We start from the raw sequence: 69,709 nt of genomic DNA, 5'->3' as shown, positions 1-69,709 counted from the left end.
GTGATCAGACTCCTGTCTGAATGACTGACATACAGTATAGAAGAATCATCGGAGACTTCCCGCTCACCAAAAATAAGTGCCACCGTAAAAGCAGGGGAAAGGTGACAGGGAAAATAGCCATGGTCTTGAAATCCCTTCAGTAGAATTTGCCCAATGGATTTCCATTCTTCTTATTGCCACTTAGGACACAGAGATGGAATTCTCTGGTCCTCCCCTTCAGCTGTGTGGTCCAGTAACTTGGTCCAACATGCAGCATACACATCCCTTGAGATGCCATCTGTATCAGCACCTCTTTCATCTATGTAAGTGTATCTAAGTTATGTTTGAGAAGTGCTGCATCCTTGAATTGGCCTATCATTTCCTCTAGAAGATTGACCCTATGAAGTCTTATAGTGATTTCCACAACATCCCATGAAGGAGTTGAACTTCTTGCTACCTCACCTACAGATTCTGTCTCTGCATTATCATTGGCTGTTGGCGGAGGTGTGATGGAAGCTTCATCTTCTCTCAGTGCTATGTCTGAAGTAGAGGTTGCTGCACTTATTGGGAGAGGCATGCTGATAAATGTGTCATTTGAGCTTGTTCTGGGAATGAGGACTGATGTTATGATAAGGTCTTCATTGTTCTCCAAGTCAGGTAGCTCTGTGGCTGACCTACTGCCAACTGGGGTCTAGAGGAAGACCCTTTGTGCAAGCAGTGTGGTGCACCAGTATGCACACTGAACCACATCCTGACTGGCTGTCCAAAGGCTTTGGCGGAGGGTCAATATAGGTGGAGGCACGATAAGGTCCTGACCGAGATCGCAAAATGGGTGGAACAACAGCGAATCAAGGCCAACAACTCTCAAGCCCAACTGCTGAAAGGCGTAGCCTTCATCAGGGAAGGATCCAAGGCTCACGGAAGGACTGGAACAGCAACCAAGACCCGACCCAGTACCTTGCAAGGCGCTTCAGATAGGGAGTTGAACGTGGACCTGAAGAGGAAACTTGTTTTCCCACAAAGTGACAGTGGCAGTGACTTTTCTCCGACCAGACTTGGTATTGATATCGAGGAGCACAAAAACCATCATTGTCGCTGAACTCACAGTACCCTGGGAGGAGAGGCTGGCTGTATCCCACCAACTGAAAAGAGACAAATACCAGGACTTGATCGATCAAGCTGTGTTAAAGGGGTGGCATGCAACCTGCTACCCCATTGAAGTCGGCTGCCGCGGGTTCCCGGCAAAATCGGCGAACTGCTTCCTGCGGAAGGTTGGGCTGGAACCCATTCAGCTGAAGAGAGCCATCAGGGACATTACTGCAGCAGCTGAGTCCAGCTCAAGATGGCTGTGGATGAAAAGCCCACAGTTGGAAACCTTCTGCTGGTGAAGGCTAGTCAGCCATTGATGCCCCACTCAGGAGAGGTGTCAGGGTATGTGGCCTCGTTCAAACGGACCTGGCTCAGGGAGTGATGCCCCTGCCTTGCAAAGTTGTCCCCCCACTCCCGCCGGCTGTGGATGGAAAGAGCCCACAAGTGGAACCCTTCTGCTGGTGAAGGGTTTGCTGCCCCACTCAGGAGAGGTGTTCAAGTTAAGGGGCAAAACACCTGCGACCCTGAGATACCTGCTGACGATGCGGAGGGGTTCCAACTGTGGGATCAGGGAGTCATGTCTCAGGAGATCTGCATCAGTTAGCGTAGGTCCTAGTTGCCCCAGGCGGACGGAGGGGGGGGGGGGGTAATCTGCCATTGGACGGATCAATGGTTACAGATCTGGACAATGGAAAAAGGATAACGAGATTGGATGCGGAAAGACAGAAGGCTGAAGACAAAAGGAGATGCAGCATCTGCGGAAGGCTTTTCAAGAATGAGCGTGGCGTCAAAATCCACCAAGGCAAGTCCAAGTGCAAAGAGCAGCGCCAGCAATGCAGAGCACCCCAGCTTACCCAGAGTAACCTTTCTGGGTTCGTAACGGATGTTAGTCAGTCGGTGGAGGAGAACCAGGGCCAGGAGGCAAACCACAGTGCCCCAGATCTCCCTGCTGAAGCTACTCAAAACACGGGAGGAGTCGGTGAACTGGAGAGTCCAAGAGACTTTGTGAGAAAGCCACGCTTGAATTTACCACCAGCATCAGACCGCAGATGGGCTCAACTCGACGATGACCTCAATAACATCTTTGAAGACACCCTGAAGGGAGATGCAGTCAGCAAGATCAAGACTTTGGTTAGTCTCGTATATCAGGCCTGCTATGACACCTTTGGTGCCAAAGAAGGCAAGACTCCCAAGCCACCAGCAGGGCCAAGCAGAAGACTACGGCAGATGAGAGAGCTGCGTGGAGATTTGCAGAGGCTCAAGAAGAGGTGGTGAGAAGCAAATGATGAGGAAAGAGCAGCTCTGGATGAAATCAGCTCAGAGACGCGGAAAAGGCTAATCCAACTTCGGAAAGCAGAGACTGCCCTGGAGAAGCAGAAAGAGAAGCACCGTAAGAGGAAAGCCTTTTTCAATAACCCTTTCCAATTTACAGCTGACTTACTGGGAAAGCCCAAGGGAGGGACCCTGTCCTGCATAAAGGAGGAAATAGAGAGCAGTGTGGCCGCTGCCCATGGGATTCCTTCAGATGCATTCCCCTGGGCGATTGCCCGTTCCAACTCCCGAGCCCCACACCAGTCACCCCTTTCAACATGGCAGACTTCACCATGGATGAAGTGAGGGCAGTGGTGAAAAAAGCACGGACGGCATCAGCACCAGGCCCATCAGGCACCACCTATAAAATCTACAAATGCTGCCCACTTCTCCTGAAGAGGCTCTCAAAGCTCTCTTCTCAAAGAAGTTGGAACCCAGGCTCTGGACTTTTGCTGAGGGCTGCTTTGTGCCAAAGGAGCTCAATTGTTCACGTTTCGACCAGTTCCGAGAGATTTCCCTCCTGGATATAGAAGGAAAAATCTTCTGGGCGATCATTGCCAAGAGGCTAACAACATACTTGATCGCCAACAGTTTCATCAATCCCAGCGTCCAAAAAGGAGGAGTGCCAGGGTATTCTGGCTGCCTGGAACATACAGCAGCGATTAGCCAACTCATCAGAGAAGCCAAGAGGAATAACAGCACACTCTCCGTCATCTGGTTGGATCTTGTTAAGGCCTACCCAAGTGTCCCTCACCAGCTAATCCGGAAGGCATTGGATCACTACCAAGTCCCATCAGAGGTAACCAAGCTGGTGATGGATCGCATGTCCAGTTTGCAAATGAGGTTCACTGTGGGAAACATCACTACCAAATGGCAAAGGCTCGGGAAGGGAATCATCTCCGTGACCCTGTTCATAGCAGCCATGAACCTGTTGCTAACAGCAGGAGCAACACAGTGCAGAGGCCCAAAAGCAGAAGACGGGACCAGACACCCTGCCTGCCAAGCTTTTATGGATGATGTGACCGTAACGACCCCCTCTATTCAGGGCACACAGTGGATCCTGAGTACTCTGGAAAAAATGGCAACATGGTCACACCTGCAGTTCAAGCCGGAGAAATCCAGGAGCCTCAGTATCCTGAAGGGGAAGCTAGTGGGAAACACCTTCATCATTCAAGGTGGAGAGATCCCCACAATCCAGGGCCAAAGCATTCAATGCCTTGGAAAGCAGTACGATAGCTCCCTTACAGACAGCAACAACCTCGCAAGCACCAAAGCCCAGCTGAACATCTGGCTAAAGACAGTCGACTGCAGCCCGTTGCTCGGAAGATTCAAAGTCTGGTGCTTCCAGTACGGCATTATCCCCCGGTTGCAGTGGCCCTACTGTACGAATTTCCCCTGTCCCCTGTGGAAGGAATGGAAAGACTATGCAGCAAGTTCTTGCAGAAGTGGCTGGGAGTCCCCCCATCCTTCAGCTCAATCGACCTGTATAGTAAGACCTCCAAGCTTTCCTTGCCAGTCTCTTCAGTGGTGGAGGAGTTTAAAGCCACCAAAGCGAGGGCAGTTAGTACACTCCCTTTGTCCAAGGACGGAAAAGTGAAATATTCAAGCGAAACCATCAAATGTGGCAGAAAATGGAAGCCTCAGCAAGCCGTAAGGGAAGCAGAGTCTCACTGGAGGCACCAGGAAATCATGGGTGTGCAAGGGACGACTCAGCCTGGGGCACTACAGCAAGAAGAGGTGGAATAGAGCTGACACCAGAACAAGAAGAGGCCTAGTGGTGCAGAGAGTCCACGAGGCAGAACGGGAGGAGCGCCAGGTGAGAGCCATCGGACTAGCCTCCCAGGGCCGATGGACTCAATGGGACCAAGCACAGGAACGCCCACTGTCTTGGAAGGAGTTGTGGCAGACAGACCAAAGTTGAGCTTTCTCCTGCGTTCTGTCGCTGACCTACTGCCAACTCCAATAAACCTAAAGATCTGGGGTGTTCAGGTTAAGGGGCGAAACACTTGCAACCCTGAGATACCTGCTGACGATGCGGAGGGGTTCCAACTGTGGAATCAGGGAGTCGTGTCTCAGGAGATCTGCATCAGTTAGCGTAGGTCCTAGCTGCAGCTTGTAGCGAGCATCTCTGATGTTTACTTCACCATAGATCAAAGTGTCATCCATTTGGCCAGCCACAGGTTCTCCAAGATACGGGCCAAACATAACCTCAGATGTGTCTAGGTTTGCCTCAATGTCAGAAGTTTGAATAGGCTGGTCATCTTCTTCCAACATGTCATTCAGTTGCTCATCCTTGTTGTTTGATGTTCCCATAATGCATTCTTCATCATCCTTATCTTCTGGGATCTTAGTGCACAGGCACAGTGCTGTACAGTTCACCAACTGTAATAACATCATCAAAAATAGCTTCCTCCTGATAGTCTAATATGTCATGACTAAATGCATCAATTTTTCCTACTTTATTTTCTCCCTTAGGGAAGAAAATGTCTTTGGCATACTGCAATATCTGCTCTTTTTTTGAGTCTTTGGGCACATCGAGGGTTCTTGCCCCCCCCCCCCCAAGTTTCCGGACTTGTTTACCCTCATGGATCCACCCCAACTCAATTTTTCTTGTCGTTTTCTCAGCCCATTTCTTGTGTTTTGCATACTTTCTTCTCCTTTTTTCCTGGTTAGTGTTATCATCAGTATCACCAATCCCCATTCTTTGTTTGAGTTTGTCAAGCAATGATGTTTTTGTTGTTTGTTTTGTGCCATGATGTTGCCCATGATCCAAACAAAAGCATCTTGCTGCAATCCTGTCCCCATATGTAGGGATGTAGCCAGCCAGGGTGTCATCATCCATACAATGAATGACTCCAGCATCAATCTGTAAAGACAGACATAATAGATATTATAATTACAACTCACAAGACTGTATTAACACAGAGACAGGGTGTTGGTAGATGGAATTCTCTATAATATCCTTATCCTTACCAACTGGGGACTGGATTTTAACTTTGTCAAGGATCGAACAAGACTGCTGGTGAGAACCCAAAAGCACGACACTGAAGCAGGCGGGTCAAGTCCAAAAAACAGGTTTAATATGAAAAGCAGGGGTCAGGTACCAGGTAAGCAGTCCAAACAGCAGACGAGGCAGGCAGACGGCAAGCAAACAGGCAGAGTCCAAAATCAGGCAGTTCATACACCAAAAGGCAATCCAACAAACCAGACAGACAAATCCAAAAGGGGTCAACGAAAGCAGGGTCAGGAACAGGAATCAGAATAACCGGCAGGAATCAAAGGCTGGAGAGTCAGGGCAAACACTAAACAATCTGGCAGGGAACAGAAGGCAGGGCTGGCTTATAAAGTGTGGCAAAAGATTGGGGAGTGTCTGCAGGTGTATGGAGAGACGGCAGGTGTAGGGAATGAAGTAATTGTAGATGAGACAGGATCTGAAAGGATAAGACATGTTAGGAAAAAAAAACAAAGAAAAGGAAACCTTAATTGTCCGGAGGCATGACAAACTTCACAGTTGCAACTTTGTTTTTGTTGTGTTTTTTTATCCATTATATTCATTAAATCGAATATTATTTCTGAGCAATGAAGGTCATCAAGTGTAACAGATCGTTGCTAAGGACACCAGTCTAAGCAGCGCAGCACAGAGAATAAAAACAATGCAGGATCTTTATCTTATGTTTTATTTTTGTCAACATAAAACAGCTTGGGACTATCCTGGCTGAAAATGAAATGTGCTGATGAGAGCCTCTGACCCTGTGGCACCCCATGACAACCTCCGAACTATAGCCTACATCATCTCGTACTTGTATTACTATTTACTTTGTTGGGACTAGCCTATTGGGACTTTTACTATCTGACCCAGACACAGGAGGGTCCGCCACTTGCATTGTCTTGGCTCCGTTTCTATCTTTCAACAAATGTTTGTGAAGCTACAAGAGTGTTGCGGACAGTGCAGTCCCCCAACTGTGTTTTTCTCCCTCAGCATGTAGCTGCTTAACAGGCTAGTTAGCTAACTAGACTACACACAGTGCTGACCATACACAACGCTTTAATTAGATGATGAGCGGTCAAAATTAGCTTACATGATCTTGTTCCATGCGTTGGAGACAGTCCTCTGACACCCCACGACCTCGTAGAAATCTGGACAGTGGAGAGTCCATGGCGATGTGCAAGCTCACTTGGGAGAGGCGTGGAATGATGTGGATTATAGGTGATAGGTATCACGTTATTTCAAGATATGAAATTGTCACGTTATAACATAAAACTTTATCACGAAATAACGTGATACTATCACGACATAACGTGGAAAAAGTCCTCCCCGTTTTTATTTTCTTGGTCTGGCAGCTCTACGCTTTCATACGTAATGACTCCGGTCGTGAAGATCATTAACAGCATCCGCTCCAAAGCTAAGCAACACAGAATGTTTATGAAGCTACTAGGCGAGCTGTCAGCTGAATATGGTGACTTGGTGACATTTGTAGGATTCACTGAGAATTGCAGTGTCAAATTACGGTATTCACCAGATTATAATGCACTTGGTGAGCAGCATGCAGTGCCAGGCCTCCAACTTTTCTTGAAAATATATTCCTGTAGTCATAAGTGACACCAGAGGGGTAACCATGGCGATTTATTAGAAATAAAAGTCCCATTGCACTGCTGTTTGATGACTTGGTGAAAGCGACTGACTTAACTCTAACTCCACTGAAAATATCGTGATCCATAACAGACAAGTCAGCCCCTCAAAGGCAAAGCCAGAAAGTATTGAGTCAAAACTTGGAATGTCTTGTAAATTGTAAAGCCTCTTAGTTGTTGTCAGTAACACACAGAGGCTTGGCCCCTCTGATCACTAGCTTTGTTTGTTGGGTTGCCAGACTAAGGGTGGTCCGAACCACCACGCTCACCCCGTTCCCTTTGCCCTTGTTGTCATGGGGATTATGCAGATTTAGGAGTAATAGCCTTTTTTTTTTTCCAGTCATGGAAATGACCTTTTTTTCCTGAGTGACAGACCCTTTTACTTTATTTCTGCCTGTGATAAATGTCAGACACACAAACAACCAACCAGTGCGTTACATGTTTGTAAAAGGTTTGTAATGACTGATAGACAACACTTCAATCTGCCTTTGGAGGGCTTCTTGGTGAAAACACACAAGAATAGAAAAGTTTAATGTTTACTCATTTGTCCAAAGTCAGTTCATTTAACAAACTGGTCATGTGATCAACCCGAGGAAATCTCAGATGGTCAGCTGTTGATTATTGGCCAGTTATGTGGAAAGAAGTTAAACCCAAGTGTATTGACTTCACAACCACAGGTAGCGGAATTTACTTAAGGTAGAGTTTACTCAGATTACATTGTGTGCAGCTCACGGTGCACATCTGAGCAGACTATTGTGCATCACCTACTGTAATTAGCATGTATTGTAGCATCTAAAGCTATAATGTCTAACAGGGTGGATTGAACCTGAATATTTGTAATTAATAAGTCAACACCGTGATAGTGGCATGTATCCAGGAGGGTGATGAGGGGGGGTACAGGGCATTGGTGGCTGACTTCGTAGTGTGGTGCCAACAGAACCAGCTACAGCTCAACGTCTCCAAGACAAAGGAGATGGTGCTGGATTTCCGGCGGGCACCTCCCTCTCCACAGCCGGTGATCATCAAGGGCAGTGAGGTGGAGGTGGTAGGAAACTATAAGTACCTGGGACTGCAGCTAGACAGCAGACTGGACTGGTCACTCAACTCAGACTGTGTGTATAAGAAGAGGCAGAGCAGGATGTACTTCCTGAGGAGGCTGGCCTCCTTCAACATCTGTCCTAAGCTCCTTCTCATGTTCTATCAGTCCGTAGTCTCCAGTGTGCTGTCATACGCCATTGTGTGGGGGGCCAAAAGAGATATGAACCGTCTGAACAGACTCATCTGCAGAGCGGGCTCAGTGGTTGGGCTGAGCCTGGCCTCTGTGGATACGCTTCTGGAGAGCAGGACCATGTCTAAAGTTAAGGCTATCATGAACAACACCAGCCACCCCTACACACCACCTTCTCCCAGCAGAAAAGCACCTTCAGCGGCAGACTGCTGTCACACAGCGCCTCCACAGAGAGACTGAGGTCCTCCTTCGTGCCCCGTGCCATCAGGGGGTACAATGACTCTCTCAGGAGGAGCGGGGGGGAGGTGGCGAGGTCAGCATGAGGTTGAATGGATTTAATTTAATTTAATTTTATACTGTTTATATATATTTTTTTTTATACTGTTTTATATTTTAATTTAATTTTATACTGTTTATATTTTAATTTTATACTGTTTATATTTTAATTTTATACTGTTATATTTTTTAAATTTTATACTGTTTATTTTTTAATTTTATAGTGTTTATATTTTAGTTATAGTTTAGTATGTAAGTCCTATATAAGTCTAACACTCAGAACTATAGGAACACCTCAGTGGTAACTAGGTGACCCCCATACCAGACTTATCATTGGAACAATCTCTTTTTCCTCTATCTGCTTTGAGTTGCAGGTCTTGCAGCTTACTGCTCTTCTGAGCTGCACTCTGTTTTCTAGAAGATTCACATCTTGCTTTCAGTCTAGTCGTCCATACGTCTCTCACCATTGTTATATACCTTGATAAATCCTTTTATTTCCTCCTGGTAAGCTTTGGTTTAACCCTCAGGCCATCTCCATGGTTCTCGAGGTTTGAATGTAGAACTAGCAATCCTGAATCACAAGTTTTAACATGTGTGCTTTTATGATATAGTTAACAATGTGAACCTTGATCACAGATTTCTTGACGGTTGAAATCAGAGTAAAATAGATGATACCAGAGGGTGTGCTTTGGAGACATTACATCTAGTTTTCTATAACCTACACTGGGACAGTCAGATCTAGCAGTGCTAATCCTCTTCTGCTCCTCAGTTGTGTTCAAACAAAAAAAACATTATAACAGGGTAGTGCCGGTAAATTCCAGAAGAGCAAATATGAAATACAATGTAGGCTGTATTTCCCAGAATGTGGCTTCTGTGTACTGCAGTTTCATTTAGTAACTCAGAGATTAGTTCGCCACAGTTTCCAAGCAGCTTGCCCAGAACTTGTTTCAGGCCCAGAAATGTTCCCTGTTTGCTGGTGTATCTGTACATCTATGAAAACACATGGGCAGAACATCTCCTGGGGCGGCACGGTGGCGCAGTGGGTAGCACTTTCGCCGCACAGCAAGGCAGTTCCGGGTTTGAATCCCAGCTCTGTGTGGAGTTTGCATGTTCTCCCTGTGTCTGCGTGGGTTCTCTCTGGGTTCTCCAGCTTCCTCCCACCTCCAAAAACATGCATTTCAGGTTAATTTGCCGTTCCAAATTGCCCGTAGTGTGTGTGTGTGTGTGTGTGTGTGTGTGTGTGTGTGTGACTGTCAGTGTACTGTATATGGTTGTCTGTCTCTCTGTGTGGCTCTGCGGCGCACTGGCGTCGTGCCTGGAGTTTGTTACGCCTCACGCCCTAAGACAGCTGGGATAGACTCCAGCTCCCCGTGACCCGCTATGGTGAATAAAGCGGTTTGGAAGATGAATGAAAAAATTAACTAATTAATTATCTCCATGACACCAATGCTGTAAAGTTGTTGTTTTTTTTCTTTTTCCAGACTTCTAGTTGTTAAAGGAGGATGCTGCTATGGGACTGGGGGAACAAGAAAGTCCTATCTATTAATTTACAAATCTACGATGTTTTCTTGAGCTGTTTGTACGCACTAGAACTGACACAAGTGGAAAAGGCCAAACACAAGCTAATACATCATGCTAGGATAAGTATGAGTGAGCAAACTGGAGAAACTAAGTATTCTCCTCTTCATCCATTATTCACGGTCAAGCTTCTGCTGGCTGGGAAGACATTGTACTGTCTGTGGCCTGCTGTTAACCAGGGTGAATAATTAATGACAAGAGGTTTCCTTTCCTCTGCCATACAGTGTGTACCTTTATCATTTACATAATCAGCCAGGTGGGGGTGAAAAGGTGAAAAAGAGCAGCTGATGTGGAGGCAGCTGGTGTGTTATGCAAAGTTTCTCTGCTGGCCAGACATTTATGTTGTCCATCTGGGTGTTCTTTCCATAAGTGAGGTAATGTTTTGCAATGCGCACTCTCAAAGCTCTCAGAGAAAAAAGTTTTGCAATGTCATTTCAAGTTGGGTTGTTTTGTGAGCTTTCATTCCACAGCATCCGTTAAATCCATACCAGGCGCTGTCGTCATTCTGCCTCCCCAGAGGAACACACTCTGTCACGTCGCTCAGACATGATAGAAAACAAACAATGAAAGCTTTTGTGATTTATTTATTTTTTGCCACATGTGAACTAAAGGGTGGAGAGATGGTTGATCACTTCAATTACAAGGGGCTGGACAGTCTCAAACACTTTTATTGAGATGCAGGAATGAAAGGAAACCATAGCGGTTACAACAGTGGGATCTCCATGGTCAGGAGCAAGAACATACTGAGGAGCACTGCAGAACATGGGTTCATAGCCAGTCCTGATACTGCTACTGGTTCAGTAACATCCGCTTCTAAACAGATACAACATTCTTGCAGTGACCTCAGCATCGGAGCTCCAACAAGTGAAAATAAGACTTCAATCCAATTGTGCGCCTGGTATTTGGGAGCCAGAGTGTGTTCTCACCAGCAGTGATATTTCACTGATTCTCAGAGGACATCTGTGTTTATGTATGGAAACATTGCCAACATCAGCTTGGATGGACAATCTTTCCATGCATAGAAGGGTAGTACTGTTTATAAGCCCAGGTCTGGTAAGAACTAAATGCAACCTGTAAGAGTTATGATGCTTTTCTTTTTCACTGTTTCCCTCACTGCTTATACCACAGGGAAATATGTTTTTAGAATATTATTTCAGATTGAATACAATTTAATAGTGAAATATGCATAAATGTGCACATTTTCACAAATAATTTTGTTTTCCATTTGAATTTGCTCTCTCAGATAAGGCTGGGATTGTTTTTTAAATTTATTTATTAAACAATAAAGTCTCTCCTACAAGAAACATTCCCAGGTTGGTTTTCTGCCGGTGCCTTGCATGATTTACAGACAATACCCACAACTAACACATGAACACAAAACTGAACGTACAGAATGTGAAGACATTCGACAGATGTGTTATTGAGACATTTTTTCAAAAGGAGGCATTTTAGCCAGTTCTGAGCAAAATATTTTGTTTATCTCACCAGAGTAAAAAAAAATCCAAAAATGCTCCAACAAACCTGTTGGTGTAGAAGCCCTTTGGTTATTTATTACTCTTAAATTGATGATGGCATTACAGTTAAAGAATCACAGAGGAGTGCTTAGCTCCAGTTTCCATAGGTCAAAGTCACACATATGGCATCGTCTGTCTGTCATCCTCCATGAGGATGCTGCTCTCTGAAACACAATTTGGCACCAAATACAGTTTGATGGCCCTATAATTCTTGTGGGTCCAGTTGCACACATTCAGATACTAAGTATGAAGAATTTGGACAGATCCTGAAAAACACACACTGCAGCTGCAAATTTGGTACAGATGCAAATTAATGAAGCAGATAAGAGTAACACTTCTGCCTTTGTGAAGGTCCTTACAAAGGACACAGTTGAGGCCCTGAAAAGACTTCATTTTTGCATTGTTTGTTAAGAAAACTTAACAAAAACCACTGTTGTCATTGTGTCACTAAGTTTTTATTGCTTCTTTATTTTGACTAGTGCTTACTCTGCATCCATTCACCATTAACAGTACGCTTATTACCTATGAGAGCTGAACTAGGACTGATGATTTGAAGCAGTGCATATGGTTAAAAGCGCCTTTAGACTTCCTCCCTCCCATCCTCCATCCCTGACATAAACTGCTGACTCGGCAGTGGTTTCTTCCCTGTGAAAAATAAATAAAAAGTGAGCTTCCTTTCAAGTGGTTGACCCAGATTTGTCAATTTTAGTCTTAATCAAAAATGATAATCAGATTCAATAGATCTCATTTGATCACTTAGGACACTCATCCATAGAGCAACCCTGGTGATTTAAACCATCTGTACAGAAACGAGGTTTTTGATTAGAATACTGTACATTTCCTGGGAAACGTTTTGTCAGCTGAAGAACCAAAGATTGCATTACAGGTTATACTGTTTTAGAGTGAAAAGTATGAGTCTTCATTTACTCACTTCATCATCTCATCCCACTTTCCTTCCTTGCTCCTTTCTGGTTTCTTATTTATTTTATTTATGTAGTGTGCGGGGGGAGGGGGGGAGGCGCACGAAATGCAACAGTTGTACAATACTACAGTATAGTAACGGTATACTGTAAATTACCACATGGGATTTGCCTTGTCACCATGTAATAATCATAGTAAAGTACTTTATTTCTAATGTAATCTAATCTGGGGAAAACAGTGACTGCTTAATGTTTCTAGAAACAGCTTTACAGTCATGACCCAGAGGCTCATGGTTCTTCCTGTAAGTGTAGCTGGTAAAGCCTGTTCTTTAGCGCCCTCTAACTGTTCTTTAGAGTTAGTACAGACTGTAGCCGATCCAGAAGCTCACACTGTTGCTCACAACTGTTAATTTGATGGTAATTTCAATTTTTTTTTCAATCAATGTAAAATTAACATCAAAGTTATTCAATGATGGACTAATATCCATATAGGATAAAACTGTACAAAATAATTGTAATAAAGGAATATTCCACTGAAGTTATATATTTAATTTCACTTAATTCCTTTCGAGGTTATTTTTCTGTTGTTGTGCAGCAAGCTGAATTTATTTTCTGTCTTTGTGAACTGCATTGATGCCAGTTTGAGCTCAGTTGATTTTGCTGCTTTAGAGGTTTAAATTGATGGTTTGAGTGGAACATCTTAGCATTTACGATATCTATATCAGTTGACATGAAATGTGGAAAAAAAAATTCACGCCCTGTTATGCATGAATTCTGATGAAATGAATGCCAAACTTTTGGTTTGTTCATTATTTTTGTGACTCAACATCTGCACTGCGTCCTCATTGTGGGCCAGGAGACCTTCGTGGAGGTCTGTGTGTGTAGTTGGTCAGTGTAAGACAGGGAAGCTGTGCACAACTCGTCCTCCATCAGACAGATTCTCTTGTTCATGTCAGATTTACAAATAAAAACACATTAACATGAATTAATCCATTTTAATAGATTACACACTCAAAAAGAAAGGACATAAACATTAGGTAACCGTCCAGTAAAGAGTTCAGTAATGCTGACCGCTGCCAAAGGCCATAAAACCAGTGTCATTCATTCATTCTCCTCCGTTTCACACCAAAGAATTCATGTAGGTCCGCAGCTAACAGGCATCATTTAACCATCCTTAATGGTGAATCTACTGGAAGTTTTCACAGAACTGTTTCATGGTAAAAGATTTACCAGAATTCATGTCAAAATTATTGCCAAGGAAGACTTCCTTTAGGGTGTACTATTTTCATTCTCCTGAAATTAACAGTGCGGCAATTTCAATACACACAATATTCCATGACTACTGTCGTCACTGATCCTTCACGTGCATCAAACATTTGCCATCATATAACTACAGTCAAAGGTGAATCATTCCTAACAAAAAATGTAAATACTGGACCACATTGCAGAAAGATCTAGAAAATGAGGAGAGGACTATTACCTCCACCCAAAAGGTTATGTCTGTTTGTGGATTTGTTTTTCTGCTGATTTAGAATCTGTTTTCTTTTCTCTAAGGTAGCCAGATTAAATGTTGAATCACTGTCATTATAAAACAAACGAGTGAACTGCTGTGATGGAGGTGTGATTGTTTATCCCCTCCTGATAAATTTTAAGCCTGGATTTATAAATCTTAGTAGAACCCAAGTTATACAGAATAAAAACATGAACATATGCTTCTTTCTATCTAAAAATAGTTTCCCCATTAGTATTTTTTTAAAAAATTCCTCTACTTTTATTAAAAAAAATTCTGATAAAATATGTAACACCCGACTGCAGAAAGCAAAGAGGAAACACCAGTTGGTCGACAGATCCGACCCGGGTTGCAGAAAGGCTGTTGTTGCTGAGGCACCTTCATTCATCACCCACACAACCAGTCATGGCTGAATCTGTTCTCCTTACATTTAAATTACGTTAAATAGTTGCATAAATAACTCAATCCAGGCCATAGAAAAAAAAAGTTTGTTTCATTCTGCTAATCAATATCAATTTTCATTGATATTTACATAGAGACACTTGTTTCCCCGACAAGAGGCTGCTGAAATCTAAACTTTTCAAAGCACAATAGATGTTAAGGTATCTGGATTAAGGCGATGAAGAGTCTTCCTCTTGCATTAGACGTAACACACAGAAGGAGAGCGAAGACGTACCGTTGTAGTTTGAATAGCGTGTAGTGCATTCCTGTCTGCAGACAGTTCTTCATAGATTAATATTTAATGACCTTAACTGCATTTAATAAAGATGCAATCTACCAAAGTGCATTATGCATGATCTATATTCTCTGTCAAAACTTATAGTCCATTATTGTTTTTGGTATTTCTCTGTTAGCTTCAGAGTTAATCCCCATCATTTTGATGGGACTCATTTCTAACAAACATTAACTCACGCTTTAGGTCAAAACAAACTGAATTCAACATCAGATTTCAAATCAAATAAAAATTGAATAAAGATATAACAAATTCAATGTCACAGACTGTGATGATCACATGATTTGACTCATTCTTACTAGAATAGTTCTGTAAAGTAGAATATTCCATCAGGATGGCAACATCCTGAACCAGTAAGTAAACCGACACTAACCTGATGTCAGACTGGTGCAGAGACAAAACTGATGTTTTTGGCTTTAGCAAGTACCTCCCTTCACATATTCAAAGAATTCATGAAATTCACTTAGCATCAATTATATTCAGAAAGAGATCTTGTCTTTTTTTCCCATTCCAACTTTTTCTAAAGAACTTAGAATCAATATGACGCCATAGCTCTAAAAATGCTCAATGTTAACTGATACAGGCCAAGCAGAGCTTCAGAAGAGAGTGTACATGTTTAAAAGAACACAAGTAGATCTCATTAGCTTCCAGAAATAGCCAGACAAAATAAAAATCTGGGGGAGTTATATATTTTTTATAACGTCCTACCCCGTCTTTCTGTGAAAATGGTCTTCCCTTGTATAGTATTTGCTGGAACCGATTAGGATTTGTGTGACGGCATGAACACTTGTAGGATTTGGGTCAAATGGTGTGAGAATGTCATCAAAGTGCCAAATGATTCCATTCAGTGGGAAACATTAACCAATGGCTGTATCTAACCCACATCAACGTAGTAACAAAATCATAAACTCGTCTTATACAAAAACAAACTCGTGGCTTGCTGCATAGCATTAAAACTGAAGTCATGGTTCTGTCTGCTTTAATACAGACAGAGTGTCATATAATGTTACTTAAATCTTGGGCCTCCACCCGTTTATGAACTGCAGGAGCTTTGTCACTTGTAGTTTGCTTAGCTTAAAGTCCTCTGACAATATTTCCTCTGTGAGCTGCAGAATTAAATTCCCGTCTATCTTCTCTGACACAAAAAGAGAAACAATGTCGTCTGGCAGGCCAATAAACCTGAGCGATTTGGACACCTCTTCGATGGAGAGACCAGCCAGACTGGACGGGGGCTGCCACTGAGCAGCGTGAGAGGCGGACGAACTGTCTGATGTGGAGTTTGAGATTGAAAGAATCTCTTTTGTCCTCAGCTCATACTGTGAGCAGTTGGAACTTTCCTGCTCACTGTCAAGGGTCGATTCTGACTTCACATCTGTGCTCGTCTTCATGGCATTTGATCTTGATGTTCTTGGTGGTAAGATGGGGCACGAGAGGCTCTGCTTCGTGTTTGATTCCTCAATTGTCCGGTCTCTGTACATTTCTGAATTGTAACTTGAAGATTTAGTGCAAACCTGACTGAGAGCAACTTTCTCCAAGCTAAAATCCTTCCTGCAGAGCGCATGCTCCCGGCCATCGAAGTCAACAAGACTGGAGGTGCAGGTTTTGGGCGTGCTCGGGGACCTCTTTCTGGGGTAACTGTAGTAGCTTCGACAGCTGGCTGGCAGACATTCCTCCGTGCTGTGTGATTCTCCTCCACAGTAGTTATTTGGCCAAGACAGTCTGGACGCCATTCCGTCAGAAGGCAGGCTGCTGCTGGGAAGTGTAGCATTTGGCTCGGTAGTGCTGGATTTACCCCAGTTACATGGGTAGCACACGTGATCTTGTGGGTCAGCCGCCTCTTGCTCACATGCTCCACTGCTGATGAAAAAAATGAAACACACAGTTCTGTAATAAGAACTAACCTTTAAGTGCTTAGAACCAAAAACTAGTGACTGACGTCTCAGTGTGGGTTGGGAAACACTTTGTTGTGCTGATGCATGACTTTTGCAGTTTAAAGTCTGAATATATATTGATATATTTGTGCCTGGAAATGGTTCCAATTCTTACATGTTGTGGAGACCAGAGGAATAATAAGACAGGGTTGGACTTGGAGACCGAGTCTCCTGTTGCCTCGGCTTTGGCAGGACCGGTACTGATGGCACCTGTTTCAAACTTCGTGGAGGAATTGGTGGGGCATTCAAAAGACGACATTCTTCTTTCACCTAGAAAAAATTAAATGATACTGAAGTAGACAAAACTCCAACCAACTAAATGTGTTAAGACACTTCTTTGAGCCCTAAACATCAAAATTCCATTGCTGACTTAATTTAGGGTCACCATTTATTTATACTCTCTCAGCGTTGACTTCTAGTCTACTGAATAGTATTTTCAGTCAGGGTGAAGTCAAACATTCTGACACTGAAGCTAGATTGCCTCAAAATAAAAGATTAATTCATAAAATCTAATCTCAGATAGCCTCAATATTTTCATTTACATTGTGACTTTACAGCTCGACAAATTGATCCCCCTGAAGACCATCAACAAATCATGGGAGTTATTCCTTGTTCAGCCAAAATACATTGAAACAGGAGCTAGCCTTGGGTCTTTGGTTGCTGGGTCACGGAAAAAAAACCCTGCCACCTTACTAACCCTGCTACCACGACCTGTTTTAAGAAGGCTTTGCTTAGACATGGCTAACATACAGGAGGTCTGACGAACAATATCAAGATATTGTAGTGGATAGTGTAAACTAATCAATCAAGAGGAAGCTTCATGGAATGCTTGTATGCTTGAAATTAAATGTGCTGCCATTTTTAGCTTTTTTGAGTTCTGTGTAAATTTGTACATTCAGTGGTACCTCTACTTACGAATGTCTCTACTTATGAAATGTTCTACTTACAAAACTTCTCAGCAGGTAAATATTGCCTCTAGTTACGATTTTTTTTTTGGACTTATTAAAGGTAAAAATACAGTATGGGCTGATACTTGCAGCTCCCACAGGTTCCTGAAGGCAACATTCTCATAGCTGCTCTGCCATTGGCTATTATCTAGTATCTTCCTGGCATCCAACTGGCTGAGAGGGACCTCTGTGTGGAGCTAGGTCGGTGTTTATGCAGGGTCCTCGTCATTCGGCCCTCAACCCGTGAGGTGTTCTGATAGTTTTGCCCAAATACAGTAACTTTTTGAGTATTTGCTATGGACCCCAAGAAAGTGATGGAGAAAAGAGGAAAAGAAGCAAGAGATAATAGAAAAGCATGTAAAAAAGGGATGCGTTTGGTTGATCTCACCAAAGAGTATGGCATCTACAATCGCCACGTTATTAAAACAAAAGGAAGTTTAAGGAGTTTAAGGCATCGCGTGGGTGGTTTGAGAAGTTCAAAAGGAGGACTGGAATTCACTCTGTTGTTCGGCAACGTGAGGCAAGAGCGCATGAACCAAAGAGGGCAAAAAACAATGAGGACAGCAGTTAAAAGGTAAATGACCATCATTTTTATTCTTTACTCTATTTTTTGTTTTTTACATTATGCACAACTCTCATTTATTGTGTAATAATCTAATTGTAACATGTTTTGATGCATTTTTATGCTTTATAAAACATTTATGTCGGAATTTTTGGGGGCTTGGAACGGATTAGGGCATTTCTATGGAAAACGTGTCTCTACTTATGAAATTTTCTACTTACGTAATTTCTTCCGGAAGCAATTAATTTTGTGAGTAGAGGTACCACTGTGTTTATGAAAACTGGCTGAAATGCCAGCTTTTTTCAGAAGCACTTGTTTCTTGTGTCGATTAGTTGCTGTGTAAACTGATACCAGATATACATGTAGTTGCATTTCTTTGCTGTTACCAAATTAGCCTGAAATGTTAAGGCTGACAACAATAAGGGTACCAGATTATACTCACAGCTTCAGACTTGGGTGGGACTGGTGGTGGCGTCAGAGACACATCAGAATTGGTCGCTGCCCCAATGGGACACATGACTGGGTACGACAGGGCTACTGTTGGTCCACAGCCGTTGTTGATGCCTCGATTACCCTCACTTACTGAAGGTTTTGGGATCTGACCTCTCAAGTGGTCCAACCACAGTTCCTCATAGGGAAGTTCTGACTTGTTGAAGGATGGTTGTTGGTTTGTGCTATCCAACAATTCAGGGAAAAAATGTTCACCTTCTCCAGAGTCTGAGGGGATGTTATCAGAGGGCAGGAGAGCCCAGTCTCCACAAAGTGTCATACAGCCGTGCAAATTGACCTCACTGTTACCGTGAAGGTTGCTGCCATACACACACACTGACAGTCGGTGGAAAGACTGAGTGAGCTCGTCCCGGGCGTACGTTAAAGAGCTGGGAATATGCATGAGGTTGGGACACCCATTGGAGGTGCAGCTGCCTGCGCTGCTTCCACTGCAACTATCGTTTCCACTGTTTTTCTTGGGGCTCTTACCATCATCGTTCCAGTCTGTCCTCACATCCCTGACTGCACGGGAATAGTCATCTATGTCGAATTGCTCCTGGCAGAAGGAGAACCAACGATGTACCATGGTATCTAGCCAAAACTCTCCTTGCAGCAGTTCCTCAGGAATAATGAACCTCGGCATAGCCAAGTGGAAGGGAAAATGGATGGGGATAATCTTGTTGCTTCGCAGTATACAGCACACAACCACAGTTTTCGTCTGAATGTTGACTAATTTGTAGCGATGACCCTCACGAATAAGGTGGAGGTCATGCTGATTGCGGGGTGGACTGCTGGGAACCGTGACATTGACCGGGAGACGGGTTTTCTCCACAATGTTCCTAATGGTGTGTTCACCATCCTGCATCTGAAGCTCCATCGGACTACAGGTGCTGAACCTGCCTTTGCACTGAAAAGGCAGGCTGATGCTCTCATTGGTTCGATGGTTCATGCAGATTAAGCAAGGCATCTTGCCTCGACCAATCTTACTAATAGAGTTCAATTTCCCGATCTTCTTAAAAATGGTGTTGAATCTTGATTTTTCTTTGGAGGTCTTGGCATACAGGATCTCAGCCTGGCCCATTAATGTTAGTTCATCACCAGTACTCAATGTTATGTTGTAAACTTCAGTATCTTCATTGCATTCTCCTGACGCCATCTGTGAAAATATTAAATATTAAAATATGAATACTAAGGAAACTAAGCAAACCAATTCCACCTTGTGATTTTAATATTTCATTAAAAGTCCTTTCAATAAGCATTGGATGAAACACTAAGTAATGCTGCTTTTGTACTGATTCTGCCACTGGTTAAAAACAAGGAAACATTTTATATTGGATTTGAGTTCTTTGCCCAAGACATCAGTTTTGCGAGCCGTCTACAGATATGCTGCTCAAAAAAATGATCAGAACTCTTAATCCCCACAGTAAAATCCCCCCACATGGACATCAGCATACCTACTTACAGACCTAACCATCCAAAACAGACCTCATGAGGCTGGCATGAAGGCTGACGTCCTATAAACCAGCAGTCCCCAGCCTTTTTTACACTATGGACCGGTTCAACGTCAGACAATATTTTCACGGGTTGGCTTTTAAGGTGTGGTGGATAAATACAAGAAAGTAAAATGATTGCATAAAAACTTTCTAATAAGACTGAATCTATTGTGTGTCTTTATTAGCAGCGTCCTAATAACATCAAACTAAGATTTGTTTCTCTTTATTTTTGTAGCTTGGGAGGTTCAGTTTAACGGTAATGTATTCTACATTAACGGCCAGAGTGGTCCCTTTAAGAAGACAATCATGTGACCGGGGCAACCATCTTGATAAGCATCAAGACTGAAATAGACGGACGTGGAGGAGAGAATCCAGTAACTTTCTAGATTCTGTCTGTGCGGCTTGGTACCGATTGACCCACGGACCAATACATGTCCTAAGGGTTGGGGATCACTGCTCTGGTAAGGACCTATACTCAAAGCCGAGCGCAGTGAAGCTGGACTGGCATTCGCCACAGAACACTACACCTGGTAGCCCCCCACCACCACCCCATTCCTTCCTCATATCAAAGCATCTTCAGTTCTCCAGTTCTGCCACTTCTGGGGGAAGATCCTCCTGGACATCATCAGACAATTCATCAGAAACATGTCCAGATGGTGTCAGGAGTGCAAACAGGCATACGGGGTGTACACACAAGGTTATGATCATTATAAGCAGCTGTGATGAAATTCAATTAATTTGAGTAAAATCTTTATTTTCAGCGTAATTTTGAATCCTTTCCTTCATAGGTAGATGTTCTGGTGTTCATTGACTGTTAAATCATTCTGCTATTAACACGTAATAAGTTGTACATCAGTAAATATTTCCTTGCTTCCTTGTTTCCTTGATTTTAAGAAACTCTACTGCCTAGGCCCTTCCAAACCTCTACAGGTATATCATCAGGACCGACTGCCTTTCCACTCTTCATCCTCTTCAACGCCCTCCTCACTTCATCCTGACTAATCTTTGCTACTTCCTGGTCCACAACAGTCACCTTTTCTAGTCTTGGTTCTCTCTCATTTTCCACTTTCATCAACTTTTCAAAGTACTCTTTCCATCTTCCCATCACACTACAGGTAGTCGTCGACTTACGACCGCGATTGGTCCCGACAGACCGGTAGTAATTCGACTTGGTCGTAAATCGACTCTTAAGTAAAAATTCAATCCAGCAGCGCTGGTGCTTGGCTGTGGGTCGTCCGGATCGTCAGCTGGGGCAGCGCGTGGGTTGGTGGGAGCGGGAGACGATCTTTTCATAATCATTGTGAGCTTTGTCTGAATTGTTCGTTTCTTTTTCTCCTCATAAATTTCACGATATGGATGGAAAGCGTCGTTTGCCATCCGTTCAATCCTTGCAAATGTTTCTATGTTCTATGTCCATTTCTTCAAAGTGTGCACGGAGTTTATTTAACAGGGAAAAGCCTTCTGACAAGCCTTTGGTGGTGAACATTTTTTCTGTTTCCTCCTCTTCTTTCTCTGCTTCTCTCTTCTTCTTCCACTCTTTCTTCTTCCAGCGCGATCAGTTCTTACAGCACGATCATTTGTAAGTTCTCCAAGGAGAGGTTTTTTGCCAGTTTCACTATTTTCTCCCGAATCTGATCAAGTTCTTCGTCACTTTCAAATCCAGCAGAAGAGTTCACATAACGCTTGACAGTTTTTCCATACGCCATTCATACATTTCTCCGTCACAGCCTCCTAAGCAGCCCAGCCCATCAGTAGTGGGCTGGGCTACTGATCTCACAGTGTGACTGAACAGTGTGTGTGCGGCGTGGTTACTGAAGAGAGCGCGGGAGTCTCAGAGTGTGAGTACTGTGGCTGGAGGGAATGCCCGCGTTGCCCGGACATTGTGGTCGTAAAGTCGGTCGGTCGTAAGTTGCATAGGTTGTAAGTCGACGACTACCTGTACTGACAACTGTCAATAGACTTCCATCCCAACACTTAATCACCCTAGCCTGCTGCACGTCCTTCCCATCTCTGTCTCTCTGTCTTGCCAGCCTATATAGATCAGTCTCTCCCTCCTTACTGTTCAACCTAGCATACAAGTCATCATAAGCCCCTTGTTTGGCCTTTGCTACCTCTACCTTCACGGTACATTGCATCTCCATGTACTCCTCTCTACTCTCCTCAGTCCTCTCAGTGTCCCATTTTGTCTGTATACACACCTGTACCTCCTCATTCCACCACCAAGTCTCCTTATCTACTTTCCTTCCAGATGACACACCAAGTACTCTCCTACCTCTCTCCCTGATCACATTAGCTGTAGTTGTGCAGTCATCTGGCAGCACCTCCTGACCACCCAGAGCCTGTCTTAACTCCTTCCTAAAAGTAATGCAACACTCCTCCCTTTTCAGCTTCCACCATTTCGTGCTCTGCTCTGCTTTTGTCTTCTTCGTCTTCCTCACCAACACAGTATTCCTACACACCACAATCCTATGCTGTTTGGCTACACTATCGCCTACCACTACTTTGCAGTCACTGATCTCCTTCAGATTGCACCGTCTACACAAAATGTAGTCAACCTGCGTGCTCCTACCACCACTCTTATAGGTCACCCTATGTCCCTGCCTCCTCTGGAAGAAAGTATTCACTATAGCCATTTCCATCCTTTTTGCAAAGTCAACTATCATCTGTCCGTCTGCATTCCTCTCATGTACACCAAACCTGCCCATCACCTCCTTGTCACCTCTTACCTGCACCAACATGTCCACTGAAGTCTGCACCAGTGACAACTCTCTCATTCCTAGGTATGCTCTGCATTAGTTCATCAAAGTCCAACCAGAATGTCTCCTTCTCCTCCACCTCACATCCTACCTGTGGAGTATACCCACTAACAACATTGAACATCTTCTTCTTCTTCTTTTCCTTTCGGCTTTTCCCTTCAGGGGTCGCCACAGCGAATCAATTTCCTCCATCTAGCCCTGTCCTTTGAATCCTCTTCTCTCACACCAACTACCTTCATGTCTTCCCTCATTACATCCATAAACCTCCTCTTTGGTCTTCCTCTAGGCCTCCTGCCTGGCAGTTCAAAACTCAGCATCCTTCTACCAATATATTCACTATCTCTCCTCTGGACATGTCCAAACCATCTCAGTCTGGCCTCTCTGACTTTATCTCCAAAACCTCTAACATGTGCTGTCCCTCTGATATACTCATTCCTGATCCTATCCATCCTGGTCACTCCCAGAGAGAACCTCAGCATCTTCATCTCTGCTACCTCTAGCTCTGTCTCCTGTCTTTTCTTCAGTGACACTGTCTCTAGACCAAACAACATCGCTGGTCTCACCACAGTTTTGTACACCTTTCCCTTCATTTTAGCTGAAACTCTTCTATCACACATCACACCTGACACTTTCCTCCACCCGTTCCATCCTGCCTGTACACGCTTCTTCACCTCTTTTCCACACTCTCCATTGCTCTGGACTGTTGAGCCTAAGTACTTAAAATCCTCCACCTTCTTGATCTCTTCTCCCTCTAACCTCACTATTCCACTTGGGTCCCTCTCATTCACACACATGTACTCTGTCTTACTGCGGCTAACCTTCATTCCTCTCCTTTCCAGGACAAACCCCCACTTCTCTAGCTTCTCCTCCACCTGTTCCCTGCTCTCACTACAGATCACAATGTCATCTGCAAACATCATAGTCCATGGAGATTCCTGTCTAACCTCGTTTGTCAGCCTGTCCATCACCATGGCAAACAAGAAGGGGCTCAGAGCTGATCCCTGATGCAGTCCCACTTCCACCTTGAACTCCTCTGTCACACCTACAGCACACCTCACCACTGTCTTACAGTCTTCATACATGTCCTGCACCGTTCTAACATACTTCTCTGCCACTCCAGACTTCCTCATACAATACCACAGTTCCTCTCTGGGCACCCTGTCATAAGCTTTCTCCAGATCTACAAAAACACAATGCAGCTCCCTCTGGCCTTCTCTGTACTTCTCTATCAACATCCTCAAAGCAAATACTGCATCTGTAGTACTCTTTTTTGGCATGAAACCATACTGCTGCTCACAAATGTTCACTTCTGCCCTTAGTCTAGCTTCCACTACTCTCTTCCATAACTTCATTGTATGGCTCATCAGCTTTATTCCTCTGTAGTTGCCACAACTCTGCACATCTCCCTTGTTCTTAAAAATGGGCACCAGCACACTTCTCCTCCATTCCTCAGGCATCTTCTCACTATCTAAGATCCTGTTGAACAACCCAGTCAGAAACTCTACCGCCACCTCTCCTAGACACTTCCATACCTCTACAGGTATATCATCAGGACCGACTGCCTTTCCACTCTTCATCCTCTTCAATGCCCTCCTCACTTCATCCTGACTAATCTTTGCTACATCCTGGTCCACAACAGTCACCTCTTCTAGTCTTTGTTCCCTCTCATTTTCCACGTTCATCAACTCTTCAAAGTACTCTTTCCATCTTCCCATCACACTACTGGCACCTGTCAATAGACTTCCATCCCTATCCTTAATCACCCTAACCTGCTGCACGTCCTTCCCATCTCTATCTCTCTGTCTTGCCAACCGGTATAGATCAGTCTCTCCCTCCTTACTGTCCAACCTAGCATACAAGTCATCATAAGCTTCTTGTTTGGCCTTTGCTACCTCTACCTTCACCTTACGCTGCATCTCCCTGTACTCCTGTCTACTCTCCTCAGTCCTCTCAGTGTCCCACTTCCTCTTGGCTAACCTCTTTCTCTGTATACACTCCTGTACCTCCTCATTCCACCACCAAGTCTCCTTATCTACTTTCCTTCCAGATGACACACCAAGTACTCTCCTACCTGTCTCCCTGATCACATTAGCTGTAGTTGTCCAGTCATCTGGAAGCACCTCCTGACCACCCAGAGCCTGTCTTAACTCCTTCCTAAAAGTCCTGCAACACTCTTCCTTTTTCAGCTTCCACCATTTCGTCTTCTGCTCTGCCTTTGCCCTCTTCATCTTCCTCACCACCAGAGTCATCCTACACACCACAATCCTATGCTGTTTGGCTACACTCTCACCTACCACTACTTTGCAGTCACTGATCTCTTTCAGGTTACACCGTCTACACAAGATGTAGTCTACCTGTGTGCTCCTACCGCCACTCTTATAGGTCACTCTATGTTCCTGCCTCTTCTGGAAGAAAGTATTCACTACAGCCATTTCCATCCTTTTTGCAAAGTCAACTACCATCTGTCCTTCTGCGTTCCTCTCCTGGATACCAAACCTGCCCATCACCTCCTCATCACCTCTGTTTCCTGCACCAACATGTCCATTGAAGTCTGCTCCAATGACAACTCTCTCACTTCTAGGCATACTCTGCATCACTTCATTAAGGTCCGACCAGAATTTCTCCTTCTCCTCCAGCTCACATCCTACCTGTGGAGCATACCCGCTAACAACATTGAACATCACACCTTCTATTTCTAGCTTCAGACTCATCACTCTATCTGACACTCTTTTTACCTCCAGGACATTCCTAACAAACTCCTCCTTCAAGATAACTCCTACTCCATTTCTCTTCCCATCTACACCATGATAGAACAACTTGAACCCTGCTCCTAAACTTCTAGCCTTGCTACCTTTCCACCTGGTCTCCTGGACACACAGTATGTCTACCTTCCTCCTCTGCATCACCTCCACCAACTCTCTACCTTCTCATGTCATCGTTCCAAAATTCAAAGTCCTTACTCTAAGTCCTATACTCTTGGCGTTCCTCTTCGCTCTCTTCTTACGGGCACACTTTCCTCCTCTCCTTCTTCAACCAACAGTAGTCCAATTTCTATAGGCGCCCTGTAGGTCAACAGCGCCGATGCGGTCGTTGTTAACCCGGGTCTCGACCGATCCGGAATGGAAGTCATAGGTTTGATCGCATGTTTGATCTGGCAAATCTCCAAAGTCAACATGATTTATTCATTGTGGTCCACTTTTCTTTGCTGAAGCAATTTTTACAGTTGGACACAAGTGACCAGCAGAGTGGAATTATAAGTGGATGTAAACGTGTGTAGATCTGTGCTGGTTTGTTAATATTTTTATTCAATATTTATATGCTAATTTGGAGTTACATCATTGCACCTGTCATTTACATGTTTTTTTTATTTTTTGGCATAGAGGGTCAGTCGCATTGTGAAAGCCCTTTTTGCGCCACATGTTGGAAATGGCCTTGAATTCCTTCAAGTGTTCTTCTGTTTGGTTAGACCTGTCTGCTGCTGTTACAGAAGGTATTATACCTGCGGTTGTTTTGCACTTAAAGCCTGTAAAGAATGAAGGGTTTCTGTTGACTAGCACACGAAATTGTATTATATACAATATATATTTTTTAAGTTTGTATCAAATTAATTAAGCATAATAAAGACCATAAAAAATGTCTTTGTAGTCAGTTATACAAAATCTATCCAGTAGTTTGTTATATGAAAATAAAGGCCTCCGTCAAAACCGGTGTGCTTCATCAGAAGGTCTGACATCATGTAGCTGTACCTTAACGTTGAATGTGATCTCCTCCATGACGTACACCCTCTCAGGGAATGCTTTGGCCACCTCTTCCACACTGTTAAAGTACTGCACAGGCTCCTTGACATCTCTGTCTTGCTCCAGTAGCTTAAACTGACCTAAAACAGGAAAATTAACTTCAATTGAACTGACAAAGTCAGTTATCAGTTGGATTACTCCATAAAAGTATCACTAAAGATGGGTTTGGGATAAGGCTCAGCATCATTCCTATGTTTTTTGGACATTGATACAAAGCACCAGTCTCTTTTGATTCTCACATTGTAAAGTGAATTCAAGAGTGTATGGATGATGCTCACCTTCATAGTGCACTGGGATCTCTATTTTGGGCCCAATGACATAGTGTCCCTCTTCGAGACTGTGAGCAGTAATGGTTGTCCACTGACGGCAAGAATGAATTAAGAGGTAGTCATTGTCTCTGAGCCCTTCAACCAACTGACCTGCAAGCACGAAACAGATTAGGTCTTAAAATTCAGTACAAAAAATATTGTCCATATACAGGTAGATACGAGTACGCAACACCGCTGCATCTCCAACACTCTCCCCCTCTTGTTGTTTGTTGTCTCTGTGCGATCTCAGAGCTTCAGCCTTCGTACATTGGATACTTCACTGTTTATCAAAAGCAAAGCTTAGTGAAGATAGTAGTAGTGGTGACCATGACTCTGATGACAACTCTGACTATGACCAACAATAACTCCTCCCTCCTCTTCCTTCTATCTAAAAGTAAGCTACATGCTACAGTACCGTACAGTGGGTCGTCCACATCAACATCTGACTCTGACTGTTGTTTTTGGATGAGTCTAAAAAACTGGTGGAGAGTTAATTGAAGTGTTTTACTCTTCTTCTCCTCAAAGATTAAATTATAAGGAGAAAAGTTTACCTTAAACTAATCTAAATTCAAAACAATCACAAGTCACAAGTGATGCTTAACAGTATCTAACCTATACGTGTGTATTATTGTATGTTTTTTTATTCTTATTTATTTTACAGTAACATGATATTGTGATAACCGGTGTTAATGCAGACTGTTAATGTGATGTTACCCTGAGCCTTTGGCTGTGGGAAGTTCAAGAGACTTGGGAAAAGGGAATGAGAGTTAGTGAGTTAGTGATGAACGGGAGTTGTGTTCCTGTTTGGAGTTCTTGTGTAAAGAAATGAACAAAGCTGATAAATCCTGTGTCTGTGGATTCCATCGCTACTGTAGTTATAGCTAATACCCAGGGTATTGTAATAAAACTGTTTTCTAGTGCTTTTACGATTTCCATATTTGTGGTGGACAGACGTAAAGTTGAGTAAAATGACTAACGTATAATCGAGAGTGACTTAACTGGAAACTACCTATATAGGTATTCCATTTCACTATGTGTTGTTTTTATGTCCTGTCATTGTTTCTGCTAAACCTTAGGGAATAGAACTTCCATATTTAGAGTAGTAATGATATTTAAATGACCTAAAATTGCAATTATAGATTGAAGTTTAAGAAGGACTAATGAGCAATTCAGCTGAAGAACAACCTAAAAAAGTTAAAGTAACAAAAGCAACAAAATAATTTACTGTATGTTAAACTGCAAATATTTTATTGATGTTATCATGCATTCAGTTACCCTATTCAGAATGTGGTTCATGGCAATCTTCCATGGCTGAGAAATATTTAAAGTGATTATCCCAAAGAAAAAATTTGTTTCTTGAGAAATGTAAACGTGATGGCTTCCCTTTTTTGAACTTCAATCAAGCCAAGGCATTGGATTACTCAGCAACTGAAGTCCTCCACAAACAACTAATGTTCTAATCCATACCACTAAAAGCTAACACTGCCACTTAAAAATACAATATCCCAAAACAATTCTGCACTAGAGGCTTAACATAGAGCTGCAAATGGGAACAGAGAAAACATATACGCTGCTAACTTCAGATAACTTCATTTTGTACTGTATACCATATTAAAAATGTTTCTTAGTATAGAAATGTCAAACAAGTATCTGTTGCAGATTCCCCTTCATCTGCTGTCTTGTTCCCGGTGATCCTATCTCCGAGTCTATTACGTTCCTCAGGCTGAATCTAATGTCCGGACTCATAGAGTGCCAAAGACGAAATATTTCGTCTTATAGAACCCACACGTTGAGTGCCAAAGACGAGATATTTTGTCTTAGGCTTTTTTTATAGGGAACGTTAGATCAAAGTGTTTCGCACATTCTGTGTGATTTTCAGCCTTGTATTCTATTTATTCCGGTCAGGGGGCAGTGTTTCACACCCTAGATCACCAGATAAAGCGACGAAGAAACGTCGGTGCTAACAATGGCACAGAGCTTGTCTGGCAGTGTAGCTGCTGTGAAAATGAGAGAGAGCAGTAAGGATCGGGTGGGTGCAGGAGATGCACCCAAGGAGGTTGAAAACCGGACAGGAGGCGAGGAAAACGTGGCGGGTTGTAGCGCGGGCCCCCCGCAGTTCGGCGGCGTCCCACGTGGGAGCACAGGTGCGGAAAGTTCTGTCCGGCGACAGTTCTGACTCTGAACCGGACCCGGATTCGTCATCTGAATGGATACCGTCAGAAAGCAGCAGGGAGTCCTCCCCAGATCCGTGGGAGCCCACGGAGGATCTGAGGAGCAAAGGTAACTATTTTGCTACATTGTTGCATGATGTAAAAAACACGTGTCGGCCCTCCATCTCACATAAGTTGTTCCCCATCTATGAATGTATTACTCTTTTGTGTAAAATGGTACCTATTTCAGGCATGTGTGTGTATATATGTATAATATGTGTGTCAATGTATTGTAGAATGGTACATATTTCAGGCATGTGTGTATATAATATATATATATATATATATATATATATATATATCAAAATTGTTATAAAATCATTTGTTCATCAAAAAATGTTTTTTCTAATGTTGTTTTCATTGTTTCAATAAGTAAAAGTATTTTCAGAAGTTTGACGTTAGAGTTTTGCTTGAATTTGCTTCTCTGCAGTAAAACGTCATTATCTCCGTTTTCTGGTCAAAATCAGCTGTTTTTGCTGAAACCACCCTGTGTTCTACGGGCAATAACTAAACACACATAGATGCTAGAAACAAACTTTTTTTTCTGATGAAAGAAGACAGTCTAAAGTTTCGGGTGATATGTGGAATGTTTATGTAGCCTAAAAAATGAATATTTGGTGGGCCTTCAAAATTCAGTGAAAATGCTCAAAATCTCTGGCACTGGGGAGCTGTCCGCTCTGAAAGTGTCTGGCAGTTACATGACTCATCCTACTGAATTTGTCACAAAAAGATCTACATGTTTTTCATTAAAAAAAGAAGAAGCTTGTTTTTAATGGATTGAAAGGTCTAGCCCAGGTGCTACCAGGTGCTGTGGTCCACATTACCTGGTAGGTCATCAAACCTGCAGCTTGACACTAGGACATGGGACAGGCCCTAAAATTTAGATCAGGTCACTGTCACTACCAGTGTTAAAGTCACAATTAAAAACACATCTTTTCTTGATGGCTTTAAAAAAAAATTCTGTATTTATTAAAACACACACTTTGACATCATACACAGTATTCAGCATTATATTGTCAAATTATGTTTCTGCGGTTCTGATATTGTATTTGTTTTGTGATACTACTGATGTTATTTGTTCAGATTTGTTTTTAACTTGTCCTCCAGGTTTTATTTGCCATATTTTTCAGCACACTGGGCAACATGTTGTATTTTAAAAGAGATATGCGAATAAGTGTACTTGATCCGACTGTAGATGCTGTCCCTAACATTATTCACCACTGACATGAAGTTAATCGTGGTTTTATGGTAACTTACAACATTTGTCACAGGTGAAGGGTGACGACAGAAATACTACAGGACTCCTGTAGAACGACAATGACTTGACTTTTAAACGCGTCCTTACGAGAACTTAAGGATGGGAACGCAACTTTCATCATTACGACAATGTCGCTTCTTGATGTTATTCACATTTACTGATAACTGACAAGATAATCCCAAAAAGTCCAGCGTAAAGCTGTCTCAAAGTGACTCTTACCTTAGCTGCTAACTTAGCAATTTAGCAGCTGTGGCAAAAAAAAGTATTGACAAAGTTACTCACCGTTATCTAACTTGACAATTTGAGGCAACCTGTAGGCACTGACAAATTGATCTAGAGGCAAAGACGCCGAGCTCCATGTAACGTCTTTTAAATTGTTGTACAACATTGTCCCAAGGTCCATTTTGCTAGTTTACATTAGCCACTTAGCTGAAGAGCTAGCAATGTGTAAACACGGCTACAACAAACTACACTAAGCTAAAAGAATAAAAAAAATATATCTACTCTCCATCCACGGCTTTACATTCGGCCCGTTTCTTGTTAATCATAGCATATGACTACGTATCATTAATCTCTGTTGTCTGATAACCTCGCAGAGCCATGTTTGTTTAGCTAGCGACGGTTGCATCGAGGCAACTCGTCAAGACCTGGTCAGATGAGGAACGGAAGTACGTAGTTTGGTTTTAAAAATAAGAGCATTGTTTACGTCTGGAATGCATGATATCGCATAGGGATAAATAACAAAATAAAATAAACATGTCACAAAATAAATAACAAAATAATAAAATTACTCCCCCCGAGAGATGCCACCTTATCGTGGTCGGGGTGCCTGAGTGCCCGAATGATCCCTGGAATGATCCCTATGTTGTCAGGGGCTTTATGCTCCTGCTAGGGTCTCCTTTGGCAAACAGGTCCTGGGTGACGGGCCAGACTGAGGGCAAGTAACAAAACCCCTATGGCAAGGAAATCATCAACCAGTGAGGGGCAACCGGGGCCCCACCCTGGAGCCAAGCCCGGGGTTTGTATGCGAGCGCCTGGTGGCCTCTGCCCACAGGGCCGGGAGCTCGGAGTAGAGCCGCTGCGCCTACGTGTTTCAGGCATGTCCTTGCGGGAGGAGACCTCGAGAAAGACCTTGGACATGCTGGAGGGACTATGTCTCTAGGCTGGGTTGGGAACGCCTCGGGATCCCCCTGGAGGAGCTGGAGGAGGTGTTTTGGGAGAGGGGAGTATGGGCATCCCTCCTGAGACTGTTGCCCCTGCAACCCGGCCCCTGATAAGCGGTTGTAGATGGATTGATGGATGGATAATAAAATTAATGAATAAGAAAATAAATAACAAAATAAATTTAAAAAAATAAAAACTTGAAATACCGCATGTCAGTTATGCTAGTGAGTCATTGAAGCTGAGCTGGGGTTTTACTTTGAGCCTGAAACCTGAATATGTAAATTCTGTTAAAACTAGTGACACAAACAGCGAGTTGCTACATAGGTGAAGAAACATGAGAAAAAGAAGCAGCTCCCATTTCATGTGTAAACCTGGTGGTGGTGCAATTGTAAGTGTACCAACCCTGAAACTGTCCTGACACTTCCTGATGTCACTGCTACCAGTCAAGGGTGCTTCCTGACTCTGGTCTGTAGCTCAGTCTGCTCCAACCTGTCACCATGTCTTTTCTGGACACTCTGCGCCAGTGGGACGAGGCTACGACCTGTGTTGACAGACAAGATCTGTCAGAAGCACTCAAGATTTTTTTGTCCATCCAGGAACCAAACTCCAAAATTTATTTTAATATTGGCTGTCTCCATCTGCTTAATCAAGACTTGGATACTGCTGAAAAGGTATGTCTGATCTTTGCTGATGAAATTTAAATTACAACATTAAACAGAAATTTATCTGGTATGTAAGTAATATTGTGATCAAAATGTAAACTTTTGCTTTGAAGTAGTTAATAGAACTCAGATGAAATGCTGGAGTCTGAAAGTGCAAGTCATCAAGAAAGAAGAAGTAGCGTTTACCATTTCTCTTTTCTCAAGAAGGAAGTTGCTGTACTCTGTTTTTCAGGCGTTTGACTGCAGTATAGGCAAGGACGAGCATTTGGCTGTTGCATTCTTCCAAAGGGGAATCACATTTTACAGAACGGAGAGGCAAGAAGCACCAATTACCTCAAGAGAGAAGGCCACATTTTTATTTCTTATTTTTACAATTCATGTGGTTTATTATACACAAAATGTTTTTTTTTAACTTTTACTGTATAATTTTTGTCTGAAGGTATGAGGAGAGTTTAGCTGATTTCCAACATGCTTACAAAGCACTAAGAGGCAACCAGCTGATAGATTACAAAGCTCTAGGACTTCGATACAAATTATATGCATGTGAGGTGAGTATTCAAAAGAGATCAAGTATTTATATTGAAATTCCTCTTAATTATATCACGCACCAAGTATTCAAAGTGTTTAACAACACATTTTAGCCACACATTTACATTCAGTCCAAATACCTTTCTAATTTTTCCTGATGACTGATTTGATTTTGGCGCTAACAATCGGACATATTTCACCCCTTAGCAAAGACCAAACCTCATAAATGCTATCTCAGTTCTGAAGAACTGAAGAAGCCTCTTGGATGAGAGGTGAATCGCTTCAAGAAACTTTCTTAAAGTCCATTGAATTGATTTAAACAGCTTTGGAGAACATACACAGACATTATTGATATGATTAAAACAGTGAACAGTATCTAATATTTGTGGTCCCAGGTTCTCCACAACGTAGCCCTGGTAGAGGCCCATCTGGGGAACTGGGAAAAAGCACAGAAAAACCTGGTGAAGGCTCTGGACTACAAGACGGACGTTAAACTCAATATCATCGACAGAGCTCTGCAATCCACCCTGGTCAGTTAATCCAACAACCATTACTGAAAATAAATACATAAATACAAATAGTATCACTCTGGATTCATACAGACTAAAAACTTCAGTCTGTTCATGGACAGCACTGTTTGAGTGCTGTGTTTATTAGCTATGGGATTTATCCAGCAAGAGAAACACAACACTCCTTGTATTGTAATGTCATCAACAGAAACAAAAGCTTTTCAAACCCGTTGAGTTTCCTTCAAAAGTGCTCTTTAAACCAAATAAGCACTATGTTGCTGAGCTGGAGAAGAAAGACTATCTGGGCAAAGCAAAGGTAAGGATCTGTCTTTGCTTCAGTTTCAGTTGGTTCTGTGTCACTCGGTTGCCTTGTCTCTGTAGACTGACTGTTCTTTCACAGATGTTTGATAAATTTGAATTTATATGAAAGCGAACTACTAACTATAATTATTTGACATATACATTCTACATCATTCATCTCTTTTGCAACCAGGTTGTTGCCTCAGTTGTTCCTCAGGACCAGTTCTCTGGATTTGCCCCATTACAGCCCCAGGTAACACATGATCTCATTACACTTACTGCCCACAGATAATCAAGAGATTTAATGCAATACTATATTTTACCACATCAGAGTCAAATGTTAGAATTATTAGTGAATTTAAAAACAATTACTGCCAAGTCAAGATACGGCTACAGTTTTAACAGTCCTCAGCGCTGCTGACTGGACATTTTTGTTTGCACCTGACAGGTGGAAAGTGGTCCAGCTCGTCCAAAAGAACCAGAGGTTCTCAGGTAGAACACTCACCGTGACATTGCAGAGACCTGAATTATTCTATGTTTGATTTATGTTCACTGAATGTACTAGAAGAGATTTGATGTCGAAAGAAAAGTTAGCTCATAAATAAAAATGTACCACTGATGCTGTGATCAGAGGAGAATGAGGAACCGTGGTGAGAATGTGAGCAGAGCAGCAGGACTTGAACCAGTGTGTCTCATCTTCACAGGGCTTTGGAGGGAGAACCGCATACGGTTCTCTTTCAGTTTGTTCCTGAAACCAGTGATGAACTGGCTGTTGTACCAGGAAACATTGTGTTTGTCCTTAAGAAGGGTGACGACAACTGGGCGTCTGTGATCTTCAATGAAAGGGTAGGACTTTGTACATCTACAGCCTGTAGTGTGTTGATCTCATTTGACCTCCATCTGGTGCTCATTCTGTGACACCTGGAAACAATCTGGGATGTCAGGTTGTTGTTTGTGAACATTCATCACTGCCGTGTCAATTCTAGAGGGGGCTTGTTCCTTACAATTACCTGGAGCGTTTGGAGATCTCCGTGACTTCTAAACAAAATGATGTAAGAAACTTCCAGTGTTTATTTCTAAGTGTATCCTGCAGCGTTCTTAAGTGTAATGCTTGTTCACATTGTGTTGCACATTTCAAGTACATCTTTATTTCTGTTTTCTGACAACCTTGTTCGGGCGGTATTCACCTTTGGTAGGGACTATCTGAGCTGCCAACTCGAGAACCACCGACCAGACCCAAGAGGAAACAAGGTACAAAAAAATGAATTCTATTGCATTTAATAGTCTTCCAATCTATCACTTCAGATGAACTATTTGCATATTTCATACCTTTTAACCAAACTAAGTTTCTCTACATGTATTTAAGGTCTCACTCCCAGTAATGCACAACCAAAGGTATGGAATCCTGATTCACTCAGTTCTACCATCAACATGCCAACATTCTGCACTGATTCTTTATCGTTCCGACACATCCTTTCATAATTTCCAGGACAAACAGCCTCCAGACAATTCCTGTATTGTCAAAGTCAGATTCACCTTCAACTTTGCTGTGTCAGTACCAATCGGGTCTTCCTTTGCTGTACTGGTTGGCAAAATCAGTAAGAAACTGAAACTCTCTCCTGCTGCAGTCACCTTGAGGTAAACGTTAAGTATGAAGTTTAAGTGGGTGATTGTGTTACAGACAACTCAGAATCCAATCCTTGTGTTTGGTTAAGTTTAACTTCTCAGGTAACTGTGGAAAACGAAATCAATGCCAACACAGAAATGGAAAGTGTGTGGAGTCGTGTTAGTGGTGGGCACATCATCCTGTGGTGCAAAACCAAAGAGGTGAGTTGGTGATCATTGCAATACTCAACAATGAAGCTACTGATTTAAACTGCTTAATAAATTTAGGATCTCTATGATCAATTTAACTCAACAGGGCTACAAGCAGAAAAAACCCAGCCATCAGGTAGGTGAACAATGAATTTTACTTTATTTTACTTTAAACATGATGTGACCTCAAAGATGGCGCTGAAAATCATTGTTTTGTGCCATTAGCAAACCAACGGTGAGGAACACAAGGAAGTTCACTTCCTGGCACTTCATTCCTACGAGTCTTCAAATCCAGAGGATCTCAGTTTCCATCAAGGCGATAAGATCACATTCCTCTCTAGAGGTGAAGCTCCCCGTTGTTCTGGAATCATACATCCTGAATATTTATCCAGAAAATATTGTTAACTTTCTCGTTTCTTCTCTTCCAGTTAACACGGACTGGGTGGAGGGGCAATGTAATGGGAACACTGGAATATTCCCATCAGCCTTCGTGGAAGAAATTCCTGTCAATGACCAGTGATTCACATAAAAAACAGTGATGGGCTCAGACGCCCTTTACCAGCGTCAGTTCAACTAAATATGACCATGAATACTATTTATTCATAGGTTTAAATATTTTTTCTTTCAAATAAACACAATTCTCATGTGAATTTAATAGTTATGGATAAATGTGTTAATAATATGTGAACATACAGAATATCCTGTACTTCAATAAGTAATGTGTGAAATATTGAGATCTCTTTTTGGTCTGTCAGGGAAGGCAGACGTGATAACACTCTGTGTCCGTTTTGTGAACTGCTTCAAACTGTCATGAAGATGTTCCCTCTTCTTCATAGGCGATAGCTATGCCTCTCTTGCCATTCCCTGCCTTCACCACAGGCGTTTCTCCCAGCTTCTGCTCTAAGCCACGCCAGCTTCGCTCCGCCAGGAACGATGCTGGAAAGAAGGAGCATAAATAAGAAATGTCACACATTTCTCTAATTCTGCAATAAACTTATGAATGGGTGGACATAAACACAGTCCGTGTTTTCTATGGGATATACCAGCGGGGTTGCCGTTGGCTACAGTCAGCGTCTGGTTCCGGAGGACCACGGAGGAGCTGCAGGACGACTCTGCAGGCTCGCCCAGCAGCAGGTTGCGGCTTCTCAGAGCTCCAGTGATGAGAGACACGTCCGTCTCATCGGCGTCCACCGGCTCATCAGCCAGTGGGACGTGACTCCGCCCACCTGGTGCCAGTTTGAGACAGAAATGAAAACTGAATGCTGCAAAAGGTTAATGATTAAAAACCACAATAACTTTTGCATGTTAGAAATTAAAAAACAGGGATGACAACAACAATGTGTTTTCAGGTGAACTACTAATGAAATAAGAGGTTTAGGGGAGGCTAAGCCCCCCGAGGCTGAGAGCTTTTTGGTAATTTACCAGTGATTTACAATGAAATTATTATTAAGAAAGGAAAGTACAGACTTCAAATAAGCCAACATAATTAATGACGTTAACTTACTATTTTGAAAATAGATCACTTTTTCTTCAATACATTTTGCTTGTTCTCATCTAAGAAGACAGCTTCTCTCCTCAGGTCAACAATTGTTTTCTAGCTTTAGGTTTTAATATTTAGACTATTTACAGTTCACAGATTTGCTGCTGTCCTCTTAAATTCCTTCTGATGAGCTTGATGTGAAATGCTACAAGCGTTGTCATCGGTTTAAATCAGTGGTCCTCAACCTTTATTGCGCCACCGACCAGTTTCATCTACGGCGATATTTTCATGGACCGGCCTTCATTTGCTCGATAATCGTTAATGACGCCAGGACAGCTGTAGTCTAATAAATCATCCGCTGTGGTTTTACGTAAAACGCAGACATCAACAGACAATAAACAACCTTTTTTTCATAAATTGATCTCTGTAAACGAAATAATTGCAATTATATTAAAAACTCAATTGAAGTGACTGCACTGATGAGGTTTATTTTGAAATATAGCGACTTACAATCAGTGCATTCAACGTAGGAGAATTACTGATCATTTCCAATAAAAGGGTGAAGGAGTCAATCAAATGATAAAATTACGGTAAGAATTAGTGGTTGGGGACCGCTGATCAAGGGGTAACAGGAGACAATGACACCTGAAGTGTGTATAGGACGTCCGGGCTACTCCGCAGTTTGGTTTTCTTTATGGTCACTGCAGAAAATCCCACTTCAAAAAAACAGGAGGTTGGAAATGGAAGTAGGGTTTTTGATACTTTTTGGGCGATCTAACGATAATCTGCCCTGATTTTAATCCACAATACTGGCGCAGTTGTGTGCGCTTAATGTAGGGGTAACCTGTTACCCCTAAGGAATAAAGGAATCATACAGAATGAAGCAAAGCTTAAAACTCATATGAATCTTTGTTATATGCATGTTTTTTCAAGCTGACATTAGTCTTTCCAATTCACACACACACACACACACACGCACACACACACACACACACACACACACACGTAATCTACAATCTACTGAAGTGGGAAGAGAAAAGCTTTTTGTCCTTTCTGCAGACACTAAAACCATCATTTTGACACTTCATTTGATTCTTTTTGTTAATTAATTCTGACTAAATTAACAAAAAAAAGAATAAATCCCATTCTAACCTGGCAGGAGATCTCGAAAGTTTGTGATGTATTCGTCTGCCCACTCCCTGTTCTTGTTACAGGCCACCTCCATCTCAAACGGCGTAACTACAGGTTTGTAGAATGCACTGGAGTCCAGCAGCGAGTTCTCAGGACACGCAATTAACACGAAAATGTCTATTTCAAGAAAGTTTGCTAGTTTGGGCACGTTCAGCTTCCCCATGGCGAACATGTAGCTCTTCTTGCCGGCTCTGTGGATGGTCTCCTTCAGCTGCTGGATGGCGCTGAGATAGTCGGCCACCCCAAGCGTGCCGACCAGGATGCCGACCACATTGGCATCTTTGGCCCTTTCTATGGCGTAATATCGCTTCATCAGAGCTCGGTTGATGCTTAAAGACTCAGTCCTCCCCCGCATCGTTATGGGGTCAAAAGAACTGAATGAGCAGCGATTCCATGTCATCATGAAGTTCCGCAGGGTTGCCCCCTCTTGGCCTACGTAGAACACGCTGTAATCCGTTATGCTTGAACCACTCTTCAAAGTGAACCGTCTTCCAAACTGACAGATAACCTGGCCGTCACCTTGCTCTGACACACGAAGGTCACCGTCTTGTATTTTAATCCAGGGACTGTGACACCATTTCTCTTCAACAACAAGTTCTGAGATGACAAGGTTTGGATAGTCTGATGAAAGGAGCGTCCAAAGATCACCTGAATAAAATAAAATGACTAGTTTCATTAAGTCCTCGAAAGGAAATCATTAGAAATCCCTCATTAAGAGGTGAATATAAAAGTTGCAACTAACACGGTTCAGTTGTAATCCTCCTTCACACCTCATAGAGTAGTACAGTTTAAAATTGCTTACCGATAGTGTGAACATAATTGACGTCGTAGAGGAGGAGGATGTGACTCTGAGCGTCAGGGTAGAGTTCTCTGAAGGCGGACTTGCACTTCTCCAGGTCCACTGGTCTCCTCTCAAACACGTACATCAAGGGTAGCCTTTTAGACGGGCTGAGACAAGCGCCGCCATAGTGCACGATGCAGTCGGCTCCAACATGTTCTGCCGCGACCTCGTCCACACAGCAACTGGCCAAAAGAATTCAGAGAGAAATATGAATGTATGCAACAATAACACCTACTGTATAATAAACAAATGAACTGCAAAAACAAATCATTTTACTTACATCCTTTATTGCAACAGATTTGAGCACCGTATTTTCCGGACTATAAGACTCTACGTTTTTCTTAGGTTTTAAACTATGCGGCTCATACAAAGGTGCGGCTACTTTGTAGTTTTTTTCTTCCACAGATAGGGTTGCTCTAACCGGAATTAGAATTAAAATATACGAAAGTTAAATGCAAAGAAGAATAGCCGACGCTACTTTTTCTTTAACATATACAACACCACGACCTTTTCTTTAGCAGATACAACACGCACAAAAAATTAACTAACTGGTAATTAACTTCAAATCCCCGCCCCTTCAACATGGAAACTACACGAAGAAGTTCATATGATGCAAGTTTTAAGTTGAAGGCCATCAAGCTTGCTATACCGGAATTATTGCACGCAAGCTTAGCATCAATGAATGTGTGGTGAGACGGAGGCTGCAGCGGGAAGAGCTCATGCAATGCCAAAAATCACGTAAAGCTTTCAGAGGCCATAAAAGCAGGTGGGCTGAACTTGAAAATGTCCTGGAGGACTGGGTGAACACACAGAGAGCAGGTGGTCGAGGTGTATCCACTGTACAGATCAGACTGAAAGCGAAAAGAATCGCACACGAAATGGATATTGAAGATTTCAAAGCTGGCCTGTTATGGTGTTTCAGATTTATGAGATGTAAAAACCTGTCCATCAGGGCATGGACCACTCTCTGTCAGCAAATCCCCCTTGACCATCAGGAAAAAATTAAAAAATTTGTTGAAACAAAGATAGAAGAAAACTCCATCAGACCAGAAGACATAAATATGGATGAAGTCCCTTTGATGTTTGATCTGCCTCTTACCAGGACTGTTAACAAGCCAGGTGCATCATTCGTGTTGTTGAAAACAACGGGCCACGAAAGGACTTCACCTGCGTTCTGGCATACACGGCATTCAGACAAAAACTTCCACCAATGATAATTTTTAAACGCATAACTATGCCGAAAGAACAACTCCCGAAAGGCATAATGGTCAAAGTTAACACCAAAGGGTGGATGATTGAAGGCCTAATGAAGGAAGGGTTAACGGAGTGCTACGGCAAGCGCCTGGGAGGATTTTTTCACCACAAAAAAACCACTGCTTGTTTTGGATAGCATGAGGGCCCACATCACAGATTCTGTCAAAGCAGCGATCAAGAAAACAAACTCCATTTGCTGTGATTCCTGGAGGTACAACAAAGTATTTTCAGCCACTTGACATCAGTGTCAATCGGGCATTTAAAGCTGCACTTCGGGTTGAGTGGGAGACTTGGATGACAAGTGGTGAGAAGTCTTTCATCAAAACTGGCCGAATGCGAAAAGCATCCTTTTCTAATGTCTGTCAGTGGATCCTAACAGCGTGCCGTGAAAGAATCCACCATCACCAACGGGTTCCGAAAGGCTGGACTGCTACACTAAGAGAGCAGCGCACCTTCAAAGCCAACTTCACCGGAGGACAACAGTGACACGGAGAGTGAGACTGATGGAGACAGATCTGACGAAGCGCTTTTGAGGCTGTTCAACTCCGACACTTGTGACTTGTGATTTCCAACACAGGAGAAATTAAGGTAAATAAATGCCGGTTATTTTCTTTTGGTTCTGTTCCGTGTCAGTCAACAAAGTTGCTGCATGTTAAAAGGCACTGTTCGGAAACGATCAGTTCAGGAACGTGTACATTTACAGTACAAAGACGTTCTGCACATTCAGTAAATATCTAATTTTTCAACATGGATATCTGCGGCTTATAGCCTGGTGCAGCTTGTATATCTTTTTTTTTTTTTAATTTTTAAAAATAGAGCAGGTGCGGCTTATATACAGGTGCGGCTTTGGACAGCACATTATGGTAGAAAACAGGAAAGAGCCATTGCTCAGAAGCACGGTTGGCCGGTCTGGCCCCAGGTTTTTATAATTTGAGTCTTTTTCTTTGCACTAATTTCAAGAAAAAACATTAACGTATATCTACTTTATGTAATTTTACTGAGTTCATTGGTCCGGGCCTCGAGATCAGATGAAGCCGTATGTAGCCCCCAGACGAAAATGAGTTTGACACCACTGCACTAAACCACACCTGCTGATCATATAGAGTTTATCTTCACTAGATCTTCTGTATTCTATATTCAAATTATATTTAATGCAATGTGCCACGTTTAACCTGTGAACACATGCGACTCACACAGCGGATGTGAGATCGGTCATTGGGTGTCACAAAGACAAAGAGCTTTATTTGTCATTATACACAGGGATGGTACAATGAAATTGAAAGGCCAGATGGAAAGTCGGTTCAGAGCCGCTGCACCCTGGGTGCGCCGCCACTACGGGCCAACATGACCTAATATTCCTTAGATGCATGTTTTTCCTGATAATGGGGGGAAACTGGAGAACCCCGAGAAAACCCATTGGAAATGGGAAATGATGAGGGTTTGAACCCCTGACCTTCCTGCTGTGAGGCAGCAGTGCTAACCACTACTCCACCACGCCGTCACTAGACACTTTGCTAGAATCTAAGCACTAAACATGACACACCAGTATGTAACGTGTTCATACCCTTTGTTACAGAATTGTCGGCTTTTTTTCAGACGTTACCTGCCATAGGATGTGTCTCCCAGAATAAACGGCTTGGCACCACTGTTTCTCTCAATCTCGTCTGCTACCGCCACTGAATCCACCAGCAGCTCATCAGGAAACTGCAGAGCAACCTGTGGAATCATGACCCACGTCAGACTGATGAACTCACACTAGAACAGGTCCATTTCTAGTGTGTGATCTATTAGCGGCTGAATTGATATCCAATCAGTTATTCAGTTCTCACCTTTTTAAACTGATACTCGTTGATGAAGCCGAGGGTCTCCTTTATTTGATAAAACTCTCCCAGTTTGTCCAGTGGAGTAAATGATTTCACTTTCACGTCCACCACTCGCTGTATTGCAGTTTCCGAGCTGCTACTGAACGCATCAGCCATGACGACGCATGAAGCACTAAACAGCAGCTAAACACGAGAAAAGCTTCACTTCAGCTGTTGGCAATCAAGAAGCTGAGTTGATCTTCAGCTGACACGACTAATACCAGTATGATGGCGTCCACGTCTACAACAGTGAGATTTAACCACAGCGTCAATGAATCGTTTTATTGTCTTACAAAACAAAATTAACCCACCCAGCTGACTGTACATTAACTTTTTGAGTCCTGGTTTAAATAAAAACAACCCCCGGGGGTAACAGACTTACAGGTGACCAACACCACGGGTCTCCTCTAACAGCTCCACATGTGCGTTACAACACACGCATGACACGTGAGGGCTTACACTTCCGGTTCATAGGTTTTCAAAGTAAAAGATTGAAGTACACTTCCGATCTTACGTACTCACCGGTCACTTAATGCAGAAGCCTTAACAACGACACTGGACATTTACAGGTCTTCCATTTGTTATGCAGTGATGTCATTAGTAAAGTTTAATATAAACATGTGTTTAAATTAATACTTGAACATACTAATGTGATGACCAATGTAGCCGCAAGAGGGCACAAGCCAATGTCTTATTGTGCCAGTTCCAAGCCCGGATAAATACAGAAGGGCATCCGACGTAAAACTTTTGCCAAATGAAACATGCAAATCAAACCTATGACTTCCATACTGGATCGGTTGAGGCCTGGGTTTACAACAACCGCCATCGGTGCTGCTCACCTACAGGGTGCCGGTGGAAATTGGACAACTGTTGGTCAAAGAAGGAGAGGAAAGTGTGTTCGTAGGGAGAGAGAGAGAGAGAAGAGGATCGCCAAGAGTATACGACTGAGAGAAGGGACTTTGAATTTTGGAACGATGACATGAAAAGGTAGAGTTGGTTGTCATGATGCAGAGGAGGAAGGTAGACATACTGTGTGTCCAGGAGACCAGGTGGAAAGGTAGCAAGGTTTAGAAGTTTAGCAGCAGGGTTCAAGTTGTTCTATCATGGTGTAGATAGGAAGAGAAATGGAGTAGGAGTTATCTTGAAGGAGGAGTTTGTTAGGAATGTCCTGGAGGTAGAGTGTAAGATAGAGTGATGAGTCTGAAGCTAGAAATCTAAAGTGTGATGTTCAATGTTGTTAGTGGGTATGCTCCACAGGTAGGATGTGAGCTGGAGGAGAAGGAGAAATTCTGGCTGGACTTTGATGAAGTGATGCAGAGCATGCCTAGAAGTGAGAGAGTTGTCATTGGTGCCGACTTCAATGGACATGTTGGTGCAGGACACAGAGGTGATGAGGTGATGGGCAGGTTTGGTATCCATGAGAGGAAAGCAGAAGGACAGATGGTAGTTGACTTTGCAAAAAGGATGGGAATGGCTGTAGTGAATACTTTCTTCCAGAAGAGGCAAACACATAGGGTGACCTATAAGAGTGGAGGTAGGAGCACGCAGGTAGACTACATCTTGTGTAGACGGTGTAATCTGAAGGAGGTCAGTGACTGCAAAGTATTGGTAGGCAATAGTGTAGCCAAACAGCATCGGATGGTGGTGTGTAGGATGACTCTGGTGGTGAGGAAGATGAAGAGAACAAAGGCAGAGCAGAGGACAAAATGGTGGAAGCTGAAAAAGAAAGAGTATTGCATGACTTTTAGGAAGGAGTTAAGACAGGCTCTGGGTGGCCAGGAGGTGCTTCCAGATGACTGGACAACTACAGCCAATGTGATCAGGGAGACAGGTAGGAAGGAAACTTGGTGTGTAATCTGGAAGGAAAGTAGATACGGAGACGTGGTGGTGGAGTGAGGAGGTACAGGAGTGTATACAGAGAAAGAGTTTAGCTTAAGAAGAAGTGAGACCCTGAGAGGACTGAGGAGAGTAGACAGGAGTACAGGAAGATGCAGCGTAAAATGAAAGTAGAGGTAGCAAAGGCCAAACAGGCTTATGCTGATTTGTATGCTAGGTTGGACAGTAAGGAGGGAGAGACTGGTCTATACAGGTTGGCAAGACAGAGAAATAGAGATGGGAAGGACGTGCAGCAGGTTAGGGTGATTAAGGATAGGGATGGAAGTGTATTGACAGGTGCCAGTAGTGTGATGGGAAGATGGAAAGAGTACTTTGAAAAGTTGATGAAGGAGGAAAATGATGTGAGAGTTGGTGTGAGAGAGGACAATGCAGAAGACGGTTAGATGGAGGCAATTGATTCGCTGTGGCGACCCCTGATGGGAAAAGACGAAAGGAAAAGAAGAAGATACTAATGAGATGATCAGATTCTAACTGCAGTACAAATAACTCCCTATAAAAGAGTTGCAAAAAGCTTACATTTGTTGACAGCTACTTTTATTAAAATACCAGTTTATTAATCATGCTATAACATTTCTGACACCACAAAGTAAAAAAAAATTCAGGCTTCATATGTGCTACATTGAAAAGCTTGAGTCACATTGACACAACTTCTTCTGGTCCGTTCCCTTGTGTCACCCACCTCTGGCCCAGCAGGCTGTAGCCCATAAGGAAGATAAGTGGCTGAAGACGAGACAGTTAGGATTGTCTCAATCATGGAATAGATAGTCTCCGCTGCTCAGCATGCAAAGTTCAAGTGTTCCCAGGGTAAATAAAGTAAGGAAATCTGTTTCAGTGCTGCTTACATCCAAATACGATAGAAGCCCAACACCACAGTGAGACAAGTGAACACTGAACCTAAAGGAGAAAAAAAAGTTTTGCTTACCGGTAATCTACTACTTCCACAATGACAATTATTTATATTTTCTTATGGTGGACAAATAGTGTCCAGATCCCAAAGTATCACCGCAACCTCCTACCTGCCAGGTATTTTATAGTATCCAGTTTATGGGACTCTAACATGGTTTTCAAACCGGCCACTTCAGTGTCTATTTTCATGTTGGTCTGGGTCAGATGACGATCTTGCTCTGCAGTCTAAAATATTAGACAAGAAAGATGAGTCAAACCTTCTTCTTCTTTTCCTTTTGGATTTTCCCTTCAGGGGTTGCCACAGCGAATCAATTGCCTCCATCTAACCCCGTCTTCTGCATCCTCTTCTCTCACACCAGCTACCTTCATACCCTCTTTCACTACATCCATAAACCTCCTCTTTGGTCTTCCTCTAGGCCTCCTGCCTGGCAGTTCAAAACTCAGCATCCTTCTACCTATATGCCGTATTGGCCCGAATATAGAATATAAGACGACCCTCATTATAACATGACCCCCTCTTTTTCAAGACTCAAGTTTGAAAAAAGACTTTTGAACACCAAATTAACCTGGCCGATCTTCGACCCGCTTTTCTCCAGATTGCCGCTACGTTTCTCCATTTTCTGTTATCTCTTCTCTTATTTTGTTCTCTTTTCTTTCTTACCGCAATTTATATTTACTTATATTTTCCTTCTTCGTGACAGGGGTTCGATTTTGGCCTGGGGAGTTAAGTTCAGTATTCACTTTAAAGATATCTGGCGCCATCTAGCGTTGTGAATGGGTATAATGTCTAGAGCCCGAATGTAAGACGACCCCCACTTTTTCATTCTTATTTCAATGCAAAAAACACTGTCTTATATTCGGGCCAATACGGTATTCCCTATCTCTAGACATGTCCAAAACCATCTCAGTCTGGCCTCTCTTATCTCCAAAGCTTCTAACATGTGCTGTCCCTCTGATGTACTCATTCCTGACCCTATTCTTCCTGGTCACTCCAAAAACATGAGTCAAACCTGAACAGTCAAATTAGCAACCAGTGTAAACAGTCATTATGAATACAGTAATACCTTATTACTTGTACAGTTTTGTGCTTCTCTAGTTACTAGAAGCTATCTATATGTATTATATATCACTTATTTATGAAATAATCCTACTATTACTGTCTAGTATGTTCATGTGATTTCAGCACATATAACAAAGATATAAACCATTTCCATGATTTCCGTTCTTGTTTCTAGAAGTTTCTTCTCATGTTCTGCTTTCTGAAAATAGAAAGAAACACAAGACACGACCCGTCAGCTACACGTTTGACAAAGAATAATTAAATCCACTGATGGGTTTATGAACATATTCTGATGAGGACTGGATAATTCCTTAATTATATACAGTGGTGCCTCTACTTACGAAATTAATTGGTTCTGGAAGAAATTTCTTACGTAGAAAAATTGGTAAGTAGAGACGCGTTTTCCATGCAAATGCCCTAATCTGTTCGAAGCCCCCCAAAATTCAGACATGTTTTATGAAGCATATAAAGAGGGCCGAATAACGAGGACGCTGCATATACACTTATCTAGCTACACATAACGGTCCCTTTTAGCCAATGGGATGACAGGAAGATGCTAGGTAATAGCCAATGGCAGAGCAGCTACAAGAAAGTTGCGTTCAGGAACATTTGGTAGCTGTGAGTAGCAGCCCATACTGTATTTTTACCTTTGGCATCCTGAAATTTCTTCCATAACAAGAGGCAATATTTTTCTGTATAGGCATTTCGTAACTTGAAAATTTCTTATGAAGAGACATTCATAAGTAGAGGTACCACTGTATATATTTATGTATTGACTATACAGGTATCCTTTTAAAATATCTAGTGTTAATTATTGAGGCATGTCATACAAATCCAAGAGCAAATTTTAAAGCACAGCTTAACTTTAGTCTCCTAAAACACATACCAATTCTTTTACTCGGCTTTTCTCCAAATTCATGTCCAAAATACTGTCTGAGCGAACTTTACCCATGACATCCTGCAACAGAGATAAACACTGGTTTATGAACGCATTTGTGAGGGAGTGAGTGAGAGAGTTTATTAGTGAGTGAGTGAATGAGTGAATGACTTACTGCCAGCTGGATTTTGAGCTGCAATAGCTGGATCTTGAGTTTCTGTGTGGAATTATCAACAAACAAAAAACTATCAGTTTGTTAATAAGGAAGTTAGAGATTCTTTCAGTAAACTGTTCTTCGGTGATCACACTCACCTCATTCTCCGTCAGTAAAGTTGAAAACTCGCTCTTCTCAAGAATGACCATGTCTTTCTTAACGGATGCTATTTGAGACATCACACGCTGCAACATGATCTCCTGCCAGAAACAAAAACCCAACAAAACCAACGCAAATGTTGAAAAGACAAAAAAAAACTGCAGAGAAAATTTTCCATTTCAAATCAACACACCTGTCACTAAGACTTAAGACAGGACAAGTTTCTTAGAGGAACAGTTTACTATAAAATTACATTTCATTTGTCTTCTCATGAGTGTTGATTTTGTTCATGGAAAAAATATGTAAAGAGAACCTGTAATTATTTTCATAGTTCTACTAGAACCACATTCAATTAATATTCTTGCAAAATAACGCACCTTTAATAAACATGCTGTGAAGGATAAGCTTACAGTGAATGTCTCACCTGCTGCACTTTGGTCACCATGTCATTATAGATGACATCCATGTTAGACCTGGTCATCTGCACCAGGATTTTAACCAACACCTCAGCTTGTTGAGTCGTGAAGCCTGTTTGAGGAAATCATGAAAGAAGATCAGCATCGTCTACACTAGCAGGAACAGTAACATGGTGGTGTTTTCATGGGGTAGTGAAACAATCCAGACCGTTTCCCTCCAAGAGCCGTACCACAGCATGCGTGTCAAAGAAACGCATGCCACCCTCAGAGGTTGGGACGTCCTGTCTCAGATTGTACTGGAAACCTTTGACGGATGTACTCAGGTCTGAAATGAACAACAAATAAAGTCATCTCCTTCCTGTCTCAAGTGTTAATATTCCAAATGCCTCTTTTGTACACATAAACTATATTTCAAACGTTTGCTTTATATTAGCCAAGTTTGGAATGGTCCACAGGAGAGATGGTATGTTGGTAAAAGGCTGACGAGGATGGAGCTACCAGGAAATAGGGTAAGAGGAAGACCAAAGAGAAGGTGTATAGATGTAGTCAGGAAGACATGAGGGCAGTTGGTGTTAGAGAGGAGGATGCAGACGATAAACTGACATAGACAAGGATGACACGCTGTGGGGACCCCTAATGGGACACGCCCAAAGGAAAAGAAGAAGACAAGAAAAACATTGTGTCAGCTGTGCTACTCTTTGTCACCCCCAAACATAGAATATACACACAATGTCCAAAAGTAATGAGACACCTAGCACTACACCTAGGGAACTTTTGTGACTTCCCTATATCATAGGGATTAACATGGAGTCGGTCTCTCTTTGGAGCTGGATCCGCTCCTGTACTGGTGGGGAAGAATAAGGGTGAAGTCAGGCTGGAACAGAAAAGGGCTTATGCTGAGAACTTCCGGTGATGCAAGCAAGTGAGTAATCACGATCGGTAGGAGCTCCAGCACAATATCCTTCATTATTGTTTTTATTGTCCCTCTTGGCATCCAAGCCCTAAGCGAGAGTTGCACTTTTTACTCCAAGTGATGTCTCAGGATCGTTTTTTGGGTCAAGTCGGCTGACAAAATGCCTTCAAAATCTGTAAAACAAACAAATTCCCAGCAGAAAGACAAGTTGTCTGAGGCCCCGTCCACATGATGCCGGAATTTTTTGAAAACGCATCAAAAACGATTCGTGTCCACACGACACTGTTTTAAAAAAAATCCCCGTCGACACGTAAATGAATCAGTGCGATTAACACGTGTATAAGCATAACAACTCCGAGAATGACAGGAGAGAGGACCGGGACGTGCGGAAATTCACAGTGTTCCTCCTGGAAGAGAACCTCCATCACAGATTTCTCCCATCAGCAGGCAGTGAATCCCGGTCTGACCCAGAACTGGTGTCTTGGCGAGGAACGTGAAAGAATGAATGAATAAATACATATATAACTTTATGACACATAAAGAAACAGACGAACAAATATTTAAGTGCAAAGCATGTTTATCACCACATCTTCGACGTGGAGCTGTTATACATCAGAAAATAGCCGGTTTTAGCTCCGTTTGTACATGTAGATTTGGGTCACATGCATGACGTCGCAGCGGTTTTGATCCCAGGGACACGCCCCCCGGATAAAAATGTTGCGGATACACCGTTCACACTACAACGCAGACCCAGCGTTTTCAAAGCAATCCATCTTGGCCAGCGTTTTCAAAAAGTTCTGTCATCGTGTGGACGGGGCCTGAGGCCTCACCACGATGTTACTGGTCTTGAAGAAGATTTGAGATTGACCAAGGCTCTGGAAATAATGACCTCTATGACAGATGTGAGACTGGAGAACTTGCTACGTGATGTTAACACTAACACATCTGAGTCTAAAGGAAATCTCCAAGCCAGTCGGTGAGGCCGAGCAGTGAATTCTGATAGTGGAGAACACCGCAAGATTATAGCTGCTTATGTTAACCCCTGGAGAGGTGTTAGATTAGTTCAGTAAGGAGGAAGGTTGTGGATGTCAGTCAAACTGCCAGTGGATTGCTCTGATTTCCATCTTCTTTCTTTTGGATTTTATATACAATAATCATTATTGGAGTTTCTTATTATTGCCACAGAGATTTATAACCTACCATTTTTGGAATACATGCATACATTTTGTTATTACATTTTTTATTAATGGTAGAAATCTCAATTTAGATTTTATTATTATTATTATTATTACTACTTGTATACAGTATTCAGTATTTAATTACAAAGGATCTAGATTGTGCCAGCTAAGACAAACTGCATGCATCCAGCATTAGGCGTGGGCTGTTTTGCTCTAATAGAAGGTTCTTTGTTCCCATGTTTGAAGGGTTTAGCCTTGTCGTCGGGTTTAGAAGCAGTTTTGTTCACAGGTTGACCACCGCTTCATTTTATCTCCCCAGTGTGTTTGGTCCCGTTGTTGGTGCAAAATTTAATGGTTATCGGTAATAATACAAGGATGAGAGTGTTGAGTGACAACTACTCCAGACATTCTATTTATTATATCTATTTATGAAGCTCTGTCCTTGGAATGTACGGAACATCCATCACCCAGTGAAAAGACAAAAAACTGCTCTCATTTCTGAAGAAGGAAGGAGTTGAGATCACACTCCTGCAGGAGACTCACCTGAAGGATCAGGAGCATTTTAGAAATAAAGGTGATGGGGAGATTCTCTCTTCATCCTACACCTCCAACAGTAGAACAGTTTGCATCCTTATTAATAATAAATTGCCCTTTAAATTTGAATCCTGTGTGAAGGACAGCAATAGACAGTATATAACTAAGGTGGTATTATATGGGAAATGTATTTCAATCCTTACTATCTATGCCCCACTAATTCAATCTACTGACTTCCTCATTAAGGCCTTCTTGGAGTTTGCTGAGCTTAAGCTGAGCTTGGTGGTGGCCAGGGACTTTAAATGTCACCTGGACCCACTTCCTGAGAGACTGCCTCCTGACCCCAGGGATCATTCTATAAGAGCACTTGCAGACATGATGAATTCGGGTTTGTTGTTGTCATTTTCTTTTTAAATGTCCATATGAGTAGCTCTCGGTTAGACTTTTTCTTTATCCCTAAGTTAATGATACCCTCAGTGATGTCCTGTGATATAGGAAGTATTTCTATTACTGATCTTGGCCCAGTATTTTTACAGCTGTTGTTTAGAGAAATAGATTGTTTACTACCTCGTGGAAATTCAGTCCATACTTGCTCAGTGATCCCAAATTGTCTTGCTGGTTTTTCTGTTGTATCAGTATCTGGACTAAAGAAGCCTCTTGGAGGAGAGGTGAGATGTTTCAACAACCTGAAGCAAGTACAGTTGAGTCTGTTTTATTCTTCTTGATTTAATTTGACCTGGATGACTTAGAACCGACACAGATAAATATTGGAAAAACCAAACTATCTAAAATGACTGTGTGTGCTGGAGCATTAAGAGAAGCATTAATGCTCCAGCAATAGGGATGCTGGAGCATCCATGGGTTCTGACTCGTCTGATTAGCATTTTTCTGAGGAACCAAAGGAGAACAGTTCTCTGGAGGACTGATCATGTTGTCAAAGTGCTGTAGAAAAACCAAAGTCAGGCTCAACCATGAAAAAAAGAAGAGGAGCAGCTGCATGTTGTGGAAATATGAAGTCAATGTGGGTACAGTTTTGACCATAAACAGCAAGAATTCAGCACCAGGGTCTGACTTCAGACATTCCTGACACTGAGCCTCGGGGAACGTAGTCAGAACTTCAGTTAGCAGCTGGTGGTTCATCAACGAGAAGCTCCCACCTATCTCATGCAAGTATGGACCAGCAAACAGCAGCGGTGAGCCTGCTGCCACAGCTCAACTTCACTGTATGGGGTGCAAGTCTGTTAAATCAGTAGTCCCCAACCTCCGGGTGAACCGGTCCATGGACCGGTCAATTGGTACTGGGCAATTGGGCCTCACACAAAGAACACAGGACTTACATTATATTACATGAAATGTACATAATACAAATCATGAAATATATTTTTTCTTATATATACATCTGAACATTGCTAAAACTATTAGCGACTTTACCGTCTAACCCCACAACACTAAAATCTGTATATTTTTATTTATTTTCTTCTTCATACCAAGTTTCTTTGGCTCCTTTTTCTTATTTCTTCTTATTCTGGTTTTGTTTGTGGTACTTTCTGGAGCAGAAAAGCCTGAACAAAAGACAACTTCACCCTTGGGGATCAATAAAGTTCTGACTCTGATTCTACACTCAAATATATGTCATCCATAAAGAATAGAACAAGCTGGTCACAGTGTGACCTATAATAGCTTCATTTTTTAAACATTTATCTCATCTGAAATAAATCTATGGACTGCTTTGGCCCCATCACTGAACAATATCAAGACATGGAACACAGTCACAACTTTTATCATCCACCCCTAAGGAGATAAAGAACCATACACATGGTGGAATCATCCAAACAAAGTGAAGAAGGGAAACGAGACACAGATTAATTCTTATTGCTATCCAAATGATTGACATCACACAACAGCGATCACTGGTAGGACCCAGCACCAGAAACAAGGTCAAACTCTTTCTCTTTCACTTATGACATGTGAAACACTGACACCTGTTAAGACTCAAGTACTGTATGTGCAAAATCTAAATGTGATGCACAACTAGTTTTATTTTTAATACTATAGTTTAGAGACAAATCAACATCAATCAATCAATCAACTTTTATTTATATAGCATGTTGAAGAAAAGAGAAACACTGAGGAAAAAAAAATTGCACCCACCCCAATTTTTTTTTTTACCCTCTTCCTTTGCCCAGCCACACACAACCGGTTTTGAGAAGACGAAACTGAAGACTAGCCGGATGTCAAATGCGAAGGACTTTTATTTTGACACATGTAATGACCTACACAGGAAGTGTGGTTCGTCACGCGGTAGGGTGGAGAAGGTCAAGCAATGACTGACCGAGACGCCGGTTAAAGCACACATCATAATGCTCCTCTAACACTTCAGCAGTAGCTAACAGCCAGAGTTAACATTCACACAGTGTGTGTGTCTCTCTCTCTATATATACGTAAAGGCTAACCTTACCTCTAATCAGCGTCTGCGTCCCCACAGGAATGCGAACCACCCTCCTCTCTGGAGCTCTCCTTCTGCACAGCGAGTTCTTCACGTTCTGAACGGGTGGACCGATGACACACCGGACACACGGTACTGTGTTCACGGTGGCGAAGCTCGACATGGCTGTGGAAAGACGCGAGAGCACCGGCAAAAAGTTGGTTCAGAAGAAAATGAAAAAAGTTTGTTTAGGCGGTTGTCTCAAAAAAGGTTATTTATTGTGTTGGTAGCGTGTGTGTGTGTGTGTGTGTGTTCCCCTAGACAACGACCTTCCTTCTGCCGAAGACGCGGACGTCTCCAGAGTTTGCTCTGAGTGCCACAGCTCAGCCCCCACCATCAAGTGGAACAAGTTTACATTTTGAAACACAAGTGTAGTTTCCGGTGATGCACTTCAAAATAAAGTTTCGTTAAACGTACACCTGCACGTTACCGGAGTGGCTGTATAAATGACAACTAGACAGAGCTCAGTACAGGGCAGTGCTCTGTTTATTTTTCCAACGCCATAACCCATCCATACACAAAATTTGTGTAAATTGTTTTTGTAATTTTGTATGTTATGATCCATGTATGTTTTGTTTGTATTGTAACAACCCTTCCGTGTCGTGTGTGTAGAGAAGAATGACAGCTCTGGACTTCTTTGGTCAGCCAACCCGAACTGGCAAACTCTCACCCCACCCACCCTTTCACACACACACCCTCCCCCCAAAGTCTCACAAACATGCCGAACACCACAGAACACTGGGGATATCACACTGCCCCCCCCCCCCCCCCCCATGAAGCCCCTCGACCAAAAAGGGGTCATTAAAGAGTCATCAAACCGTGGAGGCCTCCATCGTAGTCTCTGTGGCCAGCATCTCCTTGACACAGACGCTTGTGGTGGGGAAACAGATGGGCTGTCTGGGGCATCAAGCAAGGGAGGGTCCTGTGAAGTCTGGTCAGCGGGGGTTCCAGAGTCCGTCTGTGAAGCCACCCCCACTTCAAACACAGGAACAGCCCTCCCCAAGTAAGGTGCTAAGCGGTCCTGGTGCAGAACCACACCCCTGCCTATAGGAGGAACTCGAACCCTGTAAATCACCTCACCTACCCTCTCAGTCACTCTGCACGGCCTGTCCCAGTCACAGTCAAATTTAGGACAGCGTCCCTTCTTCCTCTTCGGGGTATAAACCCAAACCAAGTCCCCAGCCCTGAAGTCCTTGCCCCTACTCCTCAGGTCATGATTTCTGCCTCATGCCAGCCTTCTCCAGCTGGTCTCTGGCAAAAGCATAAGCCTTCTCTAGCCTGTCCTGCAGCTTCCTAGCATACTCCGGCCCTGGTGGGGCATCTGGTGGCCTCCCAAAGGCCGTCTCCACAGGCGTTCTGATCTCCCTGCCAAGCATAAGGGCGTTGGCATTGGCGTGCTGATCACTAGGCCTGTGCTCCACAGTGAAGTTGAATGACTGCAACTCCTCCAGCCAGCATGCGACCTGGCCCTCGGGTTCTCGAAACGACATGAGCCATTTGAGCGCTGCATGATCAGTCCTGACGGTAAAGCCATACAGATAATATTTGAAATGCCGGGCCGCCTTCAAGACTGCCAAGAGCTCCCGCCCAGTCACACAGTAGTGCCGCTCGCTCATATTAAAGATGCGACTGAAGTAGGCTACCAAACGTTCCCCTCAGAGTCACGTTGAGACAGCCCTGCACCCATGCCAACATTGCTAGCATCTCTATCCAATAGAAACGGCAGGGCAGGGTCCGGGAGTTTGTGGACCAGTGCCTGCAGAAGGGCCCGCTGGAGAGAGGTGAAAGCCCTCTGGCAGTCCACTGACCACAAAAAGGTCTGTCCCTTCTGTAGCAATCGAAAAAAGAGATGCACCAATGCACGAAAACCCTTGCACAAACCTCCTATAATAGAAGGCTAGCCCTGTGGAAAGATTGCTATATTAAATACAATAGGAACTCAAAGTCCTCTCCAAGGAACCATCACCTTACCGTGGTGGAGAGGTTTGTGTGCCCTAAGGATCCTGGGAGCTATGTTGTCGGGAGTCTTGTACTCCTGGTAGGGTCACCCAAGGCAAACAGGTCTCAGGTGAAGGGCCAGACAAAGAATGGTTCAAATATCCCATGAAAAACGGAAAAGGGAAAACTGTGACCCTGCCCGGAGGAAGCCCGGGGCCCACGTCTGGAGCCAGGCCTGGACGGAGGGCCCGTCAGCGAGCGCCTGGTGGCCGGGTCTGCCACGGGGCCCAGCCGGGCTTAGCCTGAAAAGGCAACGTGGATTCTTCCCACCCCTGTGGACCCACCACCCGCAGGGCAGACCGATGGGGTCGGGTGCGCTGCCATATGGGTGGCAGTGACGACAGGGGGTCACGACGGACCAGACCCGGGCGGCAGAAGTTGGCTTTGGGGACGTGGAATGTCACCTCACTGGCGGGGAAGGAGCCGGAACTTGTGTTGGAGGTGGAGCGCTACCAGTTGGATCTGGTGGGGCTTACCTCCACGCATAGCCTCGGTTCTGGATCCAAACTCCTGGATAGGGGTTGGACCTTGTTTTACTCCGGAGTTGCGTCAGGCATGAGGCGCAGGGCGGGTGTGGGGATACTCACAAGCCCCCAGCTGAGCGCCGCTGTGTTGGAGTTTACCCCGGTGGATGAGAGGGTCGCTTCCCTACGCCTTAAGGCTGTGGGGGGGAAAACTCTGACTGTTGTTTGTGCATATGCACCAAATATCAGTTCAGAGTATTCGGCCTTCTTGGGGTCCCTAAATGGGGTCCTTGAAGGGATCCCTGCAGGGGACTCCATTGTTCTCCTGGGGGACTTCAACGCACACGTCGGCAATGATGGAGACACTTGGAGGGGCGTGATTGGGAGGAATGGCCTCCCTGATCTGAACCCGAGCGGTGTTATGTTGTTGGACTTCTGTGCTAGTCACGGATTGTTCATAACTAACACCATGTTCGAACACAAGGATGCTCATAAGTGTACCTGGTACCAGAGCACCCTGGGTCGGAGGTCAATGATTGATCTTGTGATCGTATCATCTGATCTTCGACCGTGTGTTTTGGACACTCGGGTGAAGAGAGGGGCAGAGCTGTCAACTGATCACCACCTGGTGGTGAGTTGGGTCCGTTGGCGGAGGAAACCTTTGGATAGACCTGGTAAGCCCAAACGAGTAGTGCGGGTGAACTGGGAACGTCTGGAGGAGGACTCGGTCCGCCAGGCCTTCAATTCACACCTCCAAAGGAGCTTCTCGTGCATCCCTGTGGAGGCTGGGGGCATTGAACCTGAATGGTCGATGTTCAAAGCTTCCATTGCTGAAGCTGCAGCTGAGAGCTGTGGTCTCAAGGTCTTGGGTGCCTCAAGGGGCGGTAACCCTCGAACACCGTGGTGGACCCCGGTGGTCAGGGAAGCCGTCCGACTAAAGAAGGAGGCCTTCAGGGGCATGTTGTCCCTGGGGACTCCTGAAGCAATTGCAGGGTACCGACAGGCCAAAAGGACTGCAGCCTCGGCTGTGATGGAGGCAAAACAGAGGGTGTGGGAGGAGTTCGGAGAGGCCATGGAGAAGGACTATCGGACGGCACCAAAGTTGTTCTGGAGGACTGTCCGACACCTCAGGAGGGGGAAACGGGGAACCATCCAAGCTGTATACAGCAAGGATGGGACACTGTTGACCTCGACTGAGGAGGTTGTCGGTCGGTGGAAGGAACACTTTGAGGAACTCCTGAATCCAACTACCCCAACTGACCCGTCCTCTGTTACAGAGGCAGAGCTGGAGGAGGATGGGGGATCAGAGTCAATCTCTCGGGGCGAAGTCACCGAGGTAGTTAAACAACTGCACGGTGGCAAAGCCCCGGGTATTGATGAGATTCGCCCAGAAAGGCTGAAGGCTCTGGGTGTTGAGGGGCTGTCGTGGATGACACGCCTCTTTAACATTGCGTGGAAATCTGGGACAGTGCCGAAAGAGTGGCAGACTGGGGTGGTGGTTCCTCTTTTTAAAAAGGGGGACCAGAGGGTGTGTGCCAATTACAGGGGCATCACACTCCTCAGCCTCCCTGGGAAAGCTTACTCCAAGGTGCTGGAAAGGAGGGTCCGGCCGATTGTCGAGCCTCAGATTGAGGAGGAACAATGTGGGTTCCGTCCTGGTCGTGGAACAACGGACCAGCTTTTTACTCTCACAGGGATCCTAGAGGGGGCTTGGGAGTATGCCCATCCAGTCTACATGTGTTTTGTGGACTTGGAGAAGGCATATGATCGTGTCCCCAGGGATATACTGTGGGAAGTACTGCGGGAGTATGGAGTGAGGGGGCCTCTTCTCAGGGCCATCCAATCCCTGTACGCCCAAAGTGAGAGCTGCGTTCGGGTTCTCGGCAGTAAGTCGGACTTGTTCCGAGTAGCTGTTGGCCTTCGCCAGGGCTGCGCTTTATCACCAATTCTGTTTGTGATTTTCATGGACAGGATATCGAGGCGTAGTCGTGGTGAGGAGGCTTTACAGTTTGGTGGCCTGAGGATTGCATCACTGCTTTTTGCAGATGATGTGGTCCTGTTTGCGTCATCAGCCTGTGACCTGCAGCGCTCACTGGTCCGGTTTGCAGCCGAGTGTGAAGCAGCGGGGATGAGGATTAGCACCTCCAAATCTGAGGCCATGGTCCTCAGCAGGAAACCGGTGGAATGCCTTCTCCAAGTGGGGAATGAGGTCCTTCCACAAGTGAAGGAGTTTAAGTATCTTGGGGTCCTGTTCACGAGTGAGGGAACAATGGAGCGTGAGATTGGACGGAGAATTGGGGCAGCAGGAGCGGTATTGCAGTCGCTTTACCGCACTGTTGTCACAAAGAGGGAGCTAAGCCGAGAGGCAAAGCTCTCCATATACAGTTCAATCTTCGTTCCTACCCTCACCTATGGTCATGAGCGATGGGTCATGACCGAAAGAACGAGATCACGGATACAAGCGGCTGAAATGGGCTTTCTCAGGCGGATAGCTGGTGTCTCCCTCAGAGATAAGGTGAGAAACACTGCTGTTCGCGAGGGGCTCAGAGTAGAGCCGCTGCTCCTTCGCGTGGAAAGGAGTCAGTTGAGGTGGTTTGGGCATCTGGTGCGGATGCCTCTGGGACGCCTCCCTAGGGAGGTGTTTCTGGCACGTCCAGCTGGGAGGAGACCTCGGGGCAGACCCAGGACCAGGTGGAGGGATTATATCTCAACACTGGCCTGGGAACGCCTTGGGATCCCCCAGTCAGAGCTGGTGGATGTGGCGGGGGAAAGGGAAGTTTGGGGCTCCCTGTTGAAGCTGCTGCCCCCGCGACCCGATTCCGGATAAGCAGTGGAAGATGGATGGATGGATGGAGGAACTCAAAGTCAAAATAAATTTTACACATCATGGAGTATTTTTCTTCATTTTTACATATCTTCTTAAATTCAACCTTACAGACTCACATCATAAGCAAGGTTTTATGATAAATCTGCAGCGCAAACTCCTTTTTCCGCAATGAGGCCATCATGTACAGCAATGTGAAGAGAAAAAACCTACCCAACTGTGTGTTGTTTTAGTTCCCTTTTAAGAATGTTTGATAAGATACTAGAAAACAACATAATAAATGTCTGAAACTGCATTTATAACAAGTGATGCCTCTAAATTCAATTTTACCAGATGTTAGTAGCAAAGAAGGGGCTTATGATGACTTGTATGCTAGGCTGGACAGTAAGGAGGGAGAGACTGATTTATGCAGGTTGGGAAAACAGAGAGACAGATGGGAAGGATATGCAGCAGGTTAGGGTGATTAAGGATAGGGATGGAAGTGTCTTGACAGGTGCCAGTGGTGTGATGGAAAGATGGAAAGGTACTTTGAAGAGTTGATGAATGAGGAAAATGAGAGAGAACAAAGACTAGAAGAGGTGGCTGTTGTGGACCAGGAAGTAGCAAAGATTAATCAGGATGAAGTGAGGAGGACATTGAAGAGGGTGAAGAGTGGAAAGGCAATCGGTCCTGATGATATACTGTACCTGTGGAGGTATGGAAGTGTCTAGGAGAGGTGGCATTAGAGTTTCTAACTGGGTTGTTCATCAGGATCTTAGATGGTGAGAAGATGCCTGACGAATGGAGGAGAAGTGTGCTGGTGCCCATTTTTAAGAACAAGAGAGATGTGTAGAATTGTGGCAACTACAGAGTAATAAAGCTGATTAGGCATACAATGAAGTTATGGGAAAGAGTAGTTGAAGCTAGACTAAGGGCAGAAGTGAGCATTTGTGAGCAGCAGTATGGTTTCATGCCAAAAAAGAGTACTACAGATGCAGTATTTGCTTTGAGGATGTTGATAGAGAAGTACAGAGAAGACTAGAGGGAGCGGCATTGTGATTTTTTAGATCTTGAGAAAGCTTATGACAGGGTGCCCAGAGAGGAACTGTGGTATTGTATGAGGAAGTCTGGAGTGGCAGAGAAGTATGGTAGAGTGGTGCAGGACATGTATGAGGACTGTTAGACAGCCCAAGGAAACTCTTGAGCTCCATTTGATTATTAGGGACTGGCCAGTCCTTAATTGCACGCACCTTTTCCACAAGCGTGCTGATGCTCTCCCTGCTCAATTTATTCCCCAAAAATTCCACCTTTCTCAGCAAAAAAAGACATTTGTCTGGGTGCAATTTAAGGCCAGCCCTTGCGATCCTACCCAGAACCACCCGCAAAGAGTCCAATGCAGCCTGAAAACTCTTCCCATGGGCCAGAACATCATTCAAATACACCACGCACTCCTGGCGTGGAACACCGTCTAGCACCCTGTCCATGAGCCTCTCAAATGTCCCAGGGGCGTTGCACAACCCAAAACTCAGGACCTTAAATTGCCAGTGCCCCCTGCCTGTGCTGAATGTGGCTTTTAGTCATGACTCAGGGGTTAGGGGGACCTGCCAGTACCCACTACACAGGTTGAGTGACGAGAACCAGGTGGACCCAGACACCATGTCTAGTGTCTCGACCACCCGCGGAATGGGGTAGCAGTCCTTCCTCATCACCCCATTCAGTGGCCTATAGTCCACACAAAATCTCCACCTGGAGCTCTTTTTCTTTGGGACCATCACTATAGCAGATGACCATGGACTTTCAGAGGCCTCAATGATGCCGGCCTCAAGCATAGCACTAGCCTCCTGATCTGCAGCATCCTGCTTTAACAGGGGCAGACGGCGGGGGCGGACTCTGATGGGCCACGCCTCCCCAGTGTCAGTACCATGCTGCACTAGGTGTGTCAGGCCCACCTCATTGTCGTCTAGGGCAAAGATGCCATTGAATTCCCACAGCAGTTGCCACAGACTCATTTGTTGCTGGTCGTCCAGCCCAACACAGTTCTTTGCCCAAATATCTCTCATAGCTGCCATTTGATCAACCGAGACCCATGGTTGCTCACCTGAAGGCGATGTTCCAGGGTCTGCTGTTGGCGCCGGGGTATTCATTTACGGAATGGAAGCCCCTGAACTTCACGGGGTGTGCTGACACGCTGTAAGTGGGCATTACCTCTCACACTTGTTGTGTGGGGGGTTAGCTGAACACCATGTTCCCCGGGCAAGGAGTTCCCAGGCCAGTGTTGAGATTTAATCCCTCCACCTGGTCCTGGGTCTGCCCCGAGGTCTCCTCCCAACTGGACGTGCCACAAACACCTCCCTAGGGAGGCATCCTAGAGGCATCTGCACCAGATGCCCAAACCACCTCAACTGACTCCTTTCCACGCGAAGGAGCAGCGGCTCTACTCTGAGCCCCTCGCGAACAGCAGTGTTTCTCACCCTATCTCTAAGGGAGACACCAGCTATCCGCCTGAGAAAGCCCATTTCAGCCGCTTGTATCCGCGATCTCGTTCTTTCGGTCATGACCATAGGTGAGGGTAGGAACGAAGATTGAACGATAAATGGAGAACTTCGCCTCTGGGCTTAGCTCCCTCTTTGTGACAACAGTGCGGTAAAGCGACTGCAATACCGCTCCTGATGCCCCAATTCTCCGTCCAATCTCACGCTCCATTGTTCTCTCACTCGTGAACAGGACCCCAAGATACTTAAACTCCTTCACTTGTGGAAGGAACTCATCCCCCACTCGGAGAAGGCAGTCCACCGGTTTCCTGTTGAGGACCATGGCCTCAGATTTGGAGGTGCTAATCCTCATCCCCGCCGCTTCACACTCGGCTGCAAACCGGACCAGTGAATGCTGCAGGTCACAGGCTGATGATGCAAACAGGACCACATCATCTGCAAAAAGCAGTGATGCAATCCTCAGGCCACCAAACTGTACTGTCTCCTCACCACGACTTCGCCTCGATATCCTGTCCATGAAAATCACAAACAGAATTGGTGATAAAGCGCAGCCCCTGGTGAAGGCCAACAACTACTTGGAAGAAGTCAGATTTACTGCCGAGAACCCAAACGCAGCTCTCACTTTGGGCGTACAGGGATTGGATGGCCCTGAGGAGAGTTCCCCTCACCCCATACTCCTGCAGTACTTCCCACAGTATATCCCTGAGGACTCGATCTTACGCCTTCTCCAAGTCTATAAAACACATGTAGACTGGATGGGCATACTCCCAAGCCCCCTCCAGGATCCCTGTGAAAGTAAAAAGCTGGTCCGTTGTTCCACGACCAGGACGGACACCACATTGTTCCTCCTCAATCTGAGGCTCGACAATCAGCCGGACCCTCCTTTCCAGCACCTTGGAGTAAACTTTCCCAGGGCGGCTGAGGAGTGTGATGCCCCTGTAGTTGGTACACAGCCTCTGGTCCCCCTTTTTAAAAAGAGGAACCACCACCCAAGTCTGCCACTCTTTCAGCACTGTCCAAGACTTCCACGCAGTGTTAAAGAGGCGTGTCATCCATGACAGCCCCTCAACACCAAGAGCTTCAGCATTTCCGGGCGAATCTCGTCAACACGGGGCTTTGCCACCGTGAAATTGTTTAACTACCTCGGTGCCTTTGCCCCGAGAGATTGACTCTGATCCCCCATCCTCCTCCAGCTCTGCCTCTGTAACAGAGGACGGGTCAGTTGGGGTAGTTGGATTCAGGAGTTCCTCAAAGTGTTCCTTCCACCGACCGACAACCTCCTCAGTCGAAGTCAACAGTGTCCCATCCTTGCTGTATACAGCTTAGATGGTCCACCATTTCCCCCTCCTGAGGTGTTGGACAGTCCTGCAGAACAACTTTGGTGCCGTCGGATAGTCCTTCTCTATGGCCTCTCTGAACTCCTCCCACACCCTCTGTTTTGCCTCCATCACAGCCGAGGCTGTACTCCTTTTGGCCTGTCAGTATCCTGCAACTGCGTCAGGAGTCCCCAGCGACAACATGCCCCTAAAGGCCTCCTTCTTCAGTCGGACGGCTTCCCTGATCACCGGGGTCCACCACGGTGTTCGAGGGTTACCGCCTCTTGAGGCACCCAAGACCTTGAGACCACAGCTCTCAGCTGCAGCTTCAGCAAAGGAAGCTTTGGACATCGACCATTCAGTTCAATGCCCTCAGCCTCCACAGGGATGCATGAGAAGCTCCTTCGGAGGTGTGAATTGAAGGCCTGGCGGACCGAGTCCTCCTCCAGATGTTCCCAGTTCACCCGCACTACTCATTTGGGCTTACCAGGTCTATCCAAAGGTTTCCTCCACCAACGGACCCAATTCACCACCAGGTGGTGATCAGTTGACAGCTCTGCCCCTCTCTTCACCCGAGTGTCCAAAACACATGGTCAAAGGTCAGATGATAAGATCGCAAGATCAATCATTGACCTCAGACCCAGGGTGCTCTGGTACCAGGTGCACTTGTGAGCATCCTTGTGTTTGAACATGGTGTTAGTTATGAACAATCCGTGACTAGCACAGAAGTCCAACAACATAACACCGCTCGGGTTTTGATCAGGGAGGCCATTCTTCCCAATCACGCCCCTCCAAGTTTCTCCATCATTGCCGACGTGTGCATTGAAGTCCCACAGGAGAACAATGGAGTCCCCTGCAGGGATCCCATCAAGGACCTTAGGGTCCCAAAGAAGGGCGAATAATCTGAAGTGATATTTGGTGCGTATGCACAAATAACACTCAGAGCCCCCCCCCCCCCCCCCCACACACACACAGCCTCAAGGCGCAGGGAAGCGACCCTCTCATCCACCGGGGTAAACTCCAACACAGCGGTGCTCAGGCGGGGGCTTGTGAGTATCCCCACACCCGTCCTGCGCCTCACGCACCTCTGGAGTAAAATAAGGTCCATTCTTAAAAGGGAACCAAAACAACACAGTTGGGTAGGTTTTTTCTCTTCACATTGCTGTACATGGCCTCATTGCAGAAAAAGTAGTTTGCGCTGCAGATTTATCATAAAACCTTGCTGATGTGAATCTGCAAAAAGGTTGAATTTAAGAAGATGTGTAAAAATGAAGAAAAATACTCCATGATGTGTAAAATTTATTTTGACTTTGAGTTCCTGTTGTATTTAATATAGCAATCTTTCCACAGTACTCATCAATAAAAATGAATGGAAAATAACAGGATCGATTATGTACAAAATATACTGATCAATAAATTCAATATTTTACTTATTACAGAATCAACTACAAAACATCAGCACCTATATTTTATTAATGACAACAAGGAAAATACTTTTTTCTACTTTTTATATACTGTTCCTTTTCTGTTTTACAAGCTAGTCAGAGGAATTAATAGAATGGAAAATATCAGATTTGTCTTTTTTTTAATTTTTGCATGTAAACCCGACCAACAGTGTTAGATCGTATTAATTTCTGTTCATAATGACTGCCTTGAGTTTTTATTGTTTGTCCGAGAACGTGGCAGCTTTGAATGCACTGCAGTTAATGACTAACTGGTTTTGGTGACTGAGTATTGCTGAAGTTTAAAAAAAAAACATGCAGTGCTCATGAAAATAAAACAATACAGATAGATAAAGTGCCTGCAACCAGAACCACAAGAAGCAGCAATAAGAACACAAAGATCTGATTGCGCTGACATAGAGGCTGGTTTCCAGGCTGCTCCTCATCTACAGAGAGCAGAGCCAGGGAGACGCTGTCCACGCTGCTGAGGGGGTCGGCGTGCTGTGGCCCCCGGGGTTCCACCATCCAGCGCAGCACATTAACCTTCATCTCCATGTCCTCCATCATTCGGTCCATCTGGTTGATCTCCTGTTCCATGCTGCTGCGCTCTTCATCATCCAGGCCAGCAGGGGGGGTTGAGCTCGGAACTTCTTTCAGGTCAGGAAGGCTGAGCGCCCGAGCTGCCACCTCACTGCCCCCTCCTGAGTGACCACCATGAACAGTTACAACGTTTTACATACCAAACAGCCTTGTTTGAAAGATGGTTCATGATGCACTGAAGAAAATGATTTCAGTTTAACACAAAGGTTTGGCTTTTAGTCAGAACTACTCAGCACACTTTTAGAGTGAGAGAACCAATTGATTTATAGACATATAAAAACAGTCAGATAAATAATGTTAGTGAAAACAAGCCATCTGTGATCCTATCTACACAACCCGTTTAAGGTTGGATTGTAGTGTATTTATTGTGGTCCATCACATTTATAGAGCTTTCTACACTGTCTCCTTTCTGTTCTATTACCATTCTATGAAATTAATGAATAGACAGTTAAGGCTGAGTCAGATGAAATATTACGTAACAATTAGAGGGCTTATAAAGCAGGTAGTTGCAGTTAGCGCCGTTAGTGCAGTTAACACAGTTTGTGATGGAGAGACCGTGTGAGCAGAAGCCGGGTCAACGGTCATGTGACGATGGAGGTAAACGTTACCAGAGTTCTTCAGTGCTTGATGCAAACTGTGTTAGACACACTGAAACAACCATGTTAGTACTCTAAAGACCACCAGAACAAACAGCAGCTTCTGGACGATGATCAGTAACGTGAATGAATATGTCTTAAAACTATTTCAACAAGAAAACAAAACATCAATAATGATCAATTACACATCAGGACGTGTTCACATTCATTTGAAATTAGTGATCAGAAGTTTGTATCTGTCTAGAAAAATCCAGTTAATCTATTTGTAACAGGAAACAAGAGTTAGCAACTCAGTGTCACCAATATCAACCTAACTGGCCCTCAGTTATTGGGGCATCATAGAGAGCCCCAATAACCCCCAAACCGAACTGTCAAAGGAGGATCTAGTTCTTCTGTAATTTCATTACTAAGGTATCACTGAACTTACGTTAAAGTAGTAGTAGTACATTGTCCAACTCCAGTTTCCTTTCAACACCAAGTGTATCATATTTGATTCGCTCGGTCTTTCAGGATTTAGATATTTCTACATCATAAATATGACCTTTTTTCCTCAAAAAACGCGATGTACTGCATATAATCACACACGTGCATCTGCATTTAACATTTACATTTTCTGTCAATTGTTTCATGGTCAAAGGGATAAAGTTTAAGTTAGCAGATATGCAACAATGACTGCAATTTTCGGTAGTTTCGACTAATTAGTGATAGTTTTCGTAGCAGGGGTAGGATTTACCTTGGAGGCCGGTTTTCACCAGGGCATCAATGTTGGCCGGAGAGAAGACGTCACCCATGCTGAAAACTTTACACATGTCAGCATGGAGGAGCTCCAGGCAGGAGGAGAAGGCCACCCATAGGAGTTCAAACTCCTTCCGCCGCTCCTCTGCCATACTCTTGTCTCTGAGATGTGAGGTCAGATGCTGACAGGTGGTCACAGCCAGCTTCTGGGCCTTCTCTCGTGTTCGTCGCAGTTCATCCCGGAGCTGCAGGCTGTCGGTGCATCCGCCGACACACGAAGCCAGGTGTCTGTAACAAGCCACCACCTGCAGGAGGGGGAGGAAGGAGAACCTCATTCTGATCAATAATCATTCACAGGTAGTCCTGAAGCTAATGTCCACATCCCACATGCTTGGAAAAAACTATGTTTGGCTGGAGTTTGTCAAGTTACCTGATCAACCAGATAAAGATTAAACCCTAAAGCTGCTCCACAGCTTTACACAGTTTAAATCATATAGTAACATGTTTTATGAGCAGGGATTACTTAACTGCTGCATTAGCAGGTGTTGTTTCAATCAAAAAATATTATGAATAATCTCCTTATCATTGATCTATTTCTAGATAAGCCAAAACAACCTTGTACACTCTGGTGAGGATATGAGAGCACGGAGCACAACAAAGATAACATTCTTTAATGTACATAATTTTTTATGTCTGCTCTGTGATTTGTATTTACAATATTTAATTAAGTATTTTGCAAGACTTAAACCTTTCAAATTGCTCTCTAATATGTACTATGTCAAGTTATATACACGTCTGAAGTTGCACCGCACAATGGAAAAGTTCATATATTTGAAATGAATTATTTTGTCTCGTGTATGAACACATTTTATCAGCTCAATCTGCAACAGCTAAAGTACATATCAACCAAATAATTCTCACATTTAAAAAGTAGCTATGTTTCTATTACAGTAAATATTACAGTAAGTAATGGTTCAAATCAAATATTTGCATGTAACTGAGAAACATGGCAGACATGGCTGTGGTCTTATCTAACTGGGTTACAAAGATTCAGTGGACCAAGAAATTCTTAGAGTGTCTTTTTAACCACGGGGCTAAAAGTGTGTGTGTGTGAACGTCTTAAGGCTTCGTGTGTGAAATACAACATTAGAGCATTTAGTCAACATGGTATAGATGCTGATGCAAACAATGTTGCAGTTTTTTGTGACAATTTCCATTCTGCTGTTTCGTGGATGGGCTTGTTTAAGTCTATACATCTCAAGTATTTACATATGAAAATTTTGTCTTAGTGGTGTTTTCAGACACATTTTACAATCGTATTAAGACAACCTGAAGCAGCTTATTTAATAGCAGCAAGTCAGCAACGGACTAAAATTCCAAGAATAAGACGAATAAATTCAGCATTACCACACATTATTTGAGTCCGTATCAACCAATAAAATACAAACTGTCAAAATAAAAAGAAACTCACCTTCATCAAAGAATCCACCAGAGCACTTCCATCAGCCACAGCCTTGTCTGTGCTCACAGAGTACTCACTGCCCACTCTGTTGTTCACCAGTGGCATGAGGACGACTTGTCCACAGTCTCACTCAAGGCAAGACCCAGCTGCCCGTCTCTTCTCCAGCTGCCCCTGCTCCTCTTCTTCCCCAGGAGGATGCCTCATTCATTGACAGAGGGTCCAGACAGACTCGGTCCCACAGCTACATGATGCATTGCAATATTCCATTCCAGTGGTTAAATTACAACTGCAGGTACTAAACAAGCTTTTGAGGCTGAACCAGCCCACAAAGTGACAGAGGTAGTAAAATTAAAATGATGAGGAAAAGTGTAGTAAACGGACGTAACTCTTAAGCAAAGTGCTAATCCTCTGATTAACCCCTTTGGACTGAGGCAGGCTAAGACGAGCAGCTAATCTCATTAACTATGACTGAGACCAATGAGGAAGAGGAGCAGCTGGCTGGAGGGGAGGCTACGCTGTTACCTCACACACACCTCTTTACTCACTTTAAAGGACCATAACCTATCACAAATAATTCATTGGAATTGGGAAAATATTTGGTTTGATAGAGCATTGTCTGAAAATTAAGACATTTTGTGTAACAGACTAAACAAGTTAACCAGTGGTACATTAAAGGAATTTAAAATTGCACAATGTCTTTGTCCCATTAGGCTTCTTGTCCCCCGGCTCTAGATAATGGATGGCCTCCTTTAACGAGACTCTTGAATTCCCTGGCGTGTCTTTGCTATAGTCGTGAATGTATGCATGCAGAATAGTGCTCCAGGCTGTGTATTAGAAGAAGGTTTTTCAATTCATCATGATACTGCAAGCAATGCAATCCATTTTCATTAGCCTATTCAAACTGCGGGTCACAACCCCACATGGGGTAGATCAAATAGTGTCTTGTCAACTACACATTACTGTCTTGCATATTCACAAAGATATTCACTCAAGTTTGGCATTCTAAACTTATCTACATTTTACATTATTTTATGTGCAAAAACATAAGAGCAAAAAAATAGTCAACTGAGAAATCAGGTCATGATGCCGCTTCAGAACTGAAAACAGGAGTTTAGTTTGAGTATTTTGATTTTATTAAAAGACAATAAAAACACCATAAAATACCAACAAACAAGAAGTTACTGTTGCTGCTGTAATTTTTATGACTAAAGAATTTGATTTTCACTGGTTTGCAGTCCTAACACTTTTCCTCAGCGTTCGGCCTGTAGAGCACTTCCGTGGAGAAGTCACCGCCTCCCTGATGTTGGCCAGCAGGCCACGTTTGGTTTTGGGATGAATGGGGGACTTCGGGGAGAGCTTGGCCACTTCTGCTTTCAGTGAAGCAATCTCCTTGTCCTTTTCAATGTTCTGCTGCAAGATGGCCTCCATTGATTTTTTCTTGATGGGAGAAAAATAAAACAGTATTTTCCACACCTATAAGTCGCACCTAAAAGCCTATAATTTCCTCATAATCCCGTAGTGCGCCTAATAATCCGATGCGCCTTATATATGGATTAATATTAATATTGGTTAAAAACAAGTTCGCTGGAAAAAAAACCCTGGCAGTATGGCCGGCAGTCATGCCGCACTCCGCCACCAGGGGCACCCTCACAAGGTATTCGGGCCTACGCCCCTAACAACGGTAGTCAAGGGGCGTCACCGAAGTGTGGCTCTCACTGACCTGCTGTCTGACGCCAGAGCAGTCTGCGCCTGCAGAGACTGAGCCCCAGACTGAGCCCTACGATAACGTAGCAAAATATAAGGAACTTTCAACAATTCTATTATGTTTGACTGACTGACTGATCTCAGTATTTCCCAACCACTGTGGCGTCGGAAATAACCCACTTTAAACTTAATTGGTCTGAAAAATGCCATTGCGCTGTAATCTGGATTCTACTGATGGTCCATTCTATTAGTTTGTGGAAACACACGGAGAAACTGGCATAAAGGCGAATGAAAGACCCTTAAAGCGGAACTTCCTGCCTTTTCTGAAAGTTCAAGAGCAGAGTCACTGCTAGACAAAGATGTCTGGTGTGCTGCATTGATTTGCAAATGTAGTTGATAGCTCTGGGCAGCCGGCGGAGGGGCGCAGTTTAGGCTTGTGTATTCCGTCTGCAGCGACGTGCTGTGAGATTCTATGGCGGTGAGACACCGACGTTAAAGTCAGTTCTATGACTAAAACAGCATCACATTTGCCAACAAATTAGCAGCATTAAAAACTAAAAAAAACAGCATTAAAAACAAGTTAAAAAATTGTTTAGGACACACAGCAGCAAATAGCTGCACCTCACCTCTGACTGGACTAGCGATCGATCGAAATACTAATTAATAAACGTAGATGAACCTCGGAACTTAAATATCTGCTTTGAACTTCAGATCAGGAAATAATCCGCCCTGTTGGAACTGAGTGGTCCACTCGTGATGAATTTAACCAGTTTTTTTAATGTCAGGTTTTTTAATATGTGTATTGATGTCTTTCTAAGAAAGCAAAGTGATCAAGTGATCAGGTTTCCTTGATGAGGCTCAAGTCCATCCACACAATGCCGGAACTTTTTGAAAACACAACTTTTTTGTTGCGTTTACGCCTTCCGTCCACACGACAACACAGATATCTGGAAAGAAAACTCAACTTTTTGAAAACGCTGGCCTACACGGATATTTTTTTAAAAACACTGGGTCTGCATTGTCGTGTGGACGGTGTATCCGCAACTTTTTAAAAACAATGACGTCTTGCCTGCGACGAAAACCGCTGTGACGTCATATGTATGGGCCTGTGTGTTGTGACAACAAAACAGAGGATTCCTATTGGATATAATTTGACTCAATACTGCTACCACATGGTTTAATGTAGCCACAAGAGGACACAAGCCAGTGTCTTATTGTGCCGGTCCCAAGCCCGGATAAATACAGAGGGTTGCGTCAGGAAGGGCATCCGGCGTAAAACTTTTGCCAAATCAAAGATGCGAATCAAACCTATGACTTCCATACCGGATCGGTCGAGGCCCGGGTTAACAATGACCGCCATCGGCGCTGTTGACTTACAGGGCGCCGGTGGAAATT

General features: G+C 43.9%; 6 protein-coding genes across 9 annotated transcripts in view; 1 reads left to right on the top strand and 5 right to left on the bottom strand.

Moving 5' to 3' along the window:
- Window positions 1-13,491: 13,491 nt before the first annotated feature.
- Window positions 13,492-31,155, bottom strand: garem (GRB2 associated, regulator of MAPK1). Of its 2 annotated transcripts, none has more exons than XM_068304466.1 (6): window positions 30,801-31,155; window positions 27,021-27,161; window positions 26,692-26,822; window positions 18,650-19,852; window positions 16,814-16,968; window positions 13,492-16,624 (listed from the first exon to the last, which is right to left on the bottom strand). In XM_068304466.1, exons 1-6 carry the CDS (start codon window positions 30,919-30,921, stop codon window positions 15,778-15,780), a joined length of 2,598 nt encoding a protein of 865 aa, XP_068160567.1. In that variant the 5' UTR covers window positions 30,922-31,155; the 3' UTR covers window positions 13,492-15,777. The 2 variants fall into 2 exon arrangements, with proteins under 2 accessions (XP_068160567.1, XP_068160568.1); XM_068304467.1 differs by having other exon boundaries at window positions 13,492-16,621.
- Window positions 31,156-32,144: 989 nt separating this feature from the next.
- Window positions 32,145-36,298, top strand: ncf2 (neutrophil cytosolic factor 2). The gene is made up of 16 exons (XM_068343897.1): window positions 32,145-32,353; window positions 32,577-32,659; window positions 32,784-32,892; window positions 33,268-33,402; window positions 33,590-33,697; window positions 33,875-33,934; window positions 34,130-34,173; window positions 34,386-34,527; window positions 34,668-34,733; window positions 34,878-34,932; window positions 35,048-35,076; window positions 35,171-35,319; window positions 35,397-35,508; window positions 35,603-35,632; window positions 35,722-35,839; window positions 35,925-36,298. Exons 1-16 carry the CDS (start codon window positions 32,180-32,182, stop codon window positions 36,014-36,016), a joined length of 1,506 nt encoding a protein of 501 aa, XP_068199998.1. The 5' UTR covers window positions 32,145-32,179; the 3' UTR covers window positions 36,017-36,298.
- Window positions 36,294-42,915, bottom strand: dph2 (diphthamide biosynthesis 2). 3 transcript variants are annotated; one of them, XM_068343900.1, is made up of 7 exons: window positions 42,899-42,915; window positions 42,092-42,268; window positions 41,866-41,978; window positions 38,970-39,190; window positions 38,129-38,815; window positions 36,540-36,722; window positions 36,294-36,432 (listed from the first exon to the last, which is right to left on the bottom strand). In XM_068343900.1, the coding sequence occupies exons 2-7, from the start codon at window positions 42,239-42,241 to the stop codon at window positions 36,305-36,307; spliced, it is 1,482 nt and encodes a 493-aa protein (XP_068200001.1). In that variant the 5' UTR covers window positions 42,242-42,268; window positions 42,899-42,915; the 3' UTR covers window positions 36,294-36,304. The 3 variants fall into 3 exon arrangements, with proteins under 3 accessions (XP_068200001.1, XP_068200000.1, XP_068199999.1); XM_068343899.1 differs by lacking the exon at window positions 42,899-42,915 and adding an exon at window positions 42,507-42,569; XM_068343898.1 differs by lacking the exon at window positions 42,899-42,915 and having other exon boundaries at window positions 42,092-42,390.
- A 1,640-nt stretch (window positions 42,916-44,555) lies between these two features.
- Window positions 44,556-53,037, bottom strand: mcur1 (mitochondrial calcium uniporter regulator 1). Its single transcript, XM_068343901.1, has 10 exons — window positions 52,972-53,037; window positions 52,676-52,828; window positions 47,801-47,917; window positions 47,601-47,704; window positions 47,176-47,277; window positions 47,039-47,080; window positions 46,873-46,944; window positions 46,132-46,185; window positions 45,037-45,151; window positions 44,556-44,914 (listed from the first exon to the last, which is right to left on the bottom strand). Exons 2-10 carry the CDS (start codon window positions 52,824-52,826, stop codon window positions 44,859-44,861), a joined length of 813 nt encoding a protein of 270 aa, XP_068200002.1. The 5' UTR covers window positions 52,827-52,828; window positions 52,972-53,037; the 3' UTR covers window positions 44,556-44,858.
- Window positions 53,038-63,075: 10,038 nt separating this feature from the next.
- rgs9bp (regulator of G protein signaling 9 binding protein) lies at window positions 63,076-67,009 on the bottom strand. The gene is made up of 3 exons (XM_068304363.1): window positions 66,620-67,009; window positions 65,147-65,453; window positions 63,076-63,918 (listed from the first exon to the last, which is right to left on the bottom strand). The coding sequence occupies exons 1-3, from the start codon at window positions 66,713-66,715 to the stop codon at window positions 63,542-63,544; spliced, it is 780 nt and encodes a 259-aa protein (XP_068160464.1). The 5' UTR covers window positions 66,716-67,009; the 3' UTR covers window positions 63,076-63,541.
- An 822-nt stretch (window positions 67,010-67,831) lies between these two features.
- zgc:56231 (uncharacterized protein LOC406257 homolog) overlaps window positions 67,832-69,709 on the bottom strand; it is an 11,553-nt gene continuing 9,675 nt past the window's right edge. Inside the window, exon 18 of the mRNA XM_068304592.1 lies at window positions 67,832-68,047. Coding sequence (XP_068160693.1) covers window positions 67,832-68,047 — 216 coding nt within the window. The remainder of the gene's footprint in view (window positions 68,048-69,709) is intronic.

Source organism: Antennarius striatus, chromosome 20, assembly GCF_040054535.1.
Source record: "Antennarius striatus isolate MH-2024 chromosome 20, ASM4005453v1, whole genome shotgun sequence".
Taxonomy (NCBI): domain Eukaryota; kingdom Metazoa; phylum Chordata; class Actinopteri; order Lophiiformes; family Antennariidae; genus Antennarius; species Antennarius striatus.
This window is presented reverse-complemented; position numbering and strand designations above follow the sequence as displayed.

Bases quoted from the DNA above. Each gene is read 5' to 3' on its own strand.
- mcur1 (XM_068343901.1), bottom strand. From the start codon at position 52,826: ATGTCGAGCTTCGCCACCGTGAACACAGTACCGTGTGTCCGGTGTGTC. The intron at 47,918-52,675 runs GTAAGGTTAGCC...TGTTCATTTCAG, and splicing joins GACGCAGACGCTGATTAGAG to ACCTGAGTACATCCGTCAAA. The intron at 46,945-47,038 runs GTAAGTCATTCA...TCTCTGTTGCAG, and splicing joins AGCTCAAAATCCAGCTGGCA to GATGTCATGGGTAAAGTTCG.
- dph2 (XM_068343900.1), bottom strand. From the start codon at position 42,241: ATGGCTGATGCGTTCAGTAGCAGCTCGGAAACTGCAATACAGCGAGTG. The intron at 39,191-41,865 runs GTAACGTCTGAA...TCTTTTGGCCAG, and splicing joins GGAGACACATCCTATGGCAG to TTGCTGTGTGGACGAGGTCG. The intron at 36,433-36,539 runs GTATATCCCATA...CCTTCTTTCCAG, and splicing joins AGCCAACGGCAACCCCGCTG to CATCGTTCCTGGCGGAGCGA.
- rgs9bp (XM_068304363.1), bottom strand. From the start codon at position 66,715: ATGCCACTGGTGAACAACAGAGTGGGCAGTGAGTACTCTGTGAGCACA. The intron at 65,454-66,619 runs GTGAGTTTCTTT...CCCCTCCTGCAG, and splicing joins TGGTGGATTCTTTGATGAAG to GTGGTGGCTTGTTACAGACA. The intron at 63,919-65,146 runs GTAAATCCTACC...GTGGTCACTCAG, and splicing joins GGTGAAAACCGGCCTCCAAG to GAGGGGGCAGTGAGGTGGCA.
- garem (XM_068304466.1), bottom strand. From the start codon at position 30,921: ATGGACCTTGGGACAATGTTGTACAACAATTTAAAAGACGTTACATGG. The intron at 26,823-27,020 runs GTGAGCATCATC...TTCCTGTTTTAG, and splicing joins GATCCCAGTGCACTATGAAG to GTCAGTTTAAGCTACTGGAG. The intron at 16,625-16,813 runs GTAAGAATTGGA...TTTTTTCATCAG, and splicing joins TCCTCTGGTCTCCACAACAT to CAGTGGAGCATGTGAGCAAG.
- ncf2 (XM_068343897.1), top strand. From the start codon at position 32,180: ATGTCTTTTCTGGACACTCTGCGCCAGTGGGACGAGGCTACGACCTGT. The intron at 33,935-34,129 runs GTAACACATGAT...TGCACCTGACAG, and splicing joins TTGCCCCATTACAGCCCCAG to GTGGAAAGTGGTCCAGCTCG. The intron at 35,077-35,170 runs GTATGGAATCCT...CATAATTTCCAG, and splicing joins CCAGTAATGCACAACCAAAG to GACAAACAGCCTCCAGACAA.